The following is a 72,089-nucleotide window of genomic DNA, read 5'->3' as shown; positions in this document are numbered from 1 at the left end:
TGCAATGGGTGTTACACCCCCCCTTCAACGAAAAGTGTTGCATGTTGAAGGGGCCGTATTTACAAGATGGCGTTAAGCCATAAAAAGTGGCTTAACACCACCTTGTAAATACGGCGCAGGGCATTACGCCACCAGGGAGTCACAAAAAGTGACGCTTCAGTGGTGATAGGGCCTTTTAAATTTGGCCCTAAATGTCTGCCTTTATGTATTATTTTACGTTTCTTTTATATTGTTATTCAGTGTATTTTTAACTGATGCATGATTATCGTGATATATAGCTGCTGCTTAATGAGATGTACACTCTTATGATTGTATCAAAAAACAAAAAAAAATCAATGCATTGAACTTTAATTATATGCTGTTTTACAACCCGTAAAACTGAGCCAGCACAATTACTTCTCATTGCATGACGTTTAATGCTTCCGACATGTAAAGACAGTGGAGGCAAATAAGTTATACATGTACAGTATAACTTAGTGTGCAAATAAAAAGACAAGCTTATTTGTACACTTAGGCACACATACCACTGCAGCATGAGTTGCAGTGCCTTTGGCTATGTAAGAAATGAGCAGCCTACATGAAATGTTAGAGGGCTCTCACCAAATTTTCAAGGATGCACCATCATTTAGCATTAATAGAGTTTGTCTACATATAATACACAGAGTATGTGCCTCAATACGATGACAGGATGGAGAGCCATGACAGTGGTTGGCCCACTGGAATTCACTCTGCCCATCTAGAACGATCTTGGTTTTATGGAGGCGCAGATTTTGTTCTTTTCCTAAACTGGCCAGACACCATAGCTAAAAAGAAAACCTGAAACTAAAACTACTATAGCTATTGCTAACTCACCAGGCATCTCTCAAAATTTAAACTTTCTACTTAAGCGTATTTAGTTTTAAAATACAAGACAAGCCTAGCACTCTGAAAATGACAACTCTTTAGTTGAAATAAGAAAATATTTACTCAGACAACCCAGCAGTCGAAAGATCTTAATCTTTTGAGGTCTTCAAATGCACTTCAGAGTCTTCACTAAACACACCAAAACGGAAATAATCACTGCCTTTAAAAATAGTTGAAAAGGTATTCGTATAAAGGTTGAGCACCCAAAATTTACACCTTTGTACTGGAAGAGAGAGTGTTTTTTAATGAAAAAGAGAAAACTTTCCTATCACCAAAATGTCCATAGTACAGAGGAAGAAAGAGGTAGGTTAGGTGTGCTTGGTTTAGTGGTGTAACGCAAAACGACTGTGACCCCCACAAAATGCTGTCAGTAGCCCCTGAGTTTTCATATTTCACGCATATTCATTGGCCTTCGGCTGAGTGAGGGTCCCATTGAATGGTTCGTATCAGCTGCATATAATTGTATGACTGTACCTGTTAGAGATATGGCCTAGATGTTGGAGGAGTAGGAGGCAGTTTCCAGCATTTTGCTTTGCCCCAGGCTTGCTTAAAATGGTGCCGTCCACAGATCCTGTGGCCAGATCTCGAGACAGCTTGTTCCTCTCCCATTGAGCAGCCTGCATAGCCATCCTGGGGCATGCTTAAGGCCAGTTTGGAGAGTGTCCTGGCACTGAATTCAGAGCAAATGGCTTCTCAAAAGGCAGCCCCCAGTATGAGGAGTGTGTGTTGGCCCACTGCGACAGTGAGTCCCGGAACCGGTCTGCAGTCTAGCACAGCCACCCACCGTCTCATCCCCACCTACAGTTTCCTGAGCTTCCTACAGCGAGATTGAGTAATAATGTGTGGAAAAGGAGTATAAAAACTATCCATCCAGCGGAGTGCATCCCACCCAAGGCTGGTAACAAGTGTGGGCCGTGGTGAGATCTACAAACAGAGAGGCCTCTGCTTCCAGAGCAGGCAGTCATAAGTACTAACCTCATATGTGGAGTGAAGTAAAGGGCTATTCACTACCATAACCAACATGAGGCAAAGTAGCCAACATTGTTAAGGGTGGCAGTTTCTGAGAGTTCGTCCCACTACCGATTTTACAGCAAATAGAGCTCATCATCCAGGTATAGCTTGACTCTAGTGACACAATGTGCATGGGACCCAGAACTGGGCATATCTGTCCCAATTAAGGAGACAAGCTCGTATAATTTTTGTATACTCATATACTTTAGTGCCACAGTCAACATTGCAACTCCAGACAAAAAAAGAGGTAGCTCATCAAGAGAGGCCTGTCACAAAGCAGTTTCTGACAGAGTTGTTTCATGATTGCAAAGACAATATCTCCATTTGGCGGTGAGTGGTTTGTGTGTGGGCCTCTGTTGGCACACATAGGAACTGAGACCCGAGACCTTCCCAGGCAATGCCACTGAGTTAGCACGAAGAGGCTCAAGAGGGTACGGGGTGACAGATGCAGAGTTCCTGGTGGCTGGCACCCCCGAAGCAGCCCCGGATTGCCGGCAGTCTGTAGTGCACCTGGGGTAAAAGTTTACCCCATAGACACATGAGGTGAGAGGAAGATATCACACATAAGCGAGGCTTGATGGACTTGGGCAGTTGTGGTTGCAACACACTGGATCAGGCCATGGTGGCCCATGATGACTCTGCTCCTGGTTTTGAGATGATCAGAGAGCATTAGGCCTCGGTAATGTGGCAAAATTCATTCCCCAATGAGGTGGTAAGGAACTCCAAGACATATACATATAGATTTATGAGACTGACAAAAATTCAGCGGGCTGTGGCCCATCACAGGATTGAAGTTGTAGGACGGCCCACAGAGTGAGGGCTGAATGCTCGGAGTGCACTGCCAGCCCCAAATGTTAGAAGTACAGCCAGAAAAAAGACAGAAAGGCGGTCATTCTGACCCTGGCGGTCAAAGACCGCCAGGGCGGAGGACCGCGGGAGCACCGCCGACAGGCCGGCGGTGCTCCAATGGGGATTCCGACCGCGGCGGTAAAGCCGCGGTCGGACCGGCACCACTGGCGGGCTCCCGCCAGTGTACCGCCGCCCCATTGAATCCTCCACGGCGGCGCAGCTTGCTGCACCGCCGCGGGGATTCCGACCCCCCCTACCGCCATCCAGATCCCGGCGGTCCGACCGCCGGGATCCGGATGGCGGTAGGGGGGGTCGCGGGGCCCCTGGGGGCCCCTGCAGGGCCCATGCCACTGGCATGGGCATTGCAGGGGCCCCCGTAAGAGGGCCCCTACATGTATTTCACTGTCTGCTGCGCAGACAGTGAAATACGCGACGGGTGCAACTGCACCCGTCGCACAGCTTCCACTCCGCCGGCTCGATTCCGAGCCGGCTTCATCGTGGAAGCCTCTTTCCCGCGGGGCTGGCGGGCGGTCTGAAGGCGACCGCCCGCCAGCCCAGCGGGAAAGTCAGAATTACCGCCGCGGTCTTTCGACCGCGGAACGGTAACCTGACGGCGGGACTTTGGCGGGCGGCCTCCGCCGCCCGCCAAGGTCAGAATGACCGCCAAAGTGTTCAGACTAGCCTTTCCTGTGGATAATTCCACTGAAGCGGTGTTTCCTGTACCCTGTGGTGGACTGTGTGGGAGCAGTCTGTTGATAGGACCATATTGGGATGGTCAGTAACCACAGAATACGCACCCCTGAACTGCCTGATACAGTGGAAATACCCCCTATAGTGAACAACTCCTTTAAATAGGGCACTCATGGACGGAAAAGTGAAGAAGAATATTTGAAGGCCCCTAGTGGCTTGGCTTTGTTGGGGCAGGCAAATGCAGTGGGGCAGCATGATGGTAAAACCCAAAAATGCCAAGTTGGCATCAACTAAAGGACCCATGGAAATGCTAGCACATAAATTCGAATCGGCTGACCAACTACAACATGTGGAATTAAACTTAGATGAGCACAAAGGGACATTTGACAAGATTATGCAAGCAATTTGAGATACCAGAAGCAAAGTAGAAGTCAAAATAGATTCTGTGGCTATTGATGTAGGTTCACAGAAAGCTATTTGAAAGGGGTGAAAACATTGAACCAGCTCTCACGTCATTGAGACCGATGGTGTTGGAGGTGCAAACTCAACTCATGGCCATGAAGAAACAGATGAGATACCTTAAGCTCAGAGTGCAGGAGATGAAGAATGTTTCAAAAGCAACAATATTAGGCAAGTGTGGAAATTACTGGGGAGTGAGGGAAGCACTAATATTGGTCCTGCCTAAGCAGGGACAGGATCCTCTCGATGTGCACTCCTATCAACACTTATCTTTATTGAACTTGGACTATATGATCCTGGCAAAGATAATGGCAAATTGATTATTATTAGCAGTCACAACTGTGATACATTTAGATCAAAATGTATTCATTTGGGCAGAAACATGCTCCTTAATTTGTTTCATGGTATTAACGTGAATAGGTTTGGGACCAGAAATCCAGCGATAGGTGCAGTTGTTAAATGTGGATCGGATGGCAAGGGTACGCATAGGCAAAGACATTTCTGAATGTTGCAGTATCCACAGAACATTAAACATCAATGGGGTGACCCTGTGTTCCACCAAACCTGGGCATCATATATTACATAAACACATGGTTCTGTAGGAAGGAAAATTCTTGTTACATAAGTGCTGCACAAGTTGATTTATTTATATGGGAATTAATTCAGAAACTCATATGTCTGGGCGGCTCATTAAATAGCATGTATTTTAAGCACATACCAATGACAGGATTTCATTTCAGATAAACATAGGACCTCCAAATATGCAAAACTGTGAAAGTGTTTGTGCAAGCTGACAAAATGAGACACATTAAAAAAATGACAAACAAAGATGCTTTGACAACAGCCTGTCAGATGTATCTGTTGTGCCACTCACCTAGAGTACTTGTCCATGGAGTGGATGTTGAACACCCTCTCACTCCAGGCACAGCATCCGATCAAGAAACTATGGGGCATATTTGTAGTCCCCTAGCGCTACCTTGCGCCACATTAGCATAATTATTTTTCATGTTAATGTGGCTTAACAAGGTTGAAATCCCCGCACCGTATTTAAAGAGTGGTGCAATGCATGCATTGGGCCACTCTGTAAACCTTTGGGCTACATTGTGCCTGCGCCAGGCATAATGGATGCAAAGGGAGCGTTCCCTGTTTTGGGGGGGGGGGAAGGTGGAAATGGAGAACGGAAATCTATGAGATTTTCTTGTGGCATTTGTACTGCACTTGAAATGCCTGCTCAGGGGGGCTTCCATTATTTTTAAAGGGCTTCTGTGTACTCTGCAGGGGCAGCGCCAATATTTTGGCACTACTCCTGCGGAGTACATCAATAGCGTCATGAAAAATAACGCTATTGCACTCTACCCTGCACCATGGTGCACCATATTGTAAATACAGCACACACATGGTGGCGGTAGGGAGGGCGCTAGGGGCTCAGGGAAAGTGGTGCTGCACTCAGTGCAGCACCACTTTCTATTATTCTGCCCCATACCCTTTAGTCAGACGCTGCCCCAGAAGCGAAAGTGGGATGGGATTAAAAAATAAAAGAGAGTGACCTCCATCTCTGGTTCTGTGACTAGTGCACTAATTTGTCTGCCAGTGACCAAGCGTTTCCAACTTCTGGTGTGCGTCTTCTAATGGTACCAATGGAATCAACTAAGGGTGAATACAAGAAATAACATTAACATCAAACGAGTATGGCTTTTAACACATTCATTACACATTGATTTTATAGTTCACTTACAACAGTATCTTTCTATTGCAGCTTAGTATGGTTTACAAGATCAACAAACCTTTTCTCACTATGCATATTACTGTGGTATGAGTGTTTAGGAACTAGCAACTTTTCACTATTGAGTTTGAGTCTGCCTTTCTGTAACCGAGTCAGGAAAAGTCATCCAAAGTGCACAAACATGAAGTAATAGTCTGGAGGGGCCCGCGGAGATGAGACGCGCTCTAGTCTCCGCGGGCATATTCGGGACAGAAGGGAAGTGACTTGGGGGAGTAGGGCAGGATATTAGGTATGCGGGGGTGGGTCTTAGTTAGGGAATAAAAGGTGGTGTGGGGGAGGGCTCTGCCTCTTCCGTGCCAAAACTAGTTAGGGAAAGTTTGGTAGGGAGTTTTTCCTTTTTGGCGGTGAAGGCCCGTTTGTTACAGCAGGCCACCTCGGGAGACGCGGTCGCGCTCCCAGCAACTAGCTGGTGCACGGTGAGTGTAGCGGGGGGGCCCGAGTCGAGGCCTCGGAGTCAGGCGTTTTTGAATTTTGGGTAAGCGACGGCAGCGCCGCTTCCACATCAGCTCCATGGCAACAAGCCATAACGCTGAGGCTGTTCGGGCCGCACTTCGCCTGCTCGGCGATGCCGGCCGTGCCGACCTCCTCAGGCCTGGCGTGCTCGACCAGGCCTGGGTCGGCATGGTGCGGCCGTCGCGTAAAGCGTCGAGCCGGGTAGCGGCTGCAGTTGCCGCGTGTTCTTCGACGGAAACGTCCCCCGAGGGGGGGGGGGGAAAGAGTGAAAAAGGTGGCGGGGGTAGGGCGCGCAGCGCGTCCAGTACTACGGCAACCCAGGCAAGGGTTAGCGCCGAGAGGACGACGGAGGAGGCGGGGCAAGGGCCAATGAGAGAGGGCCTCACAAACGTGGCAGAGGGCACGGGGCAGGGCCCAATGATGGTGACTGGGGAGGGGACATCCGATGACAAGGATCAGGACTGGGCCCCTCTGGACCTGTCATTCCAAGGGGAGGGGTCAGAGCACAGCCAGGGCCCTGGGGCCCCATTGAAAAAAAAGGAGAAGACAAAAGCCAGGTTGAAAAGCTGGCAGAGCAGACTAAAAGGGGCGAACAGACAGGTCAGGAAAGGGAAAGTCGGGGCCAAAATGGGCATACTGGGGCAAAAGAAAAAGGGAGAGGCACAGCAGGCCAGATGGGACCAGAGTGGGATGACCGAGTTAGAAGCCAGGATAAAAGAGCAGCGCCGAGTAGTGGCGGAATCAGAGGAGCGGTGGGCCCAGTTGTGTAGTGACAGGGAGGAGGCAGGGAGGCGAGAGAGGCAGTGGGGGGAGACGGCAGTGGGGATGGAAGGCAAGGGCCCACAGTATACAGACAGGGGGCCCGGCAGTTGGGTTTGGGTGCCACAGGCAGGTGCAGGAAGGGGGCAGGAGGCTAAGGCGGCCGAAGGGAGTTATGGCATGGAAGGCCCCAGTGGCGCACACGGTCACACCGGGCAAGGACATACAATGCCAGTGGCCGAGGCTGGCGGAAGAATGCCGAAGCCAGCGGGGCGCAGCATGGCCCCAGAATGCTGGTCAGAAGCACTAGAGGGGTCACCGGCGGCCTTCTCTACACCGCAGGAACGTAGAGAACCCAAAGGTGGTATGCGCCACAAGGAACGGGAAGATTTTTCCACGAATATATTGCGTTTGAATGAAAATACGGGCCACACAGGGGAAATGACTGAAGGGGAAGTGCTGGAACTTGATTATGAGGAGGATGTAGAGGAATGGGAAGAGGGAGAAATCCGCGAGTTAGAGACGAACAGAACACAGGGGAGAGTACAAGGGCGCAAGTGCGGCGCAACCCCTGTTTCTGCTTCTGTTTTACAGGATCCAATGGAAGGTGGCAGCCAACGGGAGACGCACCGCGGCTCGTCCCGAGGTCGGGGGGCAAGAAAGGTGGCCAGGCCCCTGGCGGGGCAAGGCAGAGGTAAGGGGCAATGGTGGTCGGTGTGGGGGAATAATCCAGGACAGGGCGAGACACACACGAGCAAGTCCATAGGAGTGGGGGACTTTTCAGTGCATGACAAGGTGGAAGGGTCAGAGAAAAAGGGAGGTGAAGAAGGTTCAGCAAAAGCATCCTTGACGTCAGCGGCTAAGGAGACTGGCAAGGAGACAGCAGAGGGGGCCACTGGGGCGGAAGACAAAGGGGGGGGGATGCCACAAGAAGAGGCTTCCGTACATGGGCCTTGCCATGCCTTTGGGATCACACATAGCAGAAAAAACAAAAGCCAAAATTTGGAGACACGAATACGTGGACGTTTTCAAGCTGCTACATAGGGATATTCAGGCGAAGGAGGGCTCAAAAGAGGAGGAGTGGGAGCTAGCGCTCAGACCCAGGGTGCCAATAACGATGGACAATTGGACATTAGCCTTTTTGATTTTCGCTAGCATATACTGCGAGAAGTTCCCGGACAGGGCCATTGCACTTTTCAAATATATGGATATCATAAGGAAGGCTCAGATGCACTTTGGGGGCTTCGCGTGGCTCAGCTACAATGAAGAATTCAGGGCCAGGGTGAGCATTAATCCAGACAAGCCCTGGGGGGACGTGGACCCAGAATTGTGGATGCAGTGGTGGCATCCGCACAGTCCAAAGCATCTACGCACACCGCGAGTGGCTTGCCGGTAATATACAAGCCTTTTCAGGCACGTCCCGCCCAGGGAGGGGCGGGAGGGGGGCAGCGAACCCCGGTATCCACAACAGGTGCGTGTTGGAACTACAATAAAGGTTTCTGTTCCAGACAGCCCTGTAAATTCAAACATGACTGCTCCAAGTGCGGGGTCGTCATCCGGTCACACAATGTTTTACGCTCTCCAGCCCAGCCGAGCAATGGAGAGCGTCCAAAGGCAGAGGCATGCAAGGCAATCCTACGACAAAGGGCTCCTACGCCAATTAGGCTGAGGGCTCTCTTGCCATGGTTAAAAAGATATCCGGATACCGACGCAGCTTGCAAGCTAGAGTGGGGTTTTAAGGAGGGCTTTCGGGTAGGTTACCAAGGCCCGCGTTTAAGGAGATGGGCAGATAACCTGCGGTCTGCCAAGGAGATGCCACGAATGGTGCGCATGAAAGTGGATAAGGAAGTGGCATTGGGCAGAATTGCCGGGCCTTATTATGAGTGGCCAAGTGCACGGCTGATGATATCACCTTTGGGAGTGGTGCCCAAAAAGGCCCCAGGTGAGTTTCGATTGATACACCATTTATCCTGGCCAGAGGGTACCTCCGTTAATGATTTCATTGCGCCCGAGGACACGAGAGTGGTGTATGCCTCGGTGGATGATGCCATCAAATTGGTCAGAGGGTGCGGCAGGCACGCCGAACTGGCGAAGTGTGATATTCAATCAGCTTTTAGGTTGCTGCCAATACATTTGGATGATTTTGATTTGCTAGGAATGCAATTTGAGGGCACCATATACGTAGACAGGGTCCTTCCCATGGGGTGTGCAGTGTCATGTGCACTTTTTGAAACCTTTAGTACCTTCATTCAGTGGGTCTTTGTTAAGCTGAGTGGTCACCAGACGGTGACGCACTATTTGTACGATTTCCTTTTTGTAGGAAATGCCGCTTCAGGTGACTGCGCAAGGGCACTCACACTGTTTCAAAACCTGGCAGAGGATTTTGGGGTGCCCCTGGCTCCGGAAACAACGGAAGGGCCACAGTCAGTTTTAACCTTTTTAGGCATAGAACTGGACACGGACACCATGGTGGCGAGATTGCAGAGACCCAAGGTGCAAGAGATGCTGGAATTTTTGGGCGCAATAAAAGTACTCCACAAGATCGACCTACGGTCAGCACAGAAGCTGTTAGGCTATCTTAATTTTGCGTGCAGGGTCGTGAGGGGAGGCAGGGCTTTTTGCAGGCGTTTAGGGCTAGCCATGTCAGGGGCGGTGCTGCCGCCCCACAGGATACGCGTCTCAGTAGGTGTGAGGGAGGATATTAAAGTCTGGGAAACATTTTTGGCGGATATCAACGGCGTGTCCATGTTTTTCTGCGACACCAACACGGTTTGGAAAGTGCAAATTTTCTCAGATGCGGCAGGGGCCTCTGGTTTCAGGCTTTTCTGGGACGGGAGGTGGTGTGCGGAAACATGGCCGACACAGTGGATGCAACAGGGGAGGAGCATTGCGTTTCTGGAGTTTTTCCCCCTCTTGGTGGCCTTGGCTGTGTGGGGACACGAGCTAGCAAATAGAACAGTGCTGTTCCAGGTAGACAACATGACTGTAGTGGATTTAGTGAACAGGCAGAAGGCGAGGGATCTCAGGGTTTTGCGTTTGTTGCGTCAGTTCATGCTCCGTTGCCTATCGCTGAATGTAATGTTTAAAGCGGCACACATACCTGGGGTGTACAATGAGATTGCGGATTCCCTGTCTCGTTCACAGTGGCAGCGGTTTCGCACTTTGGCGCCAGGAGCAGAGCGGAGCAAGACCAAGGTCCCAGCAGACATTTGGGAGTGGGGGGCGTGACGATCACGGGACTGGTTGAGATGTCCCTAGCGGAATCCACCCGGCGGAGTTACAGGCTGGATGGTTGGATTTTCAATCCTTTGAATCCTGTCACGGTCATTTTTGGTCTCAGAGAGCAGAAGCGTTAGAGTTACGTGCGTTGCGTTTTGTATTAACACTAATCGAGAGAGGTTTATCACCGGCAACCATAGGTGGCAAACTGGCGGGGGTGTCCTTTTATGGGAATCTCTTTTTTGGGTGTGACCCAGCTCGTAACGATTTATTGGGAAAAATGTTAAAGGGATGGGGAAGGGTTAGGTTGAGTACAACTAGACCAGCTAGAGAACATATCACTTTTGACTTGTTACTAGAGCTTCTACATGTGTTACCGGTCTGTTGTACTAACGAATGGGAGCTGGCTTTATTTAGGCTATGCATGGTATGGATGTTTTTTGGGGCGTTTAGAGTTTCTGAGTTGTTGGGGGTAGGTAGGGACGTTGGAGTGAAAGTTAAGGAGGTATATCTGCACGGGCACCGTTTGGGGATCTGGCTCAGGCGCTCAGAGACAGATCAGTTAGGTAGGGGAAAATGGGTATGGTTGGACAGAGGCGGCAATCAGGCCGCATGTCCCATAACAGAGTGGAGGCAATTTCAAGGGGTACGGCGTTTGAAGGAAGAGAATGGGGTTTTCAGGCACGAGTCAGGGGCGAAGCTTACTAGTTTTCAACTGCTTCAGTTGTTGCGTATGGCGCTTAGGCGAACAGGGCGGCAGGCTATGGATTTTGGCACTCACTCGTTCAGGATTGGGGCGGCGACGGCGCACCTGGGTTGGGACTGGGCTAAAATCAAGGCCATAGGGAGATGGAAGTCTAGGTGCTGCGAACGTTACATGAGGCCTTAGTGATTGTTAGGAGTAGGTTACATGCAGGAGGGCAATTTAAAAGGAGGGGGGTGGGGAGGGGGGTTTGGCAGAGAAGAGACGTGTTTTGTTACAGCTCTTTTTTCTTTTCAGGGTGCGTGTATGGACCACAGAGGGACAAGGCGACCACATGGCTGGTTGGACACTCATTTATACATTGGGCAGCAAAGTTCGCGGAAAGACAGATTTACGGTCGGGCTTTAGGGCTGCCAAGTGATAAACACAAAGGGGGTCATTCTGACCCAGGGTTGGAGGGAGCACCGCCAACAGGCTGGCGGTGCTCCACAGGGTATTCTGACCGCGGCGGTTCAGCCGCGGCCAGAAAGGGAAAACCGGCAGTCTCCCGCCGGTTTTCCGCTGCCCTGTAGAATCCTCCATGGCGGCGCAGCTCGCTGCGCCGCCATGGGGATTCTGACACCCCATGGCGGTATGGGGTGTCGTGGGGCCCCTGGGGGCCCCTGCAGTGCCCATGCCAATGGCATGGGCACTGCAGGGGCCCCCGTAAGAGGGCCCCACTTTGTATTTCAGTGTCTGCTTTGCAGACACTGAAATACGCGACGGGTGCCACTGCACCCGTCGCACCTTCCCACTCCGGCGTCCTCGTGGGAAGGCCGTTTTGCACTGGGCTGGCGGGCGGCCTTTTGGCGGTCGCCCGCCAGCCCAGTGCAAAACCCAAAATACCCTCAGCGGTCTTTCGACCGCGGAGCGGTATTTTGGAGGGGGGAACTCTGGCGGGCGGCCTCCGCCGCCTGCCAGGGTGAGAATCACCCCCAAAGGGCCTGATTACAACTTTGGAGGACGGTGTTAAACCGTCCCAAAAGTGGCGGATATACCACCTACTGTATTACGAGTCCATTATATCCTATGGAACTCGTAATACGGTAGGTGGTATATCCGTCACTTTTGGGACGGTTTAACACCGTCCTCCAAAGTTGTAATGAGGCCCAAAGTTATCTGGTGGGGGAAAAGCAGCATGAGATGGGGGAATCTGCTGCCGTTCATCACGTCAACCATGCCGAACTGGGGCTGTCCAGACTTACTGTTGATTCATCTCGGGGAGAATGACCTTGTGAAATTGTCAGGAATTGTTTTGTTGCAGCACATGCAGAGAGATCTGGAACTCCTTAAGCAAAAGTTGCACAGTACTTGCCTGGTTTGGACTGAATTTGTGCCCAGAAGGGCTTGGAGAGGGGCGGTTAGGCATGGAGCCATAGAGCGGGCTCGCAAGAAGCTCAATAGGGCCATGAGGGTTTTTTGCTGGTCACACGGTATAAAGGTGTTGAAGCATGGGGTCATCAAAGAACAGGAGGTGGGGCTTTTCTGTGATGACGGAGTGCATCTATCACAGTTGGGGAGTGATTATTATTTAACAGAATTGAGACTGCTGGTTGGAGATCTGTGGGGAGGGGAGATGTGGTTAGAGGGGCAGAGGAAAGTTAAAAAAAAAAAAAAAAAGAGAGAAAGGGGACACGAAGAAAACAAATGAGGGTGGGGCAGCACAACGCCAAATGGGTTGTGCTGGATGGTAGTAGATAGGGGAGGGTGGAGAGTCAGGTGCGGGCTTGGCCACCCTTCCAGGAGAAAAAGAACAAGGAAAAGGATCACAGCGTGGGGGATGCACGAAACAACTAGGGCATGAAAAGAAAAGGGGAGTGCTTAGCGGAAAAAGGGGGGGGTTTGAAGAAGAAAGATGAGCGGGAAAGGTTTAAAGGGGGGGATCTGTTAAAGTTGGGGTATGCGTTTAAAGTTTAAAGATGTTATTGTTACAATCCTGTCCTAATAAATGACCTTTTACACTTACGACTGTTGTCACTTGTTTATGTCCCGATTTCACTTTGAAAGAAATGTTCAGCTGCAGTTTCGATTCTTGTAACTATAACGTGTCTTTGACACAAAAATGGTAGTGCCCCAACCTTGTTTGTTTTCACTTAGCTTGTTTTCTCTTTCCATGCAGGGACTGATGTCGTAATGCCTCAGGATGCCGTTTGGAAATAGCTGCCGGCGTTGATGGGAGGATGCCGTCACCAAAAGCGGGATGTCACAGAAGGAACTGGAGAGGGGTAAGCGGGTTTGCTGGATGGAATTGGAACTCATTGGGAAATGTCCGGAATGCAGCGCGACGTCCTCAGCAAAAGGCACTGTTCACTGAGTGCGAGCGCGGGACCCCGGGAGAGCCAGAGAGAGCATTTCTCTTGCAGGTGAACACGAAGCACCGTGCTGAAGTTCAGGTCTGAGGCTTTCTAGAAAGACAAGTGTCTGCTGTCACTTGGGGCCTTCAGTTAATGGTGCTTGAGGGCACAAGAAAAAAAATTTAAACACCTGGACAAGGCAAACTTTCAGTTAACCCCTTATGTGCCTTTGGCATGTGCGTTGGATGGCCCCCGGCCTTCCTAGCACCCACCCACGGGGGAAGCGCTAGCACCACACTCCATTAGAAGTCGCCCTTGATGCGCTGGAAGCCATTTGCTTCCCACGCATCAAGAGAAACAGGCGAGTTTCTGTACTAGAGGGGTTGTTTTTTAACAAGAGAGGCTGGGGGAAGAAAGGTATTTCATTTCCTCAGATGTCTCCTTGAGCATTCCTGCTGCACCATCCCACCACAATTGTGCAGCAGGAATGTCCACTAGACGTCATGGATGTTATTTGGGCATTTTGTTTTTGTTTGGAGAGTGGCCCCTTGGGCAAGGGCCACTCCCCTTTGGGGGGCATTCATTTCTTTATTATAGTCCTATGGGAACAGAAGCCAATGGGTACCAGGTATTAGTTTTGGGATGTGTATTTTTTATTTGGGGAGCGGAGCTTTGAGAAAGGGTTGCTCCCCTTTGGGGGGGCATTAATTTTGGCTTTGTCTGCTCCCCTTGAGGAAGGATGGTCACTTTATGTTATACCCATCTGCCTCAAGCGGGGCATAAACCACTAGTCACCAGGGATGATTGGTGGCATGTGTTTTGTTTGTTTGGAGAGCGACCCCTTGAGAAAGGGTCGTTCCCCTTTGGGGAGCACGTATTTTGGCCATTTCTGAGCAGCTTGGGGGCAGATCAGCCATTTTTTAAAAGTCCAACTGCCCCCAAGGGATGCAGAATACCACTAAGCACCAGGGAAAGTTCCTGAATGTAAGGTGTCGGGTGTTTGTGGACTGGTGCATTGTTTGCATTTATGATCATAATGTTTTATTTCTTCTTTTTATTCTAGTTCAAAGCTTTTGATTCCTCTGCTGTGACTCCTGCTTGTGGTTTTGGCAGTGGTAGACCTGCAGTTTGTGTCATTGAATGTGTCTGGTAAGACATTTAGGCCCTCATTCTGACCTTGGCGGGCGGCGGAGGCCGCCCGCCAAAGTCCCGCCGTCAGGTTACCGTTCCGCGGTCGAAAGACCGCGGCGGTAATTCTGACTTTCCCGCTGGGCTGGCGGGCGGTCTCCTTCAGACCGCCAGCCAGCCCAGCGGGAAAGAGGCTTCCACGATGAAGCCGGCTCGGAATCGAGCCGGCGGAGTGGAAGCTGTGCGACGGGTGCAGTTGCACCCGTCGCGTATTTCACTGTCTGCGCAGCAGACAGTGAAATACATTTAGGGGCCCTCTTACGGGGGCCCCTGCAATGCCCATGCCAGTGGCATGGGCACTGCAGGGGCCCCCAGGGGCCCCGCGACCCCCCCTACCGCCATCCGGATCTCGGCGGTCCGACCGCCGGGATCTGGATGGCGGTAGGGGGGGTCAGAATCCCCGCGGCGGTGCAGCAAGCTGCGCCGCCGCGGAGGATTCAATGGGGCCGCGGTACACTGGCGGGACCCCGCCAGTGGTGCCGGTCCGACCGCGGCTTTACCGCCGCGGTCGGAATCCCCATTGAAGCACCGCCGGCTTGTCGGCGGTGCTCCCGCGGTCCTCCGCCCTGGCGGTCAAAGACCGCCAGGGTCAGAATGAGGGCCTTATTTTGCACTGTTTACTCCAAATGAGTATCATTGCCAATCATGAATGATTTGTTGTAAATTATGTGATAATAGCAGCATATTTGGCTTATATTTTATTGTGTGTGAAATTCTCCTTAGATTTGTGTACCATCTGTATTGTGTTGTCTTATGTATAATTTTATTTTGTTTTTCCTTTATGGTGGGATATCATTGGTGCTTGCTGTATCTGTGCAGAGTAGATGCTGGTAAGTCTAGCTGTCTTTGGCATGTGAGTGATATTGTTTTTGAGTATATAGGTCTTGACGGTAAAGACACACTTTGTTTATTCCTTATTTTAGATAGTATTGATTGTTGTTGACTTATTTGTCAAGGTACTTTTATTAGTAAGGATAATGGCTAGCCGCAGGAGTACCGCTCTGTAGGTTGTTGGTATGCTTTTTGAATCTTCCCCTGACCATGATTCTGAGACTGACTCTGCATCTGAGACAGAGGAGGAAGTGCAAGATTCTGACAGTGAATTTTCTGTATGAGAGGAATCATCTGATGATGAAGCCACACTCAGTGCAGATGAAGTGCCCTTTTTTTTCAGGGGGACATTGATGTGCCGATCATGCAGCAAGAGGCATCTGGATTGCAACCTGGGGCTGCAAGGCTTTGCATTGGACGGGCTGAACTCTGGGTTGCCCCAAACATGGTGCAATTGCCTGCCTTTACCGGTGTCGCAGGGTGTGGAGTGAATACTGAAAACGTATTGCCTATACATTTCTTGAGTTGTTTATGGGTGATGTATTTTTGGATTAGATGGTTGAGACTAATTTGTATGGAGAACAGTATTTGAGAGAGAACAGTGCCAAACTTAGACCCTGCTCTAGACCTGCCCAGTAGACCTACCCAACTCTTTCAGACTTGAGAAAGAGTTGAAGAGGTTCTTGGGGTTAACTTTTTTGATTGGCTTGGTAAAGAAGACCTCCCTGTCTTCATACTGGTCTACCAGTCCCTTGATGGCAACAGCCATATGCAATCATGAGTCATGATCGGTATTTGCTTCTACTTCGGATGCTGCATTTTGTTGATAATGCTTTAGCATTGCCACAAGATCACCCTACTTGGGACAGTCTTTCTAAGATTGTCCTTGGTCACTTTGTAGATTGATTTTCGTAGATCTATATTCCAGGGAAAAAATAGCTGTGGACGCGTCTTTGTACCTATTCAAGGGCTGGTTAGTTTTTAGGCAGTACATTCCTAGCAAGAGGGCACATTATGAAATTAAGATGTATATGATGTCTGGGAGTAGTACATGATGTCTGTTATTTCTGGGTATACCACTACTGACCCTCCCCTTGTTGTCCGTCCACTTTTGGAGTTAGTGAGAAAATTGTGTGGGAACTTGGTAGATGACTTTTTCGCAAAGGTCATCATTTGTACCTAGATAACTTCTACATTGGTGTGCAACTGTTCAGGGAATTGTTCAAAGTGGACACTGTTGTTTGTGCCACCGTCCGCTCCAGCCGTAAAGGTTATTCAAGGGAGCTTGTGTGTAAAAAACTTGAGAGGGGACAGTGCAGTGCCTTGTGTAATGATCAACTGTTAGCTGTGAAATTTGTAGACAGTGACCCAGAATACCCTCCAAACCTGAAATCTAGCTAAAAAGAACACATTTTCCTCACATTTCTGTATGAGATCACAGTGACGTCACACATTTCCTACCTCCCAGCATTCCCATTAGTCTCCGGATAAAAATGACACCTCAATTGTGTGGGTTGGCTAAGTGGTGAGACAGGGAAAGGACAAAAACATGAAGACATTGAGGGGGCACCAAAGAGTGTTCATAAGCGCAGCTTTTTAAAATATGTTTTTAGGCTGACTCTGCTTTGGGCATCCACACAAGTGAGGTATCATTTTTATCAAGAGACTGAGGGGAATGCTGGGTGTAGAAAATTTGTGCCGGTGCAGTGATCTGATACAGAAATGTGAGGAAAATGTGATTTAAAAAATGTTGGGGGATTCACGCAAGTCACACCTTCCTGGACTCCCCTGGGTGTCTAGTTTTCAGAACTATCTGGGTTTAGTAGGTTTCTGTAGGAGGCTGGCCTGGCTTATAGTGGGTACCAGAAGGTACTTACACCTTGTGCCAGGTCCAATTATTCCTTATTAGTAGATTAGTAGTGTTCTAGCAGCTTAGGCTGATAGAGGTAGCTATAGCAGAGCAGCTTAGGCTGAACTAGGAGACATGCAAAGCTCCTACTATACCACTTATATCATATAGGTACTATATCATAAGAAACACAATACCCAGAGTCACTAAAAATAAAGGTACTTTATTTTAGTGACAATGTGCCAAAAATATTTCAGAGGATATACTCCCTTAGGAGGTAAGTAAAATACACAAATATGCACACAAACCAAAATCAGGTAAGTAAAACAGTCAGAAAGTAGTGCAAACACTGTTGAATACAATAGGATGCAATAGGCCTAGGGGCAACACAAACCATACACTAAGAAAGTGGAATGCAAACCACAAATGGACCCCTAGGCTAGTGTATTGTGTAGAGGGTTGATGGGAGTGTAAGAAAATACTAAGGGTGTCCAATATACCCCACACCAAGAACCTGAAAAGTAGGAGTAAAGTGCTAATACTTCCCCAGAAACACACTAAACGTGTGATAGAGGATTCTGCAAAGACCACAACAGACTGCAAAGCACTGAAGACGGATTCCTGGACCTGAGGACCTGCAAAGGAAGGAGACCAAGTCCAAGAGTCGTGAAAGTGTCCAGGGGGGCAGGAGCTCACTAAACCCCAGATGAAGGTGCAAATGGCTGCCTCCGGCTGGAAGAAGCTGAAGATTCTGCAACAACGAAAGGTGCTAGCTACTTCTCCTTTGTGCAGAAGATGTCCTACGCACAAGAAGGCAGCACCCACAGAAGTCCTTGAACACGGGTTCTAGAAGACTGAGCACAGCGGTCATCTCAACACTACAAAAGAGGGTCCCAGGAAGCCAGAGGTCAACTCAGCAAGTTGAGCAATGCAGGATGGAGTGCTGGGGACCTGGGCTAGGCTGTGCACAAAGGATTCCTTGCAAAAGTGCACAGAAGCCCTAGCAGCTGCAGTTCACACGGTGCACAGGATTACTGTCTAGAGAGGGGAGGCAAGGACTTACCTCCTCCAGATTTGGACAGTTGGACCACTGGACAGTCTGGGTTACTTGGGTCCACCACCTGTGTTCCAGGGCCCACGCTCGTCAGGATGAGAGTTTGGTGCCTGCTGGCGCAGGGATAAGTCTCTGTCAGCCCACGGGAGATTTCTTCATGGCTTCCAGTGCAGGATGAAGGCAAACAGCCCTCAGAGCATGCACCACCAGGAAACATTCGAGAAAGCCTGCAGGATTGGGCGCTACAATGTCGCTGGTAGTCTTCTTGTTACTTTGTTGCAGTTTTGCAGGCATCCTTGAGCAGTCAGCAGTCGATCCTTGGCAGAAGTCGAAGAGAGAGGTGCAGAAGAACTCTGGTGAATTCTTGCAAGTTGTTATCTGAGGAAAAGCTCACAGGAGAGACCCTAAATAGCCCTCAGAGGAGGATTAGCCACCTAGTAAGGTAAACACCTATCAGGAGGGGTCTCTGACGTCACCTGCTGGCACTGGCCACTCAGAGGCCTCTATTGTGCCCTCCCACCTCTGGATTCAAAACGGCAGAGGTCTGGGACACACTGGAGGAGCTCTGGGCACTACGCCTGGGGTGGTGATGGACAGGGGAGTGGTCACTCCCCTTTCCTTTGTCCAGTTTCACACCAGAGCAGGGACTTGGGGTTCCCTGAACCGGTGTAGACTGGCTTATGCAAGGAGGGCACCATCTGTGCCCTTCAAAGCATTTCCAGAGGCTGGGAGAGGCTTCTCCTCCCCAGCCCATAACACCCTCTCTCAGATAAAAACTTTTGTTCTGCCTTCCTGGGACTGGGCTGCCCAGACCCCAGGAGGGCAGAACCCTGTCTGTGGGGTGGCAGCAGCAGTAGCTGTAAAGAAAACCCCAGAGAGATGGTTTGGCAGTACCCGGGGTCCATAGTGGAGCCCCGGGGATGCATGGGATTTGCACCCCAATACCAGATTTGGCATGGGGGGACAATTCCATGATCTTAGACATGTTACATGGCCATATTCGGAATTACCATTGTGAAGCTACATATAGGTATTGACCTATATGTAGTGCATGCGTGTAATGGTGTCCCCGCACTCACAAAGTCTGGGCAAATTGCCCTGAACGATGTGGGGGCACCTTAGCTAGTGCCAGGGTGCCCTCACACTTAGTAACTTTGCACCTAACCTTCACTAAGTGAGGGTTAGACACATAGGTGACTTACATGTTATGTAAGTGCAGTGTAAAACGGCTGTGAAATAACGTGCGTTATTTCACTCAGGCTGCAGTGGCAGTCCTGTGTAAGACTTGTCTGAGCTCCCTATGGGTGGGAAAAGAAATGCTGCAGCCCATAGGGATCTCCTGGAACCCCAATACCCTGGGTACCTAGGAACCATATCCTAGGGAATTATAAGGGTGTTCCAGTGTGGCAATTAGAATTGGTGAAAATGGTCAGTAGCCTATGGTGACAATCTTAAAGGCAGAGAGCATAAGCACTGAGGTTCTGGTTAGCAGAGCCTCAGTGACACAGTTAGTCACTACACAGGTACACACATTCAGGCCACAAACTATGAGCACTGGGGTCCTGGCTAGCAGGATCCCAATGAGACAGACAAAAACAAACTGACATACATGTAAAATGGGGGTAACATGCCAGGCAAGATGGTACTTTCCTACAGTTTCCCTATATCGCAGCTGAGCCCGGTACCAAAAACACAGGTGCCCCCCTTGCAAAAACAGGTCGTTTTGTGATAGATCATTTTGAAGTGTTCATGTTGTGTTTTTGGCCCTTCCCTTTCGCGGCCACTTGGCCCGCCCACACAAGTGCAGTAGCATTTTTATCGGGAGACGTGGGGGAAAGCAGGGTGGGAGAACGTTTCTGGCTCCCTTGGATTGCAGAAGTTTGCATCACAGAAATCTGAGGAAAATGTTTTCTTTGGAACAAATTTTGAGGTTTGCTAAAAATTCCAGGTGACAGAAATTGGTAAGAGCTCCACAAGTCACACTATCCTGGATTCTCCTAGGAATCTAGTTTTAAAAAATGTACGGTTTTGCTAGGTTTCCCTAAAGGCCGGTTGAGCTAGAACAATATCCACAGCTAGGCACTTTGCAAAAAAGCGTCAGTTTTCAGTGGAAAAATGTGATGTGTCCACTTTGCGTTTTGAGGCATTTCCAGTCACAGCACTAGGCCTACCCACACAAGTGAGGTGCCTTTTTTATCAGGAGACTTGGGGAAATGCTGTGTAGAAGAAGGTTTGTGGGGCCCCTCATATTCCAGAACTTTGTATTATCAAAATGTAAGGAAAATGTTTTTTGTTTTTTTAGAATATTTTGGAGGTTTGTAAAGGATTCTGGGTGACAGAACCTGGTGAGAGTGTCACAAGTCACCCCGTACCAGATTTCCCTACATGTCTAGTTTTAAAAAATGTGCAGGTTTGCTAGGTTTCCCTGGGTGCAGACTGTGCAAGAGCCCAGAATCCTCAGCTAGGCACTTTGCCAAAACAGCATCAATTTTCAGTGGAAAATGTGATGTGTCAATGTTGCGTTTTGGGGCATTTCCGGTTGGGGGTACTAGGCCTACAGAATAGTAGAAAAAGTGTTAATACCAATTGTCTTTCTCTGCATTTGTACCTTCCAAATGTAAGACAGTCTGTAAGAAAGAAGTTATTTTGAGAAATGCTCTGTAATTCACATGCTAGCATGAGTACCCCTAAATTCAGAGATGTGCAAAAAACACTGCTTCAAAACTATATATGTTGAGCCCATTTTGGAAATACATAGGTTTCCTTGAAACTTATTTTTCACTCTGCATATTTTACCAAATGAATTGCTGAATACCTGGTACACAATGAAATCCCATTGCATGAAGCAGCTCGTTTGTTGGCTCTGGGTACCTTGGGGTCTTGGTGAACCTACAAGCCCTATATATACCGCAACCAGAGGATCCAGCAGATGTAACTGTATATTGCTTTTGAAAATTTGCTGTAGCTGGAAAAAGTTACAGATGAAAATGTAGACAAAAATGGCTGTTTTTTTTTTCAACTCAATTTCAATATGTTTTTATTTCAGCTGTTACTTTCTATAGGAATACCTCGAAGGATCTACACAAATAACCCCTTGCTGAATTCAGAATTTTGTCTATTTTTCTGAAATTCATAGCTTTCTGGGATCCACCATTGGTTTCATGCCCATTTCTGTCATTAACCGTAAGGAGTTGGAAAGCACAAAAATAGGAATAATGGGGTATGTCTCAGTAAAATGCCAAAACTATATTGAACATTTGGTTTTCGGATTCTACTCTGCTTGTTCCTGAAAGCTGAGAAGATGGTGATTTTAGCACCGCAAATGCTTCATTAATGCTATTTGCACCAAAAAACATGCTTTCTTCTGCAGTACTTTTTTCCCATTTTTCCCCAAACCCCTAAATTTAAGCTGTATTTTGGTTAATTATTCGGTCCCGACCAGGGGAATCCACAAACTCTGGGTGAAAAAAAGGGGACATCATTGGTGTGGATAGCTTGTGTGGACAAAACGTTATGGGGGCCTAACCTCGAGCTACCCTAAACAGCCAAAAAAAGGCTTAGCACAGAAGGGGGAAAAGGCTTAGCAGCGAAGGAGTTAAACAAGAAAAGACCCAATTTCTAAAAGTGGCATTTTTAAACTTACAATTTAAAAACCAACTTCACTGAAAGATGTATTTTTAAATTGTAAGCTCAGCGACCCCAAACTCCCCATTACCATCTGCTCCCAAGGGGAAATAACACTTAACAGATATTTCCAGGAATGAAACTGTATTTTATTATCAGGACATGTAAAACACACCAGTGCATGTCCTACCTTTTAAATACACTGCACCCTGCCCATGGGGCTGCCTTGTACCTACCTAAGGGGTGACTTACATTTAGTAAAAAGGAAGGTCGGGGCCTGGCAAGTGGGTGCACTTGCCAGGTCGAATTGGCAGTTAAAACTGCACACACAGACACTCCAGTGGCATGTTTCCAGGGCTACTCATGTGGGTGGCACAATCAGTGCTGCAGGCCTACAAGTAGCATTTGATTGACAGGCCCTGGGCACAGAAAGTACACATTATTAGGGACTTACTAGTAAATCAAATATGCCAGTAATGGATAAATCAGTCACCAATACCATTTAGACAGAGATCACTTACACCTTAGCACTGATCAGCAGTGGTAAAGTGCTAAGAGACCTAAAGCCAGCAAAAATGAAATTCAGGATAGGATAAACAAAAAGGAAGTCAGAAGCAAAAAGGACAGGGGAAACCACACCAAAAGTGACAGGTGTATCACTTGTCTCCCCCAGCTGAAAGTGGGGAGAATTACGCAACCTCTTATGAGTTCTCATTGCTAAGGTGGAAGAACGTGGACAGGCCATCAGCAGTGGCATTTTCTGAGCCAGGACGGTTTTCCACTGTAAAGATTATTCCCTGTAGGGAGAAGGACCACCTCAATAGTTTTGGATTCATATCCCTAATCTACATTAACCATCTAAGGGACCTGTGGTCTGTAGGAACCCAGAAGTGTGTCCCAAACAAGCAGGGTCTAAGCTTCTTCAGTGCCCAGACCACAGCAAAAGCTTTCCTTTCTATTGCGCCCCACCCCTGTTCCCTGGAAAGTAGCCTCCTACTAACAAAGGTTACAGGTTAATCTAGGCCCTCTTCGTATGGCTGTGGGACCACAGCTTCCACACCATACTCTGAAGCATCTGTCTACACCACAAATTCTTTGGAGAAGTCAGGAGCCTTGAGCATGGGTGCTGTGATGTGCACAGGGCCTCCTTTAGGGTGTCAAAAGCAGTCTATCATGCCTCTGTCCAGTACACCTGACGGGGCTGCTTCCTGTCAAGGGGGCAGCAATGGTGCTAAACCCCTTGATGGATCTCCTGTAGTACTGGTTGAGACCTAAAAAGGCTCTCACCTCACCTGAGTCTTGGAAGGGCCAAGCCAGAATGGTGTCAATCTTGGCTTGTGGGATGCCACCTGGCCGCTACCTACCTGGTGTCCTAAGTACACCACAGACCCCTGCCCTATTTGGCACATACTGGCCTTGATAGTGAGGCCTGCACTCTGCAGAGCCCTCAACACTTCCTGGAGGTGGTGCAAGGGGCCCTACCAACTAGAGCTGAAGAAAGAAATGTAATTTAGGCAGGTGGCACTGAACTCCTCCAACTCTGCCAGGACCTGGTTGACAAGCCTCTAGAATGTGGGAGGGGTGCTTTTGAACCCAAAGGGCATAACACAGAACTGGAAATGCCCCTCTGGTGTTAAGAATCCTGACCTCTCCTTGGCCCCCTCGGTTAAGACAATCTGCTGGTACCCAGATGTTAAATCAAACGTGCTGAGGAACTTAGCAGCTCCCACCCACTCAATGAGCTCATCTGCTCGGGAGATGAGGTGCGCATCACTCTTAGTGATGGCATTGAGCCCCCGGTAGTCAAGACAAAATGTCAGATCAGTGGTGTCACCAGGTGGAGCAGCCTTAGGGACCTAACTCCAGCATCTTACAGATTTCCTCTTTGATGCTGTTCCTCGCGCTATCAGTCGCCCGATAAGACTTGTGCTTAACACGTAGGTTGTCCCCAGTGTCAATGTCATGAGTACACCATTAAGTGACTCCAAGAGTGAGTGAGAACATGGAGGCGTACTGTCCGAGTAACTACTGACAGTCCATCTGCTGTTCTAGGGTCAGAATAGGGGAGAGGTTCACAACTTCTACTGACCCATCCTGCTCTTTGGAAGACAGGGGGTGGGGAAAGGTTCACTCTCCTCTTCCACCCCATCATCTGTGACCAAGAACATGGTCAACTCAGACCTCTGAAAGTGTGGCTGAAAGTGTGGCTTGAGGTGGTTCAAGTGTAGAACCCTCAAAGGGTTCCTAGGAGTCTGCAGGTCCTCCAGGTAGGTAACATTGCTCTTATGCTCCTTCACCTCAAACGGCCCAGACCAGCAGTCTTCAGGAGCATGGAGCTCTACTGGGGCCATCACCCACACCTTCTGGCCAGGCTGAAACTCAACCAGAGTGGTATTCTGGTTGTACCAGTGTTTCATATTCTCCTGGCTAGCTTCTAGATTCTCCTGGATGGGCTTCCGGAAGCACGCTGTCTGGTTCGTAGGGCCAGCATATAAATGAATGCATCCTAGGGTGACTTCTTGGGAGCTGCACCAAACCAACAGGCCCTCTCACAGTGTGCCCATACAGAAGTTCAAAAGGGCTGAAGCCGACTCCCTTCTGCGGCACCTCCCTGTAGGCAAACAGCAGACATGGTAACAGGATGTCCCACTTATGCCTCATGGGTTCTGAGAGATCCATAATGTTGCCGTTTCAACCAACCTATTTTTTAGGGGTGGTAAGGCATGACGAACTTGTAGGAAACACCACATGCCTTCCAGGTGGCCTTCATATATATCAACATGATGTTGGTACCCTAGTCAGATGCCACCTCTCTGGGGAAACCCACACATATAAAGATCCCTATAACAGCCCTGTCCACAGTGGGCCCAGTCACTGTCCTGAGAGGGATAGCTTCCGGAAACCAGTTGGCATGGTCCACCATGACAAGAATAAACTTGGTTGCTCATGGATGTCTTGGGATCCAGAGGCCCCACAATGCCAATGCTCACCTGTTCAAATGGAGTGCTCATGACAGGAAATGGCTGAAGAGGAGCCTTGCACCACTTCTCAGATTTTACACTCACCTGGCAGGTCTGACAGGTCCCGCAGAACACATCTGAGTTCTTCCTCATTTTGGGCCAATAGACTTGCATGACAAGCCTGTCAAAGGTATTCTCCTGCCCCAAATGACCTGCCAGTGGCACATAATGAACCAGACCCAGTAGAAAGGCTCTGAAATGTTGGGGTACTGCCAGCATATGGGTTATCCCAGGCTCAGCAACCTTAGGCTCACTATACAGGAGATAATTTTCCCAGTAAATCAGGTGAGATCCAGAGCTGCCTGGGCCTTTCTCGAAGACCCTCAAGAGTGGGGCACACTTTCTGCGCTGCACAGAACTCCTCCCTGGTGGGGCCTCCTTCCTGCTGCCAATGGGTCAGCTCAGGTACGTTCCCCAGTTCGGCCTCTTCTTCTCCTGTAGGTTGCGGGGCATCCAGCTTATTTACGAAACACTCACAATGTCCTGCCTACAGCACTGCAAGGATTTGGAAACCTGGGAATATGTCAAACGCCTATGCCTCCGCAGGGGAGGAGTAAGAGAGACGCAACTAGGAGAAATACCTTTATTTCTGCTCATTTATTTTTATTTTTCTATGTGTGCTGCAGAAAGAGGAAGCACCTCTTGTGATTGTTTTTGTGCAGGGAAGTGCCCTTTTCTGCACAAAAACAATCATCTCCACAATGCGCACACATTCTTGCACCATGGTGCAAGGGTGCCTGCATTGGGGCATGGCATCCCATTGTGCACCAGTGCAGGGGACAGGGACAGGAATGCACCATATCTTGTAGATACAGCTCATTCCTGCTCTTTTCTTATGATGCAGGGCTGCAGCCTGCACTGACAGTGCACCAAAAAAGTGGAATTTTCCAATGGAGATAAAGGACAATGGTTTTCAAGCCCTTGACCAGTAAATGGTGATATGGTGACTCAAGAAGGAGTGCTCTACCCCACTCAAGCAATAGCTGTTTGACTTAACAGAAAATAATCCAGACACAAAATTGCAATGTTGGCTGAGAAGTGGTTAGCTAAAAATGGGTATTGAACATGACTCTAATCACATAGTGAGAGGAACACTTAACAGACTGATTCTAAATTAATAGATACAGGCCAGGGCAATTCCCCTGGGTCTTGCAAGGGGGGTTTGTGTGTGCGAGGGAGGGGGAGCAAAAGCAAAAGGGAATCATGTTCCAAATCAGGAAAACAAGGACAACTGAGGACAGGAAAGTTCTTCCAAAGCCAAAGGGATTACTTGTTGTAGGTATCACAAACAGTAATACTATAAAATAAATCATCAAGTGCGAGACACTGTACCAGCTGCACCAATCATAGCAAGTGTGTAGACTAAGGGTGAGGGGACCAAGAGGACCCTGTGGTGCTTAACCTAGTTGCAATGTACATTTAGAAAAGATATCCGCATGCCCTAAATTACATAATTCTAAATACCATGGTGAAGCACAAAATTGGGTGACCATTTAAAAAGAATGCTTTGAGATAGTGCTCCTGTTTTAGATGCTCCTGCTTAGGCCTGACCTCACTGCTGTTTGCTGTGTGAGCCACTACTTTTTCCAAAGGTTGTGTCTGAGGAGTTGCATGATAATGTGATTTGCAATAAAGCTGCCCAAAAAAAGTTACTGACGCCTTAATATGTATAAAAGTGGCATTAAAACCATCCCAATTTGTTTCAGTCCCAGATTCTCCTTGATCAAAGAATGGAGTGCTCTGCAGAGTACTCAAAGAGATGCTTTGCAACCAAGGCTGGTGTCTACCTAACAACCAGTCTCCCATAGATGAGGTGACATCGCATGAAGTCTGCACTTTCTGCTGGAGGGTCTGATGCACCACAACAATTTTCTGCTCCTGGTCTGTAGGCCTGTAGGCCTGCTGCCCCCAAAGGTGTGTGATTTGTATCACAATCAACCCTATGTCCTTCCTCTCAAGTGTAGCTGTTGGAGGAGCCCCCTCAGAAGAGGGATACGCTGCCATGCGTACAGAAGTCAGAACTACATCCGCCACACAGCTCAAACTGCTACAATAAGTAACAAATGAAATGCAGGGCTTAGCTGGTCAACAAGTCTGCTGTACAAGGTAAGATGTTTTTCGTGAGAAGAGACATTGAACTTGAAGAGGGGTTGAATACTTGACCTGTGAGAGAATGTGAGCCATCTCCATGAACACCTAATCCTGTTTAAACTTGTAGTGTGTTGTAATCTCGACCACAGCGAGAGTAAGGGAGACACTTGGAAAATACCAGGAAGAAAGGGGTGTAGCACCTCAGTGTTTAATTCAACTTAGTTTGAAACCCTATCTGCCATTTCAGTTGAGTTGTATAGTATTTTGCTTTGCTGCGTGATTGAAGTACTTTCTTTTTACATGCACAATAACCACTGGGCTAGACATTATATTTATTGTTTGTTGGCTGACTGCTGAGTTCTAATCTCTTGCCCTCATACTATTTCGCTGAGAAGCCTGTGACTGCACATCCTTGCTACCCGAAGTGAATAGCATGTTCTTGGTCCCGTATGAACAGCCATAGTAGTTTAGACCACAGCAACCTAGAAAGTAAAAATTAGTAAACTCTTTCTGTATTGTAACCTTTGCTTCTAGCTACAAGGCTAAAACCTCGAGCAGGTCCAGATACTTTTGTTTTGTCAATTAGATTCCTTCACAAAGTTTCTAATCCACATTCATACAACTTTAAGTGTTAAATGCAAGTGGAAATCCTCACAAAAACCTTTTATGTCATCTATTATATTGCACACACTTTGATTAAAAACATTATTATGAACATTTATCAATTAGATGCTGAGCTCCATAAAAAAGGATCACAAAGACACCAGGAAGAAGGGAGAAGACCATACTAGCGATGGTTGGAGAACTGGGAATTGTATGGACATGCATGGAAACAAAAGTAGCAAGGCCGTTCCTTGCTCTTCCAGCTAGCAACAGAAGGTCGTGCCAAAGCATACTAGCTGTCAACATAGAAAGGCTATAATGTTCAGGTTTCCTGGAGGCAAATTATGTCAAAGGTGGCTACAAACCCTAACCAGTCTGTTTTTTGTAATCTTTGTTTGTGCACTATGTTCCAGTAGATCAAACTTAAACCATTTGGCGATGCCATAGATTCCCATCCTGCATTCGACACTCTAGGAATCATGTCGGGGTGAACGTCTTGCTTGTGTAAGCCAGGATCTGACAAAACTTCCATCTACCCATCTGGCGTGTTCAGATGTTTTCGGTCAATCAGTCAGTCCAAGGTCACTAATTGGCTCAAAACGATTTGTCACAGGGACGTTAAACTGATGTACAGATGGAAGCAAAATTTTGGCTTTCTGGGCATTTGGATGATTGGATGAACTTGAATTTCTTCACGTTGTTTTGCCAATTTGTTTAAACGTTTCAAAAGCTCTGGGTCTCTAAAACTGATCATAATGCAGTCCCCTTGTGAGGTCTTGATAGATTGTCTGATTCAGCTCACCCCGCGGGCAGAAAACATTTTGGGGGTTATTCTAACTTTGGAGGAGTGTTAATCCGTCCCAAAAGTGACGGTAAAGTGACAGATATACCACCAGCCGTATTACGAGTTCCATAGGATATAATGGACTCGTAATACGGCTGGTGGTAAATCCGTCACTTTTCTGTCACTTTTGGGACGGATTAACACCTCCTCCAAAGTTAGAATAACCCCCTTTATTATTCAGTCATAAATACTTTATTCGGTCGTTGATGACCATCAAAGTGCAAGTTGCAAATATTACATTCAAAGCAGTTGCAATAAAAAGAAAGTAAAAAACTGTTTAAAAATATAGTGCTCCTACGGGACTAGAGGGTTTCACTTGTTCACTTTCTTAATTTTCACGAATTGGAATGCCCCTGCCTCTGTGCCTTATGAGGACAATATTTTCCCCATTACCAAGAATTCAATAAAAGTGCATTAAATTGTGCGGACATAATAAAAAAATACGAATAAATACGTTAAACATTCTGCTGTAAAATTAAACTTTTGATGCTAAAAATTTGTGACATCTACACCAAAATGACAATACAAATCTACTGACCGAGAATACAATTGACTCAGTTGTGTCATATTTTAAAATTCTTAAGGCTTCCAAGTAGTGTGTTGTTCCAAGGTGCAAACATATCGGACGAGTCCATCTCCTACGCAGCTCACTGTACTCAAGGCATGCAAATAAAACATGGGCTTCAGTCTCGTTAGCTAAGCCACATGCAGGGCACAAACTCAATATAGTGCCCCTATGCCACCTACTAGTAAGGAAATATAGATGAAGTGCACCAGTCCTAAATTGGATGTACAAGCTTTTAGCAAGGGCAGGAGTAATCTTATCAAGTAATGATTCGAAGCATAGTTACATGTTTATCTCCAAGAACTTACATGTCATAGGGCCATGGGTATCTGACAAAACTCGTCTCTGATTCATGTACTCCCAGTATCGATTTTTTAATACCAGATTTCATATTTGCACAAGCAGTTGGGTTTATCCCAAAACCTATCCAGTTTCAATCTACAAACCAGTCGCGCACCGATTTCATCCAGGAAATATGGTTAATATTAGCTGGAACAATCAGATTCCTCACAGAGTCCCTATAGTGGCTCAATTCATTAGTGGTCCATAATTGAACCCAGTAGGCCAATGGCCTTAAATCTGCCAAGCTTGCTATTCTACGTAAGTTTAAGTCTATAGAAAATGGGGTCAAAGGAGTTCTTACAGGTAACTTTAAAAGTTTCCTAATAAATTTATTTTCTGCCATAGTTAGACAGTCCACATTTTTGTGTCCCCACAATTCAGCACCAAATAAGGCGGCTCCTTGTGCCTTAGCTTGGTAAACGGCTAGGGCAGGAGAAACGGGCCTTGAGGGGGTAATGTAGTGCGTCCTTATAATAACATTAGAACTGCACCCAATTGCTAGTGAGTACTTTGTTAGATGGGGCTGCTAGTTTAATTCGCTGGTTAGTTTGACCCCAAGATAATCGAAGGATTTAACCCTCTCCAATGCATCATTGCCCACTATAATTGGCCTAGTCCTAGTTCCCCTCTGCCCCAAAATTATGTATTTAGTCTTCCCTACATTCAGCTCCATTCCTATAAAATTGCAAAGCTCATGAATTTGTTAATGAGGGCCTTGAGTCCATTTGGTGAGTTTGATATTAGTAGGGAGTCATCGGCAAAGAGTAAAATGGGTATTTTTACATTGCTCACTGAAGGGGAGTCGTTTTCGCAATCAAGGAGTTCCTTCGCCGCATCATTCATGTAAAGCAGGAATAGTGTCGGGGCAGTACACACCTTTGGCGTACAATATGGTGAACTTATCAGTCAGTTCTGTGGTTCTAAAAATTCTGGACCCATGTAATTTACTTTGCCACAGCAGTACGATTTTAGTATCAAAAGACCGATAATGACTAGTACACTAAGCATGAGCATTTTCGCTCAATTCCAGCAGCGTTTTCACCTCGAAATCGCCATTTTCGTCCTGCACTCGTGGCTCCCATTTTATACACTGCAGCCATTTTTAAAAGTTGCCCTCACATAGGCTTATAATACAGTCAGATTTGATTCCAAGGACACGTACACCTTGATTGACTTTTCTCTGACCTGGGCAAGCTGGAACCATTGCCTCAGGCCAAACCTGTTTGGTCAGTCCCTCTCCCAGTGGCCGAATCAGATAGCATCAAGGCACACCATGCCATAAAACCCTTATTATCGCTCACACACCCTGCCTAATCTTGCTCACACCTGCACCTGCTCTTTTCTTCTTCTTACTTTACGAGGGGGAGGTGCCCGTTTTTATTGGGGTGTGAGAAAGTAGCCTCTTTCTAGCCTTGTTACCCCCACATTTGGCCTGTTTGTGAGTGTAAGTCAGGGTGTTTTCACTGTCTCACTGAGATCCTGCTAGCCAGGGCCCAGTGCTCATAGTGAAAACCCTATGTTTTCAGTATGTTTGTTATGTGTCACTGGGACCCTGCTAGTCAGGACCCCAGTGCTCATAAGTTTGTGACCTATATGTATGTGTTCCCTGTGTAGTGCCTAACTGTCTCACTGAGGCTCTGCTAATCAGAACCTCAGTGGTTATGCTCTCTCATTTATTTCAAATTGTCACTAACAGGCTAGGGACCAATTTTACCAATTTACATTGGCTTACTGGAACACCCTTATAATTTCCTAGTATATGGTACTGAGGTACCCAGGGTATTGGGGTTCCAGGAGATCCCTATGGGCTGCAGCATTTCTTTTGCCACCCATAGGGAGCTCTGACAATTCTTACACAGGCCTGCCACTGCAGCCTGAGTGAAATAACGTCCACGTTATTTCACAGCCATTTTACACTGCACTTAAGTAACTTATAAGTCACCTATATGTCTAACCTTTACCTGGTAAAGGTTAGGTGCAAAGTTACTTAGTGTGAGGGCACCCTGGCACTAGCCAAGGTGCCCCCACATTGTTCAGGGCCAATTCCCCGGACTTTGTGAGTGCGGGGACACCATTACACGCGTGCACTACATATAGGTCACTACCTATATGTAGCTTCACAATGGTAACTCCGAATATGGCCATGTAACATGTCTATGATCATGGAATTGCCCCCTCTATGCCATCCTGGCATAGTTGGCACGATCCCATGATCCCAGTGGTCTGTAGCACAGACACTGGTACTGCCAAACTGCCTTTCCTGGGGTTTCACTGCAGCTGCTGCTGCTGCCAACCCCTCAGACAGGTTTCTGCCCCCCTGGGGTCAAGCCAGGCTTGTCCCAGGATGGCAGAACAAAGGACTTCCTCTGAGAGAGGGTGTTACACCCTCTCCCTTTGGAAAATGGTGTGAAGGCAGGGGAGGAGTAGCCTCCCCCAGCCTCTGGAAATGCTTTCTTGGGCACAGATGTGCCCAATTCTGCATAAGCCAGTCTACACCAGTTCAGGGGACCCCTTAGCCCTGCTCTGGCGTGAAACTGGACAAAGGAAAGGGGAGTGACCACTCCCCTGACCTGCACCTCCCCTGGGAGGTGTCCAGAGCTCCTCCAGTGTGCTCCAGACCTCTGCCATCTTGGAAACAGAGGTGCTGCTGGCACACTGGACTGCTCTGAGTGGCCAGTGCCACCAGGTGACGTCAGAGACTCCTTCTGATAGGCTCCTTCAGGTGTTAGTAGCCTATCCTCTCTCCTAGGTAGCCAAACCCTCTTTTCTGGCTATTTAGGGTCTCTGTGGAAACTTTAGATAACGAATGCAAGAGCTCATCTGAGTTCCTCTGCGTCTCTCTCTTCACCTTCTGCCAAGGAATCGACTGCTGACCGCGCTGGAAGCCTGCAAACCTGCAACATAGTAGCAAAGACGACTACTGCAACTCTGTAACGCTGATCCTGCCGCCTTGTCGACTGTTTTCCTGGTGGTGCATGCTGTGGGGGTAGTCTGCCTCCTCTCTGCACTAGAAGCTCCGAAGAAATCTCCCGTGGGTCGACGGAATCTTCCCCCTGCAACCGCAGGCACCAAAAAGCTGCATTACCGGTCCCTTGGGTCTCCTCTCAGCACGACGAGCGAGGTCCCTCGAATCCAGCAACTCTGTCCAAGTGACTCCCACAGTCCAGTGACTCTTCAGTCCAAGTTTGGTGGAGGTAAGTCCTTGCCTCACCTCGCTAGACTGCATTGCTGGGAACCACGACTTTTGCAGCTACTCCGGCCCCTGTGCACTTCCGGCGGAAATCCTTTGTGCACAGCCAAGCCTGGGTCCACGGCACTCTAACCTGCATTGCACGACTTTCTAAGTTGGTCTCCGGCGACGTGGGACTCCTTTGTGCGACTTCGGGTGAGCACCATTTCACGCATCCTCGTAGTGCCTGTTTCTGGCACTTTTCTGGGTGCTACCTGCTGCTAAGAGGGCTCCTTGTCTTGCTCGACGTCCCCTCTACCTTCTGGTCCAATTTGCGACCTCCTGGTCCCTCCTGGGCCACAGCAGCATCCAAAAACGCTAACCGCACGATTTGCAGCTAGAAAGGCTTGTTGGCGTTCTTTTGGCGGGAAAACACGTCTGCACGACTCTCCACGGCGAGAGGGATCCGTCCACCAAAGGGGAAGTCTCTAGCCCTTTTTGTTCCTGCAGAAACCTCTGCTTCTTCTGTCCAGTAGAAGCTTCTTTGCACCCACCGTTGGCATTTCCTGGGCATCTGCCCATCTCCGACTTGCTTGTGACTTTTGGACTTGGTCCCCTTGTTCCACAGGTACCCAAGATTGGAAATTTATCGTTGTTGCATTGTTGGTTTGTGTCTTTCCTGCATTATTCCTCTAACACAACTTCTTTGTCCTTAGGGGAACTTTAGTGCACTTTGCACTCACTTTTCAGGGTCTTGGGGAGGGCTAATTTTCTAACTCTCACTATTTTCTAATAGTCCCAGCGACCCTCTACAAGGTCACATAGGTTTGGGGTCCATTCGTGGTTCGCATTCCACTTTTGGAGTATATGGTTTGTGTTGCCCCTGTCCCTATGTGTCCCCATTGCATCCTATTGTTACTATACATTGTTTGCACTGTTTTCTAAGACTATACTGCATATTTTTGGTATTGTGTACATATATCTTGTGTATATTTCCTATCCTCTCAGTGAGGGTACACTCTAAGATACTTTGGCATATTGTCATAAAAATAAAGTACCTTTATTTTTAGTATAACTGTGTATTGTGTTTTCTTATGATATTGTGCATATGACACTAAGTGGTACTGTAGTAGCTTCACACGTCTCCTAGTTCAGCCTAAGCTGCTCTGCTAAGCTACCATTATCTATCAGCCTAAGCTGCTAGACACCCTATACCCTAATAAGGGATGACTGGGCCTGGTGCAAGGTGCAAGTACCCCTTGGTACTCACTACAAGCCAGTCCAGCCTCCTACATTGGTTGTGCAGCGGTGGGATAAGTGCTTTGAGACTACTTACCACTCTTGTCATTGTACTTTTCATAAGAGAAAAATACACAAAACAAGTTCAGTGTATATACACATAGCCAAAAAGTTTTGCATTTCCTCTTTTCACTCTTTTCTAAGTGCTGAAAAGTACTTCTAACTTTCTAAAAAGTTCTAAAAAGTTTAAAAAGTTTTTTTCTGTCTTTCTAAAAGTTCTGAAAACTTTTTTCTCTTTTTCTATCACTTTAACTCTCTCTAAAAATGTCTGGCACAGGCCAAAATGTTGACCTGTCTAAGATTGCATATGATCACCTTAGCTGGAAAGGAGCAAGGAGTCTCTGCATAGAGAGAGGTTTGAGTGTAGGGAAGAATCCTTCCTTGGAACTGTTACTTAACATGCTTAGAGAACAAGATAAGGCCACAAGGGCCCCATCTGTTGAAAAAGCAGCTAATGGTTCCCAATCTGATCCAGGGACACCCCTAGGAAAAGATTTAGGAAAGAAAAATCAGAGCCTGCCCATTACTAGACAGTCTAGCATAGTTGGTACAGATGTAGAGTCACACCATACAGATAGTGTTGTCTCACATCATAGCAAAAGCATTCATTCTCACCACAGTAGAAGTGATGTTTCTGTTAACCAAGCTGTTAGGGTGCCCTCTGTAAGGGACAGGTCTCCTTCTGTCCATTCTCACCATACTTCTGTTTCAAGGCATGTCCCTCCCACCCACCCTGATGACAGATTGTTAGAAAGGGAGCTCAATAGATTGAGAGTGGAACAAACCAGACTGAAGCTCAAGAAGCAACAGCTGGATTTGGATAGACAGACTTTAGAAGTAGAGAAGGAGAGGCAGAAACTGGGTTTAGAAACCCATGGTGGCAGCAGCAGTATTCCCCATAGTCATCCTGCAAAAGAGCATGATTCCAGGAATCTGCATACGATAGTGCCCCCTTATAAGGAGGGGGATGACATTAACAAGTGGTTTGCTGCACTTGAGAGGGCCTGTGTTGTACAGGATGTCCCTCAAAGGCAGTGGGCTGCTATCCTATGGCTATCATTTAGTGGAAAAGGTAGGGATAGGCTCCTTACTGTGAAAGAAAGTGATGTCAATAATTTTACAGTTTTTAAGAATGCACTCCTGGATGGTTATGGCTTAACCACTGAACAATACAGGATAAAGTTCAGAGAGACCAAAAAGGAGTCTTCACAAGACTGGGTTGATTTCATTGACCATTCAGTGAAGGCCTTGGAGGGGTGGTTACATGGCAGTAAAGTTACTGATTATGACAGCCTGTATAACTTGATCCTGAGAGAGCATATTCTTAATAATTGTGTGTCTGATTTGTTGCACCAGTACTTGGTGGACTCTGATCTGACCTCTCCCCAAGAATTGGGAAAGAAGGCAGACGAATGGGTCAGAACAAGGGTGAACAGAAAAGTTCATACAGGGGGTGACAAAGAGAACACTAAGAAGAAAGATGGTGAAAAATCTGAAGATAAGCATGGGGATAAGGGTAAAACCAAAGATCCCACTTCAAATCTTAAACACTCTTCAGGGGGTGGAGATAAAACAAATTCTTCCTCTTCTTCTCAACCTACACAATTTAAAAAGCCTTGGTGCTTTGTGTGTAAAAATAGAGGCCATAGGCCAGGGGATAAGTCCTGTCCAGGTAAACCCCCTGAGCCTACACCACTAATACATCAAGCTCTAGTGCCCCTAGCAGTAGTGGTACTAGTGGTGGGACTGCTGGCAACAGTCAAGTTAAGGGTGTAGTTGGGTTCACTTATGGGTCCATAGTAGAAACTGGGGTAGTCAGTCCCAAGACAGTTTCTGTCACACCTAGTGGCATTGGCCTTGCCACACTGGCTGCTTGTTCCCTTACAATGGATAAGTACAGGCAGACAGTTTCAATAAATGGTGTTGAGGCCTTGGCCTACAGGGACACAGGTGCCAGTATCACTTTGGTGACTGAAAACCTAGTGCACCCTGATCAACACATCATTGGACAACAGTATAAGATTATTGATGTCCATAACTCCACTAAGTTTCTTCCCTTAGCTATAATTCAGTTTAGTTGGGGTGGAGTTACTGGCCCTAAGCAGGTGGTGGTATCACCTAGCTTACCTGTAGACTGTCTCTTAGGTAATGACCTAGAGGCCTCAGGTTGGGCTGATGTAGAGTTTTATGCCCATGCAGCCATGCTGGGCATCCCTGAGGAATTGTTCCCTCTCATTTCTACTGAAATGAAAAAGCAAAGGAGAGAAGGCCTGAAAACTCAGGATCCCTCTCCATCAACAGGTAAAAAGGGTATCACAGTATCCCCTAACCACCCTACCATTCAGGATACCATTCCTGTGGTGGGAGAAACCTCTCCTGGGGTGGCACCTGTTCCAAGGGAATCATCAGTTGGCAAAACTGTACTCCCTGAGGTGGAAGTACCTCTCTGTGGGATAACTAACATTGGTGAGAAAAAGAGAACCATTTTAGTTAACATGGAGCATCCCTCCAACCCTCCCAGAGAAACTTTAGTGCAGAAACCCTGCACTGCCTCACAACACTTCGGACAGCATCCCTGCCCTAGTGTGGAGCTCATAGGACAGCATCCCTGCCCTGCTCCAACTCAAGAGAAACAGCATCCCTGTTCTCTCTTCCAGCCATATGGACAAAGTTTTTGCCCAGCTATGGCTTTATTGAGACAGCATCCCTGTCTGGCATTTCCATCACTACAAATAGGTTCAGTGGACAATTCCCACTGCTCTAAACTAAAACTTATTGATAGAAACTCTGAAAATACATCTTCACATTGTTGCTTAGCTAAAAAACTTCAAACAGGGTGGTATACATCCCCACAGGGAAGTAACCATATAGTGGATGATAAAGGGAGTAACCAGTCTATTGCAGAGCTACTCTCTACTTATCACCACTTAGACAATAAAGTCTCAACTGGCCAAGGTTAGCCTTATTGTCCTTCGTTTGGGGGGGGTTGTGTGAGAAAGTAGCCTCTTTCTAGCCTTGTTACCCCCACATTTGGCCTGTTTGTGAGTGTATGTCAGGGTGTTTTCACTGTCTCACTGAGATCCTGCTAGCCAGGGCCCAGTGCTCATAGTGAAAACCCTATGTTTTCAGTATGTTTGTTATGTGTCACTGGGACCCTGCTAGTCAGGACCCCAGTGCTCATAAGTTTGTGGCCTATATGTATGTGTTCCCTGTGTAGTGCCTAACTGTCTCACTGAGGCTCTGCTAATCAGAACCTCAGTGGTTATGCTCTCTCATTTATTTCAAATTGTCACTAACAGGCTAGTGACCAATTTTACCAATTTACATTGGCTTACTGGAACACCCTTATAATTCCCTAGTATATGGTACTGAGGTACCCAGGGTATTGGGGTTCCAGGAGATCCCTATGGGCTGCAGCATTTCTTTTGCCACCCATAGGGAGCTCTGACAATTCTTACACAGGCCTGCCACTGCAGCCTGAGTGAAATAACGCCCACGTTATTTCACAGCCATTTTACACTGCACTTAAGTAACTTATAAGTCACCTATATGTCTAACCTTTACCTGGTAAAGGTTAGGTGCAAAGTTACTTAGTGTGAGGGCACCCTGGCACTAGCCAAGGTGCCCCCACATTGTTCAGGGCCAATTCCCCGGACTTTGTGAGTGCGGGGACACCATTACACGCGTGCACTACATATAGGTCACTACCTATATGTAGCTTCACAATGGTAACTCCGAATATGGCCATGTAACATGTCTATGATCATGGAATTGCCCCCTCTATGCCATCCTGGCATAGTTGGCACGATCCCATGATCCCAGTGGTCTGTAGCACAGACACTGGTACTGCCAAACTGCCTTTCCTGGGGTTTCACTGCAGCTGCTGCTGCTGCCAACCCCTCAGACAGGTTTCTGCCCCCCTGGGATCAAGCCAGGCTTGTCCCAGGATGGCAGAACAAAGGACTTCCTCTGAGAGAGGGTGTTACACCCTCTCCCTTTGGAAAATGATGTGAAGGCAGGGGAGGAGTAGCCTCCCCCAGCCTCTGGAAATGCTTTCTTGGGCACAGATGTGCCCAATTCTGCATAAGCCAGTCTACACCGGTTCAGGGGACCCCTTAGCCCTGCTCTGGCGCGAAACTGGACAAAGGAAAGGGGAGTGACCACTCCCCTGACCTGCACCTCCCCTGGGATGTGTCCAGAGCTCCTCCAGTGTGCTCCAGACCTCTGCCATCTTGGAAACAGAGGTGCTGCTGGCACACTGGACTGCTCTGAGTGGCCAGTGCCACCAGGTGACGTCAGAGACTCCTTCTGATAGGCTCCTTCAGGTGTTAGTAGCCTATCCTCTCTCCTAGGTAGCCAAACCCTCTTTTCTGGCTATTTAGGGTCTCTGTCTCTGGGGAAACTTTAGATAACGAATGCAAGAGCTCATCCGAGTTCCTCTGCATCTCTCTCTTCACCTTCTGCCAAGGAATCGACTGCTGACCGCGCTGGAAGCCTGCAAACCTGCAACATAGTAGCAAAGACGACTACTGCAACTCTGTAACGCTGATCCTGCCGCCTTCTCGACTGTTTTCCTGGTGGTGCATGCTGTGGGGGTAGTCTGCCTCCTCTCTGCACTAGAAGCTCCGAAGAAATCTCCCTTGGGTCGACGGAATCTTCCCCCTGCAACCGCAGGCACCAAAAAGCTGCATTACCGGTCCCTTGGGTCTCCTCTCAGCACAACGAGCGAGGTCCCTCGAATCCAGCAACTCTGTCCAAGTGACTCCCACAGTCCAGTGACTCTTCAGTCCAAGTTTGGTGGAGGTAAATCCTTGCCTCACCTCGCTAGACTGCATTGCTGGGAACCGCGACTTTTGCAGCTACTCCGGCCCCTGTGCACTTCCGGCGGAAATCCTTTGTGCACAGCCAAGCCTGGGTCCACGGCACTCTAACCTGCATTGCACGACTTTCTAAGTTGGTCTCCGGCGACGTGGGACTCCTTTGTGCGACTTCGGGTGAGCACAGTTTCACGCATCCTCGTAGTGCCTGTTTCTGGCACTTCTCCGGGTGCTACCTGCTGCTAAGAGGGCTCTTTGTTTTGCTCGACGTCCCCTCTACCTCCTGGTCCAATTTGCGACCTCCTGGTCCCTCCTGGGCCACAGCAGCATCCAAAAACGCTAACCGCATGATTTGCAGCTAGCAAGGCTTGTTGGCGTTCTTTCGGCGGGAAAACACTTTTGCACGACTCTCCACGGCGAGTGGGATCCGTCCACCAAAGGGGAAGTCTCTAGCCCTTTTTGTTCCTGCAGAAACCTCTGCTTTTTCTGTCCAGTAGAAGCTTCTTTGCACCCACCGCTGGCATTTCCTGGGCATCTGCCCATCTCCGACTTGCTTGTGACTTTTGGACTTGGTCCCCTTGTTCCACAGGTACCCAAGATTTGAAATCCATTGTTGTTGCATTGTTGGTTTGTGTCTTTCCTGCATTATTCCTCTAACACGACTTCTTTGTCCTTAGGGGAACTTTAGTGCACTTTGCACTCACTTTTCAGGGTCTTGGGGAGGGCTAATTTTCTAACTCTCACTATTTTCTAATAGTCCCAGCGACCCTCTACAAGGTCACATAGGTTTGGGGTCCATTCGTGGTTCGCATTCCACTTTTGGAGTATATGGTTTGTGTTGCCCCTATCCCTATGTGTCCCCATTGCATCCTATTGTAACTATACATTGTTTGCACTGTTTTCTAAGACTATACTGCATATTTTTGGTATTGTGTACATATATCTTGTGTATATTTCCTATCCTCTCACTGAGGGTACACTCTAAGATACTTTGGCATATTGTCATAAAAATAAAGTACCCTTATTTTTAGTATAACTGTGTATTGTGTTTTCTTATGATATTGTGCATATGACACTAAGTGGTACTGTAGTAGCTTCACACGTCTCCTAGTTCAGCCTAAGCTGCTCTGCTAAGCTACCATTATCTATCAGCCTAAGCTGCTAGACACCCTATACACTAATAAGGGATAACTGGGCCTGGTGCAAGGTGCAAGTACCGCTTGGTACTCACTACAAGCCAGTCCAGCCTCCTACATTGGGGTCCACACTTATCTGATGTAAAATACTAGGCCTTGCCGGGTAATTTATTATGGGTTGGATGACATGAAATATGAGGTTTCATCATGACACTGTTTTTTCCTTTGTAGTGAAAACATGTGAATGACCAACCAAAATGACAAGAATGTTTGCCTGAAGCTTAAAAAACTGTATATAAGGAAACCTGACTTTGCATTGAAACACAGTCTCCTGCGAACATACAAACCGTGCTGTTGTACTTCTAGGATGCTTGTTACTTGGTTGCAGCCAATAAATTCGATCTTTGACTTCACCTAGAAGACTCTGAGTTTCTGTGGTCTGAATCAGGAAAGTACCCGAGGACTTTGGGTGTACCCTGGCACCACTGGGTTACCGGATCAGTACCGGTTCTGAAAAACCCAGTACCTCAGTTGGCGCCCAACGTGGGGCGATACCAGCGGTACCGGTCCAAGCCTGAGGTCCGTGAGGAGCTTCGTGTGAAAATTCTGGACGAAGGCCGCCACTTCATTGACCCCTGCATGTCGACGTGGTCCGAAAGTCTTTGCTGCGAGGTTCCCCGCTTCCCGACGGCTACGAAGGACTGCTGCCCTGGCTATCGCCCTGATTTGGACCCTTGATGTTTGGTAGAGCGAAACGATAAGACAAGTCTTCTGGTGACGTCATCGATATTTTCAGTTAAGTATAAGTGGAGCGTCTCCCAGTCCTTAGTTGGACACTTGGTTTGGTCCTTAGTTGGACATTTGGTTTGGTATCCCTTCGGGATCACTTTGATTTGGAACTTGCAAGTACCAAAGCCGAAGGACTCGTGTATTCACGAGACTATCGTAAACGATAATCCTTTGAAGTTTGAAGCTAGACTAGTGAGCGAAGATGCCTGGTCTTAGCAGACTTGGAAATTTGTTTTGCCTTGGTTGTAAAAGGGACTCCCGGTTGGAGGACTCATGTCCGGTTCCTCCGATTGGAACTCCAACCTATGAACTATATGTGAAGCACGGAGTAGGCCCCATCACATATAATGAAGTATGGATCCGTTACACCAGAAAAGATGGTGTTTTAAAATGGTAGCTTTGACACAGAAATCTTAGATGACCTCGAAGTTAGACTTTTTAAGAAGAAAGCCCGGCCGGCAATGTTTGATTCTTTCCGCTTATGGCGTAAGGAAGCCAAGCAAAAGGAAATTAAATTAGCTAAGAAAAATAAGAGAGAAAAAGGTATTTCGATTATGCAAGCTGCTATACAGTTTAAAGATAACGAAGTAGAACAGTTGAATGAGCAGTTGCATAGGCGACATAAAATGACAGTAGATAAATGCTATCCAGTTTTGCCGCCTCTTCAGCAAGATGCAGCAAAAGACTCTGAAAAAGATCCCCTAATGTCGCATTTGCTAAGCTCGCCACCACCCTATGCGCAGAATGCCACGGCACCTCCGCAACCTCTAGTTGCACAACCAGTGGTTGCATTGCCTCCTGCTCCTCCACAGCACCCACCAGCTATTCTTCAGTTGGTTCCTATTCCTCCGGTGCAGCCTCCTCAAGGGCCACCGGCTTTGACATCTGCTCTGCCTTTACTTCCTACAACTTTGACTACTATAGCGACTACCACTCCTGGTATTGTTTCTGACACTGCTTCTGTCTCTGCCTTGTCTCATTCTGTTTTTCCTCCTGTTCATTTGTCAACCTCTCCCTCTGTCCGTCAAAGAATGACAAACACTGTGACTAGTCTTTTATCCCCTCTCTTTGGGTCATTAGCTACGACCCCAGTTTCAGAGCGTAAACAATTGCGTAGCCAAATGCCTGATGGTAGGGAGAAAGAGACACTGAATTATTTGGCGCATAAATGGGTTACTGAACCAGCGAGATATGAACTAGAGTCTGTTATGGATGTCTTCCATCATTGGGAAGAACCGAAACAGAGATACGTTTTTGAGAAAATGTGTACTTTTCTTTCTGAGGATTTAGAGGAAAATGGTTTGGAGCCCAATCCGCCTAAGTTGTGTCGTGTACGGTTTGATTTTGCGACAGGTATGATTGTGGGTTCAGATGTCGAGAAAGCAGATGTTATTGTCGTTTAGGACTGAAGGTGTTTCCAGGTTATTGTTTAAATATGATTCTTCTGCTAAAAAGAAAGGGAAACAGTACCCCATGAGAGAAGTTCCCCCACAATGGAGGGAAGGGGACCCAAATGCTAATCCACCTGTCCTGCCTCATTTCCAGCGTGTATGGGTACACGTTCCATGGAAGTGAGCTGAAGTTTTAGCCCTTAAGCAGACATTGCCTGATCCCCGTAAGAATCCTACAGGGTATTACAAGGAATTGTCACAGACTGCGGGGTCTTGCATTATGAATTTAGCTGACATAGACATGTAGTTTGGGAATGTTGTTCCACAGCCTTTATGGGGAAAGATTCGCCATACAGACCATGCTCAAGAGTTAGGTGAAACATGGGCTAATATTGCTGCTGCAGATGCCTGACAAATTGGTGGTGCTAAACCTGAGCCTTTAGTGACAGAGCTTCCTGGTAGGATTATTGATTACATGAAAACTATAATGCCTGCGATGCGTGTAAACTGGGATAAATTGTCTGCATGTAAGCAAAAGAAAGAAGAAACGGTATCAGATTTCTTCACCAGGTTTGAAGAAACGTTTGTGGACCACAGTGGTCAAGATATGAGCACGGAAGGTGGTCAACGTTTGTTCGTCGATAAATTTGTGCATAATCTGCTTCCTGAGTTGTGTAAAAAGTTAAAAGATTCAGAAAGTTCTTGGGCAGTTTCCTCTTCAGCGCAGATATTGGCTACTGCACAGTACTACGAAAATAGAGTTAAAGATGGGAGAGATAGAGTAGAGAAGAAAACTAAAGAAGTGAAAACGAAGGTTCTGTTACAACAAGCGTACCCGCCACGTGGTGGTCAAAATAGTGGTGCACAGAGTAACTATCAGAGCAACTATCAGAATAACTATCAGCCCCAACCGTTTCAGAGAAACTCGCAAAGAGCCGAGTATGCTCAACCACGTATCCCAGTAGGTCCCAATCAGTGTTCATATTGCAAGGAAGAGGGTTATTTCAAGTATAGTTGCCCTGCTTTGCTACAGCGCGCAAATGGTACTTCTGGTTTAAGAGGTCGAGGTGTTCCACAGGCACCTAGAGGAAGAGGACGTGGATATGTTCCCCAGAGCGCGCGCCCATTCCCCCCTCAAAACTCAATGAACAGATTTGATCAACAGGTTAATGCATCTGGTAGGACGGCTCAGTACTATACTGATGATTACTATACAGAGGATGAGCATTTGGACAGTAATGATTGCTAGGACAGCCATAGACAAAGAGAGGGAGTTGTTTCAGTTCCAGTAGATCAGAGTGGGCCTTATGTTAAGGTGATTGCATCAGGTGTGTCAGAACCTTTTCTGTTGGATACTGGTGCTACCAAGAGTTCTATTATGCACTCAAAACTCCCTGGCGCACCTTTGTCTGGCGAAACAAATGTATCAGTAGGGTTTTCCGGCGCCCCAGTTAGAAATCCGATTTCTAACCCTATATCTCTTTCTGTTGGACCTTGTAAATTTGAAACACCCCTTATTTTGACGACAGGTTGTGGCGAGAACTTGTTAGGATTAGATCTGTTAAAGAGATTGTATGCGACATTGTATTGCTCTCCTTCTGGAGTGCAACTCACATTGGGTGAGAAAGTGGTTTCACCAATGTATTTGTCAAAGGATAGATTTCCACCAGAATTTTCGTCTCTTCCTAATACTCTTTGGGCTACTGGACCTAATGATGTAGGTCTTTTGGAAATTCAGCCATATGTGATAACATTAAAAGCCAATGTTAAAATGCCACGTATTCCCCAATACAAGATCTCTAGTGAAGGGGAAAAAGCGTTGTTAGCAATTATTTGTGATCTGATTGAGAAGGATGTAATTGAAGAGACAAGAGGCAACGTTTGCAATAGTCCTGTTTTGCCTGTCTTGAAGCATACTGACCCTACTCAGCCACATGTTTATAGGTTTGTAATTGATCTTAGAGAGGTGAACAAAATAGTTGTGCCACAGTTTCCAGTCGTCCCCGATATCACTGCATTGTTGACAATGATTCCAGCTTCAGCCACTTGGTTTTCAGTGATAGACCTGAAAAATGCTTTCTTCAGCATCCCTATTGCAGAAGAGAGCAGGGACATTTTTGGCTTCAATTTGGGAGGACGAAGCTTCAGATTTAAGAGAGCTCCTCAAGGCTATTGTGAAAGTCCATCTATCTATAGTCAGGCTTTGAAAGCACAACTTGACACTCTTATGTTACCTGATGGCGCCACTCTCATTCAATATGTCGATGATTTGCTAGTTGCTGCAGATACTAAGGAGATCTGCAAAGAAGCAACATTGTCATTATTACGTCATTTGTCTGATTTACACCACAAAGTGTCCCTTTCAAAGTTACAATATTGTCAAAAAGAAGTGACCTATTTAGGTCATCTCTTTTCGAAGGAGGGAAGGCAACTGACCCCAGAGAGAATCAGGGCTGTTGCAGCAATGAGTGTGCCAAGAACACAGAGAGAAGTGCGTGCTTTCTTGGGTATTACATCATATTGCAGACAATGGATACCTAATTTTTCGTTAATAGCCAAACCCTTGGTGGCATTAACTTGTAAAGATACACCAAATCCCGTCCCATGGTCTGAAGATTGTCAGAAAAGTTTTGTCGAATTACGTGATGCATTATGTTCAGCTCCTGTGTTGGGTACCCCCAACTACAGCAAGCCTTTTACATTGTATGTCCATGAGAAAGAAGGTTGTGAGTTAGCAGTTTTGACACAACAGTTTGGAGACAGGGAGCGTCCGTGCGCCTATTTCTCTTCAACCTTAGACCCAGTAGCTTAGGCACTACCAAGCTGCTTAAGAGCGGCAGCGGCAACTGCTGTTTCTATCCGACAGTCTGCTGGTTTAGTGATGAATAACACATTAATCGTAATGGTTCCACATGCAGTGGACACGTTGTTAAACAGAACCAAGACACAGCATTTAACTAGTGCTTGATTGTCAGGTTACGAGTTGACATTGTTAGCAAGCCATGTACATATAAAAAGATGCACTACACTTAACCCAGCTACGTTATTGCCAATTGTGACGGAGTTAGATACTTCTGAACAACATGATTGTCTCCATAGAACAGAAGAAGAAACGAAAGGGAGAATAGACCTTCTGGACACTCCCCTTGCAAAGAGTGATGGTACTTTGTGGGTGGATGGTTCATGCTTTAAGCTCACGAATGGTGACACGACTGCGGCGTATGCTGTGACAACTTTGTGTACGATTTTTGAAGCTGCACGTATCCCACACAATTCAGTCCAAGCAGCTGAGTTAATAGCCCTAACAAGAGCATGTACAGTATCAAAAGGAATGAAAGTGACTATCTATACCGATAGCCAATATGCGTTTGGTGTGGCCCATAGTTTTGGGCGTTTGTGGAAGGAACGTGGGTTCCTGACCTCGCATGGAACTAAAATACAGCATGGTCAGTTGGTAAATGAGCTCCTTGATTCACTTACTTTACCGTTGCAAGTTGCGATTGTGAAGTGTAGCGCACATAAAAAGGTGACTGATGATGTTGGTCGTGGGAATGCATTTGCTGACGAGGTCGCAAAAGAAACGGCAAGGAATGTGATGAGCCGAATGTATGTCGCGGGCCCTGCAAGATGGATTGGTGATGTTGGAATGTGTGAAGACACGATAGAAAGCGTGAAATCGATTCAAGCTGAAGCCACAGAGAGAGAATTGAGTGTGTGGAGAGAAAGTACGGGTAAATTAGATGCAAATGGTTGTTGGGTCGAGTTGTCAGAACATCAGAGATGGTTGCTACCCGATGCGTATGTGCTTGCAGTAGTTACAATGGCTCATGGAATGGCTCACATCAGTGTGAAAGGGATTTGTAAGTTGTTGGCCCCAGTATGGCAAAATGCAGGAATTCCCAAGTGCGCAGAAAATATGGTTAAAAATTGCATGGTATGCCTGAAACACAACCCTGGTAGAGGAACCCCAACTCCAGCTGGTCATTTTGCACCTCCTACGTATCCGTTTGAGGTTTTGCAGCTAGATTTCATCCACATGGAGAGGTGCAACAACTTAAAATACGTACTCGTTGTTGTTTGTGCCTTTTCAAGGTGGGTGGAAGCCTATCCCCTAAAAGACAATACTGCGCTATCCACAGCCAAAGCCCTTGTGAACGAGTTCTTCCCTAGATTCGGAATGCCGAGAATGATCTGGAGTGACAATGGAAGTGAATTTGTGGGTCAAGTGATGAAGAAAGTATGGGAAGGGCTAGGCATAAACCAAAAGTTTCACGCTGCAAATCACCCCCAATCAGCTGGATTAGTGGAGTGCTATAATGGCACTCTAAAGCTAAAATTGGCCAAGATACAAGCAAGCTCTGGTCTTAAATGGCCTGACGCTCTACCCTTAGCACTCCTATCAACCAGAATGACTGTGCATTCACGAGTGAAACTTAGTCCTTATGAAATAGTCTTTGGCCGCCCGGCCAATATATGGGGAGTGCCCAGGCCCAAGAAGTTAAGCGAGATAGAGCATCCTGTTTTGCTTGACTATCTGTATGAATTGACGGCTAAATTGTGTGTTTTACATCAACAGGTCCACGTCACCCTGCCTCCGGTCTCTGAATCTCCAGGTCATCCCATTGAGCCTGGATCCTGGGTTTTAATAAAGAACTTTCAGCGAACCAAAAACGAGCAGCCCAGGTGGACCGGACCGCACCTCGTTCTTCTCTCCACAAGATCAGCTGTTCGAGTAGAAGGGAAGAAACACTGGATCCATGGGACCCATTGCAAAAGGGTACCCCTACCTCTGCCATATGACCGGTGGGTCCAGGAAGGTGTCGCCGACTCAGAGACTAAAACCGTGCCACGTTTTCTGCCTTTCAGCGATGCACAAATAAAAGGAACACTCACTGAGAAAGAAAGTGATGACATTTTACAATCAGCAGTATCACCGTCAGTTCGATTGAACACTACAGAACCTGAACTCCTTTTTCAGGACCACACGATACCTGGGACTAACCGTTATAATCTACAACCAAGAATAAAGGACAAATAAAGCAGTTTACTTTTCTTCCCTTTAGCAAAGTTCTCCAATATGGAAAATTATTTTTGAATGACTTTTTGCTTTTTTGTGTTTTTTGAACCTCCATCCGGGTTCAGCTGTAGGATCGTGGCTGAAAAGACTTAGGGGGGTAGCCTGTGGACACAAGGTCTACAGGTCTGGTTTGTTCTAGGGTGGCCTGGAACATTCAGAACACTCCTAAGTGAAGTAAACCAACCGCCACGAACGGCAACGGTTAGACGATGGAATCTTTCCAAAATGGAGAACATGTTGAAAGACTGAGGGGCATATTTATATTCTGTTTGCGCCAAATGTGCGTCAAAAATTTTGACGAACATTCAGCGCAAACGTTGCCCCATATTTAAACCCTGATGCCCGAGCCGGCGCGCAAGGAAAATGCCGCTATGTGCGTCAGTTTCTGGAAGCGGCACCCAGCCCTGCGTTAATGACATGCAGGGTAGGCGTTCCCGTCCAAAAACCGACGCACACAGCGGTGCGTCGTATTTATGCTTCCGGGCAAAAATGACTCCCGCGCGGCAGGCGGCGCAAAAAAATGACGCAAAGCACGAATATCGTGAAATTTTAACGCCTGGGTCAGGGCAGGCGTTAAAATGGGGCAAACACACCTGTACTTAATCAGAACACACAGAACAAACAACAGAGCAGCAGAGCAGCAGAGCAGCAACAGGGAGACATGGAGGTGATTTTTCTTCAGCGTGCACGTAGACGCAGAGCCCTGCAGCAACAACAGCAGCTACAACAACAACAGCAGGGACCCCAAAGACAGCGCAGAAGGCAGGAGAGGATATTCCGCCCAAGAACAACCCTGCATGGCCTCAGGGAACGAGACATCATCCAGAGGTACCGGTTGAACTGGCAGGCCATTCAGCAGCTGCTGAGAAATATTGAACAGCAGTTGGCCCCCACTTTAGTGACTCCCCGCACTATCCCAACAGAAACAAAGCTGCTTGCCGTACTTCACCTGCTGGCAAGTGGCTAGTTTCAGACAACTGGTGCCCTGGTTGGTGGAATATCCCAACCATCTTTCTCCGCATTCCTGCCTAAAGTACTGGATGCCATCATTTGCCTGACACCCCGCCACATCTGCTTCCCTAACACACTGCAGAAGCAGCAGGAAACTAAACAGGGGTTCTACGCCATCAGTGGCTTCCCGCACGTCCTTGGTGCAATCGACTGCACACACGTACGCCTTGTGCCACCTGCTGCGACTGAACACCTCTACCGCAACAGGAAGCACACACATTCAATCAACGTGCAGGCCATAGTCGATCACCAAGGACTGATCAGCAACATTGTGGCTAAATATCCTGGGAGTGTACATGACGCATTCATCTTCCGTCACTGCACCATCAACCAACACTTCCAGGATGGACGATATGGCAATGGACTACTTGTTGGTAAGGACAAAAAACAACGTCATATACACACTGCTCAGAAACCCTCTAGGATAAACAACACATACACCACAATAGCAACACCTAGCCAGGAACACACTGAGGTACTCACATCACTAGCCATGTTTCTGAAGTCACCATTGAACCTGTCACACATTGGAATTTACTCTACAGCTTAGTGTGAAAACATTAATGACTGTGGTTGCCTAAATGTCACCTTGCAAATTGGAAGTCTCACAATAACCTGTACACTAACACAATGCATAAGTTTAAAGGTATGGGATGGCCTGGGTATGTTCATATGAACGTGTCTAATACACTTTCATGTTTCAACTCTGCATGGAACTATCATCACACCCCCAGTGAGGACACACGGACACCTGTATCACAAGTCACAATGCAAGGGAGGGCACACTGTACTGGAGAAACCAATACATCCTGCTGACAAACAGTTAGCCAACAAACACTTGCCCAGCCAAGGAAAAAAACTCAATGCAAAAGTTTTCACCAACAACCATAGGTTGTCACATTAGTACACAAAATAGTCACAGACAACACAACACAACTACTGCCATCAAAGATACGTACAACAGTGCCTCCTTCATCTAATTGATACCATTCTGTGTTTCTCTTTCAGCTGATCAGGGGTATGGCATCCAGCCTTGGATAATGACACCATATGGGAACCCAAATACTGCTGCTGAGCGGGCATACAATGACGCCCACAAGAGGACACGCAGCATTGTGGAGCGGACCTTTGGGATCCAAAGTCAAGGTTCCGCTGCCTTGACATAACTGGCGGTAGCCTACTCTATTCCCCAGAGATGGTCTGTAAGATCATACTCACTTGTGCCATATTACACAATATTTGTGTAAAAAGGAATATTCCCCTTCTTGACCTGGACCCAGACATGCCTGAGGATGACGAAGAGGAGGATGCTGGCCTGCAACAGGAGGGGGAACAACCTAACACGGCAGCAGGAGTGCGTAGGCGCCAACAGCTTGTCAATAATTTATTTTCTTAATTTATTATAAAAACTTGTATTCCACACTTGTAAATAAACACAGATAACCAACACCACATCATGCTTTGGCCTATTCATTTCTGACCACCTTTAGTTTGAAATTGCTGAAGAAGAATGTCGTCTCATTGAGCAAGAATGCTATAACATTCATCACCCCAAAAATAAACATCACAAATGTATGCACAGAGGGTAGGATGTGACATGATACATTACCATACACAGAGGCCAACAGGAGTACAAATGTGGCAATTACACATGCCGGATCCAAACACCTGAAACAGTCTCTCATCCAGCTCAAAAGTTGAGATCATTTGAAAGTCACATCACACGTGTTCAGAGACAGGGTGGGACCATCCATGTGTACGTGACCATGTCATCAATGGCTTCTCTCAAGTGTGTGATATGAGCAATACACAATTGGAACAACATCAGCTGCCACTAACTCAGGAGGAGACCTTGAAGTCACAGTGACAACATACACCCAGACAGGTGATAGTGGATCCACATTCCAACACACATGTACACATATGTCATACAATCAACCTAATATTTGAAAGTAGACCATCACAGTTGTGTCCCAGTTTGAACCTAGCAGGAAGAATGTAACATGCCACTAAACCAGTTTATGCAGAAAGGGACACAGACAACAACAAAATTATTCTCATTATCACATCGGGAACGCTGAGAGTCTTGCAAACATAGTCATTGGAAAATGGTATGCAAGTTTGCTCCAATTCATCATTACTGCAGACGTCAAAGGGGCTAATGAGATGAATGAATGGTCAACAGTCATTCATACCATATGGCCTTACATTAGCCTGCTGCTGCAGGTTTGCCATGATATAATAAATATACTCCATGGATACAATAGCTATTCTGGATGGTCAAATCCTAGGGTGCTGGGGGCCTAAGTCCACCTCTACCGCCCCCAAAACATACAAGAATCTTGTACTTGTGAACTAAACACATGCATAAGGCACATGTGTGGGCTACATGTCAAAAGTCCAACACAAATCTGAAACACAAAATCATAATGGGACATGGTTAGCCCCATAAAAACTGTAAGTGACTATTGCACTCCCTGTTAGGACTACAGATAAAAGCATCACCATCATAATTGTGGACACATTTTGGAGAAGGAATACATCATGGTATCCCAACCATCATTTCAAAATAGCCATCAGCAATTACCCAAAATATGTTGACAAATATGGTCAATACATTAGTTAACGTACCCAAAACATTACAGTGTGAATGCCTTCTATACATACAACAACGGACATGTGTCATATCCAAACACAAATGTGTATCACATAGCACCGTTTGACCATGACAAATCACCTTTCCAAAGTTAAAAACATGAAGACATAAGGAAACATTTGCTCCAAATTCGACGCATACAGCATGGGCGTCATAATTTGTTCACGTACATGAGTGCACAGAATGCAGAGTCAAATAGAAATGTATCCATAAGTGTCACATATTTAGCCATCAAAGTATAATTTACATCATACATTTTTTTGACTCAGCATCATGTGCATTCTTGTACGTTGAAAAAATATGACGCCCATGATGTATGCGTGGTAACATTGACGCTACATGGACAATATGTTGGTCATCTCATGTACATTAAAAATTATTAATATACATCTCATATTTTTTGACTCAGCATCATGTGCACTACTGTACGTGGAAAAATATGACGCCCATGATGTATGCGTGGTAAAATTGACGCTACATGGACAATATGTTGGTCATCTCATGTACATTAAAAAATTATTACTATTCATATCATATTTTTTGACTCAGCCTCATGTGCACTACTGTACGTGGAAAAAAATGACGCCCATGATGTATGCGTGGTAAAATTTACGCTACATGGACAATATGTTGGTCATCTCATGTACATTAAAAAATTATTAATATTCATATCATATTTTTTGACTCAGCATCATGTGCATTACTGTACGTGGAAAAAAATGACGCACATGATGTATGCGTGGTAAAATTGACGCAACATGGACAATATGTTGGTCATCTCATGTACATAAAAAAATTATTAATATTCATATCATATTTTTTGACTCAGCATCATGTGCACTACTGTAAGTGGAAAAAAATGACGCACATGATGTATGCGTGGTAAAATTGACGCAACATGGACAATATGTTGGTCATCTCATGTACATTAAAAAATTATTAATATTCTTATCATATTTTTTGACTCAGCATCATGTGCACTACTGTACGTGGAAAAAAATGACGCACATGATGTATGCGTGGTAAAATTGACGCAACATGGACAATATGTTGGTCATCTCATGTACATTAAAAATTATTAATATTCATATCGTATTTTTTGACTCAGCATCATGTGCAATGTAATGCGTCCAAAAAAATGACGCACAATTGTGTATGCGTGAAAATATGACGCATAACGGGAAAATAAAAACGGCGGCCATTTTATGCAGGAAGTGATGTAATAGGATATCCTGTTTACAAAATCTATACTGGGAGTTAACTTTCACTTTCACTTTGCAGTCTCAGATTTATCTAGACTGTGTGGTTGTGTGAGAGGTGTTGTCCTGTGTTTTACTGCTTTAGTGTCCTGTGTCCCTTGTATTTTGTCTTTTTGTGAATCTATTCTTGTTGCATAAAATTGTCTCAGTCTGTTTAGTCTTGTTTTGTCTATTCCTGTGATTGTTTGTATTGTCTGTGGGAGTCTGTTGTGGGTAGCATAGTTTGGGGGGTTAGTTGGGCTATTTTTCTCCTTTTTCCTTTTCTTTCACACCTCTACCTTTCCCCATTTCCCACTTTTACTGTCTTATTTCATTTGTCTATTTTTCTAGCTGTCAATATGTCAGGTAGGCCTCGCCTGTCCAGGATGGGTGAAGATGAATTGGGGGGATTCATATGGCTAGTTAGCCATTTCCTCCCACTGATGCTGGAGGCTGGGGGCCGTGTGATACAGGGGTATCACACGGAGGCCAGGAAAATCCGGTGGGAAAAGGTGCGCCATCACCTGGTCCGGGTCTACGGGAGCATGCAAAATGTCCATCAATTGAAGCACCGCTGGGCAGATCTGATCACCAGGGAACAGGACCTGCTGGACCACCTGGGACTCAGGATTGGTGGCCATGTTGGTGAGTACAAATCAATTACATGGGAATAATAGAAATCTGTGTGGGAACATGTGATGATTGTTAGCCAATCTGCTAAATAAGTAGCTGACAGTGTGTAATGCTAGGGAAACCTAGGCCCATGTTTATACACATATATCCCCATTTTTGCAACACATTTTCACGCAATAACAGCAGCAAATTGCAACATCTATCTGTATTTTGCTATTTAGCCCCCTCTCTGCGTCACAAAATGATGCAAATGATGCGTTACAAAGGTATACATATGTGCCCTGATGTGTATTTGTTGCAGAATGTGTATGAAGACCAATGCTAGCAGTCCGATGGCTCATTTTTGCAACACATACCAGATGCCTGTAGCTGTATGTAATGTAGTGTTGCATTTGTGTCAGACAAGCAACACGTTAACGGCTCTATTTGTACTCTACTGGTCATAATGGCCAGTGAGTAAGTCATGTAGAAACAACATACCTACATATGTAGACGCCATAGCTAGACAGAAAATTAGAAACCCATGATGATGCTATACATGTGTGTTGCCTTCACGTCACATGAAGTTAGATATGTTGTCCACAGATATGTCACATGTGTGTGTGGTTGCTGTGTGTTGAACATGTCCACCTAGCCTGTTTGATTGTGAGTGGTCATGCAGTCCTCATGGAACCAGTTTTGGAATGTCTCTCTGGGATGCACATGCTGAGATGTATGGATAACATTATTGTTGGGGCATACTAATGGAGGGTTAACTTGGACGACACCTGACTGTCCTGGCCACTGCATGTGTGTAGTAGGGTGTGTAACTGTAGCAGGAGACTCATCCAATGATAATGTTGAATACAAAGTCATCCATGCAGTATGAGCATGTGGGAAAGTCTATCATTACCATGTCATATTCACACAGTGTCATTGAAACTGAAATTATTTGTCAGTTCACCCAGTCTGAGTATATTCTTCCTTTCATGCTTTACAGGTGGACCAGCCCCGTATACCGTGGGAGAGGTGGCACATTTTGACGACCCCGATACCTACAGTGAGTGTCGCCTGAGTGCTATTTTCATTGTTTGGTAATGAAGCATGATGGATTACTGTGTGTTCAAGAGAATTCATGATTTGATGCGCTGGCCGTTCATTGGCATTGTTGTTTTAGTGTGATATCAAATAGGACTTATGTTTCTGTAAAGCAATACCTAGCCATCTCTCAGATTGAGGGGCTGTAGGTCATTCCAGTTGGGCGGCAATGGGGAATGGGATGACTCATTTGGAATACACTGGTCAATGTTAGACTTGGTCAGGGACTTGCCATGAACTGAGTCTGCATATCAGACTGACAGTCTCCCAGATAGCTTAGACACATGGCTTTGATGACAAGTGCTTCTTCCTAGTTGAGGATGGACTGTGTACACTGTAGGTCGGATCTTCCGGGGGCATGTACTTCCACAAGGTGAACTAGAAGTGTGTGTGACTTGAGTGCAATGGCCTAGGTGTTCTGGCGAATCATGAGAATGGGTGTTCTACCTCCTCTGTGTGTGTTGTAAAACATGCCTCACTGATAGTATGTCATGTTGGCCTAAGTCATATCATTTTGACATGTGTGGACCTGGGATGTGACAATGTTTGTCTGACTACAACGTGTTGCTAGCCCTTCATAGGTGTTGTGTGTGAAGGCACATACTTGTTGAACTTTCTATACACTCCTGGGTGTGCATTGAACATGGGATTGTTGGTTGTTCTTCCCACACCACCCACAAAGACTGGGATGTTACTGTGAAACAGGGTACCTAGGACTGTAGCAACCAGTATGTTACACGTACTTGACACCTTTTATGACTTGAGTTAGTACCTAGGGCCAGATGTAGCAAACTGTTTACACGTTGCAAATGGCATAAATTTCTGTTTGTGAGTTGCAAACGTCTGTTTCCTATTCCGAAATGTATTTGGTGGTCATGAACATATTAGCAAAATGCTTTTCAAAATGCAAAATATAAAGGGGTTTTCCAGACCTACTTGCAACTCACAGTGGTAGGCAATCCCATTTGCAACCGAGTACGTGGTTGCAAAGTGAGTCGTAGTTATCATCCACTTGAAGTGGATGGTAACCCACTTGCTAAATGGAAGGGGTCCCCATTGTAACCCTTCACCTTTGTGAGTGGACCTAAATAATCCTGTACAAAACAGCCAGTGGTCTAAGGGACCACTAATTACCGTGAAATAATCCAAGATTGAAGTTGTTGTGATTTTTTACTAATTGCAGCTCATTTTCCTTTCAGGTAAACGGCCTACACTTGGGGAAAAAAACCTGCTTTATTTAAAAGCAGTCACGGCCATGGAGGTCTGCTGTTCCCAGCAGGCCTCCATCCCCGTGAGTGCCCATAGTCGCTAAGGTGGCGCAACTTGGAACCCACATCATTGATGTTCATGAGGTGGGTCTTAGCGACCCCATAGCGACTCGCAGACGGTGTCAGAGACACCGTTCTGCATTGCAAATTGCTAGTTGCATTTTCCAAATTCCTACATCTGGCCCCTAGTGTTGACATTTGTTTATGGCCCATGGGTTCAATCTTAGCACACAACTAATTCCAAATGGCATTGAGTGAGGAGTGTGATTGTTATCACATAGAGTGACATATGTAGTGAAGTCAGTATGCGGAAGAGGTGCTGCCATGATGTCAAATGCCTTAGGTATGATTTGGATGAGTAGTTTAGGGTGATGTCATCCATCATGTAGAGACATGGATATGCTAGGTGTGATATGCCCTTATGTATGCATGTTTCACATGTACTTCCTCTGAGCCTTTCCGTGAACTATGTTGTGACAATTGCTGCAACCAATACATTTCTAGTAATGAACAAATAACCCATTGTGCTATTCCACCCAATGCAAATCCAAAGCTAAATATTTGCCTTTTCTCTTCACAGCTGCAAACCTGAGTGCCGCAGATCGCAACCATTTTGAGCGCCGTGCGATGAGATACAGGCACATCCTGCAGGTGCAGTGTGGGTATCGGAGGATGGCCCGCAAGTACCATTCAGATCGGGCCTCCGGGGCGTGGTGGGCTACACCACAGGCTCCCCCTACAGTGCCACCAACAACCACCGACACCACATCCACCAGGTCTGCCCAAGTGGACCCAGCAACGTCTTCAGCAATGGACCAAGCATCTTCCTCCAGACCTGGACCCAGCCGTGTGGTGGTAGCAGGACTATCCCGTGGCCACACAACTCCTGCCACAACATCAACCTCCACCGGCACGCAAACCAGCACAGACCCTCCTGTCGACGTAGCTGCCTTCCTGGCATTGTCCCGAAAATTGGACAAGTTGGTGAAAAAGGTGGACAACCTGAGGGAGGACATGAGTTATGTGAAAAAGATGGTCCGCTCCATCAGGCACACACTACGGAGGGCAAATCTGTAGTACTTTTGCCCTCCTGAACTTTTACCCCTCCCCTCTCACCTCTTTCCTATTTTATACTGTTAGTTGGGTTTTGGGGATTAGTTATAGGATAAGTATAGGTAATTAGCTTAGTTAGTGTTAGGGAAGAGGGTGGGGGGTCCTTATTCTTTCTATCTTATATTTTTGTGTGGGTGGGGGACAATGTTGGGATTCCTGTTTAAAAAAAATATATATATATATATATATATATTCAAAAAATTACCAAAAAAATATATGTTTGTTTAGGATAGTATAGTATGTGTGTAGGTTAGTAAGTGTTGTCCTGCATGTGTCTTGTCTCATAATGGTGGGTGGGGGGTTGATGTTTAGATCGTTTCGTTACATGTGTAGAGTAAGTTTAGCTTAGGTTAGTTAGGGACAGTTGTGGGTTACTAGTAGTCAGGTTAAATTAGTGTAGGTTTACCTTTCCCTTAGTTGCCTCTTTTATTACTTCATTGAAATAAAAATTAAGTTAACCCTTTACATGATGCGTTAGGTGCTACATTATCATGGCCTTGACATCAGTGTAGCAGAATGTTTTAGTATGACATTTGTGTCCTATGCTCGCTATCCCCAGGATATTGAGGTTTAACATGCCAGCTACCCGTGTGCTAACTTGGTAAGTATCCACCATGTGGGAGACCCACCATTGGTAGTGTGCATTGATCATCAAGGGTTTGTTTTGGTATGTATCCTACTTCACAAAGAGTGCTTCCAGACTTGTTATTGTGGGTAAATAGATAGGTCGGACAGCAGTGTGAAGTTCAGGGAGATCTTTGTAGATGAGGAATTGCTCACACTCTTGTCTTGTTGCTGTCATTGCTGACCTACATCATGTGTGTACTGATTCAGCATGACTTTCCTTCATGGAAGTATACTCCGTAAGGGTGATTGATGCAGTGTAATTTGTTAATGATTCCTTACATTTTACAGCATTATTTCTTATTTAAGTATTGCATGGTGCCTACATTTCTCAGCCACCATTAGTTGTCTAGAATAGCTATAGATGGTGCATCATTCTGTCCAACACAGCATGATTGTGTGTGCTTAGTCCCTTCATCAGTTATTTTCCTCAGTATAGTAAGGCTATGATGCAATCCTGGCCACTGCACAGATGTTTCAGTATACATGAAATCAGGACAGTAGTATGGAGAATTGACATGGTTGCCACCCAGCCACTTTGGAGTTATGTACTGCACAGTTGAAGTGTGAAATAACACAGAGACACAATAGGTGTGCAAGTGATATTTATTTTTAGGTGGTGTAGTGCAAAATGTCCATTCACAATGTTAGCTGAGTCCGTTCTGGTGCATTCTTACATGGTGATCCTACAGAAGGGGTGTGGATGATGCTCCTGACATGCTGGGGTGATGTCACAGACAGTGCAGAGGGACAGGAATTGCCAAATAGTAGGAGAGAGACATTCACTGGCAATGGGGACAAGTCATACAGTGGATTGCCAAACAGTCATTGAGTGTAGTTGTAGTGAGACTGGCATTTGTCAAAACGTAGGACCTTGGTCAGAGTAGGCCATGGTGCAGGGACTAGGGCTTCCGGGTACTCTTGCGTGTGAATGTTATCTGTTCCATGTCTTCTTCTTCTGATGTGTGTGTTGCCTGGTGTGTCCTTGTTGTTGTTGGTTGTGAAGGGGCAACACACACCTCAGTGTTAGAAGACATGGAGGCAGACATCCCGGGGGCTGCTTCCTGTCGAGTTATGAAGGGCAGTACTGCAGCAAGGAGGGCCTGCTGGTTTTTCAGAATGGCAGCCACATCACGATGGTAGGCAGCCAGGTCGGCCCTGAGGGGTTCTATGTTGCATTCGTGCACACGTTGACTGGCTTGCAGTTGGAGTTGTTGTGTCAACTGGATGACAGCTGTGCAGATTTCCTTCTGTGTTTTTAAAAGTTCCTCCAAGAGCGATGTTCGGGCTTGCATTGCAGCTGCCTGATCAGCAGTTGACATCATGCACGAACGCACCCCCTCAAGGCGGGCTGCCATAGTTTGCATCCCCACCCGCACCTCCTTGGCCAGCTCCCGCTGGACCCCAACGACTGTTCTTTCAAAGCTGGTGCCAGTGTCGTCAGAGTCCTCAGCTGTGTTGGAGCTGGCAGGTCTTACAATTGGGGTGGCGGGTGGTTCTCCTGTGGTGGCTGCTTCTTCTGTGCTCCTCCTTGTGACTGAAGGTGGGGTTTGGAGGCTTTCAAGGACCATTTGAATGGTCTCTTGTGGGAGGTTTATGGGCTCGTCATCCATGTCATCAGGGAACTCATGGACAGGCATATCGGCAGGAGATCCGTGTTCCTCTGCAATGAAACAGGGTACAATTAGTGTGTCTGTGTTGTGACAATTTTGCACTAAGATACAAGCCTTGGGATGCCTTAACTTTGTGCTCTGTGTTTGTCTTGGTATCTGCTGTCCGTCATAGGGCATTGTTGTAGGCCTATGGCCCACCTGTGTGTCACATGTATGATATGGAGCTATCAGACATGTCTGCCAGATCGCCTCTAGGTGTTGCTTTGTAATTATTTAGGAATAGGCGTGTTTTTGTCCTACTCCTCCCTCGGTGTTTAACTATTGTTATGGAGGGACATTTTGTTGGGTGGGCTCTCATTATCCTACATGTGATTACTGGCTTTCTAGGCAGCACGATAGCTAATGGTGTGGGGGACTAAGTCTGACCCACTTGTAAATAACTCTGTCACCCTGATATTTCATTTTGCTCAGACTAACTAGCAGTGCCTCTGGTCTCCCACATCAAAGGAATGTTTAGACATCCGAGCGCATGACATCTTTGGAACTTCTCAGGGAAGTCGTGGTCACTCAGATCCTACACAATTATGTCTTTTCCGGTATGTTCCCATACACAAATGACAAAGACAGTATTTGTTTAATATGAGGTTTCATTGTACAACTGACTTGTAGAAATTTAGGTGTGAGCCACAATAACCCAAACAATACACACTGTTAGAATTGAAATAGTCCGCAGGAGAGTAATACATTAGTACACAGCTATCATGGTGCCTAACTGTTTCTACTCTCCCTCTGCTTGTTCTATGTATAGCACAGCATGTTAAGTTTGGAGCTTGCCTGTCTGAATCACAGGGGAGACATCATCCCTCATATCAGAGGAATGGGCTGTGATCTGGTTGTGCATCAGCAGCAAGGCAGGCAGCATCTAGTTGTGTTTCTCTGTTTGGAAACTCCCTCTTGCATATCTTGGGACAAGGAAGTGATTTTATAAGTCATATGTCATCGTGATGACAAAGTTTCCCTACGCAGGAATGCCAAACCTTAACCCCTACCACATCTATCAGCAACGTACCAGACTGTATCCTTGACTGGGGCACAGAGTGAATATGTTCTGGCAAACTCCAGTGCAGAAGTAGGCAAAACAGTGTGATTTGACTAATTGACAACACCTTAGGACTGGCTATTTGCTACATTAACTGATAGGAAGGGCAATGAGAATCATTTAGTGCAAAGTGCTCTGAGGCTCTTAGATGAGAGCAAATGAGTATAAGTACATTCAGGGTAAGATGCACAAAGGCCTCCAGCCTGAGGCTAATGCGCAAAGTATACGTTACACTTGCCACAATACACTTTGACTGACTGTGGGTGTTGTGACTGCCCTGCCAGCACACTTGCCTCTCAGGACCTGCCCCATACACTTTTTATTCACATTGCATGAACTGTACATGTTACGTGGCATTACCTATGCATGTCAATGTTAGGATGTGGTATGGATGTAAACATTGTTGATGTTTGAAGATGATGTTGGGTCATGTGTGTCTTACTGGATTGGCCTGTTTATCGTATGAATGTCCTATTTGTTTGTCAGACTTTGCAGGTGTGTTTCAGTGACCAGTTGCCTGTGTCCCCTCCTCAATGTTGTTGTCTGAGCAGTATGACATTAGTGATGTAGCCTTGTTAGCCAGGCACGTGAGGGACCCTGACGTATGCAGCATGTGTGTGTCCTTAGTGCTGTGTGGCTCCTATTGCTGTTTACTTAGGCTTATGTATGTGTCAGGTATGGACATTCGGCATTTGAGTGTACTGGTGCCTTTGTCTTATTTCTATGAATATTTGCGGATGTCATCCTCACCCCCTAATTTAGGTATGTGTGTTCCATGGGGAGGTTCCTGCCATTTGGTACTATAGCTGCACAGAGATGAGAGGTGTTATTGTCAACTGTTGTGGCAGTTACATTGCAGTTGTTGTTTTGGCTACTGCATTACTGATAGGGACCTAGTTGATGTAGGATAGATTTTGCAATACAAGTGCCTGGATGTGAGTTTGAGGTAGTGGCCTTCCCACCTGTCGCTGCTTTCCCTTGGCTCTATTGTTGTAATTACAGGATGGCCCCATGGGACTGTTGTTGTTGCTGTATTTTGTCGTGCCCCAGCTTCGGTCTGTGCTGGGCATGCCCCCCTGCCGTGCCCCTTTACCCATGCCACTTCATATATGTGCTGACTTACATGCATTGTGTAGTAGGTATCCCCCCCCCTGCTTACAGTCCCCATTATTGCATTGTAATTCCCCATGCGACTTACCCTGCATGTGCGTTGTGTCGTGGTAGTCTGCGCTGTCCTGTCCTTGAATCCCTGTGACGATCTCCTCGGGGATGACGGCTGCGACCATTTCCTCCATGTGGTCCAGGGCCTCCTGTTGTGCTGGACTCCCCCCTCCAGTCTGCATTGCTGCCTTCCTGTTCCTGGCCATTTTCTCTTTTGTCCTACGTTTGCAGTCATGCCAGCGTTTCTTACACTCAGTGACTGTGCGGCGTTCTTCAGCCACACTGTTGATCTTGTCCACTATTTGTTTCCATATGGCCTCTCTCCTACTGAGTGGCAATTTAGAGGAGATGAAAAGTTGGTGCTGGTGTTCCGTCACCTCTTTCACCAGGATTTCCTGCTCCTCTTCACTGAAGCGACACTTTCTTTTTTTTTTTTAAATGTCCTGGTTCCTGTATGGATCCTCCTGGCTGGTTCCTGGTCTGCTCTCATCCTCCTGGAGTCTGTTGTGGCATCTGGGATCCATTTTGGCTCTCCTCTGCTGAAAGGGCAGTTTTTGCGCAAAAATTTAACGCAATAGCGTGAAAAAAAACAGCGCTTTCCGGATTGCGCTGTCGTAAATCGACCCACAGTGATGTGCGTCGCCTTTACGTTGGTTTCCTTTACGACAGAACGACGCTGTGTGCGTCACGAAATAATGACTCCCACCTGTTGGTTGCGCCGCCGTACGTCAAGTATAAATTTGACGCCCGCACGGCGCTTCAAAATGGCGTTAGACGGAGCAAATTTTTTGGGCGCAAAACTGCGTTAGCGCAGTTTTGTGTCAAAAAGTATAAATATGGCCCTGAGTTTCAAGAAGAGAATATGTGAAACGATAACCAGGAAACGGTTTTTGCTGCTGTGCATTTTTATGTTATTTAGTATACTTATGTTTTTTATAGGATATGTTTTATTCTGTTTTAACGTGATATTGGCACCCACTACCTCGTCTACACCTCCTCCTTCCACTGTTTCCCCACATTCTTTTCAACTCCTCCCTAAACATGAATCTGCTAGGAGACTAGAGTTCATTAATAACTCCTTCATCCAGCTTTTGCACCAACACCAACTAGTGATAAATACAACTAACTGTTGGGTGTGTGGCCTTATGCCTCACACAGCAGATAAAGGTATCCCTTATCTGATCCTGCCTTTCAGCCACAATGGTTCCGTGTGGGCATTCAGAACGATATTCATCTATGCACACTACCCCCTACGTTTTGCGGAAGACAACCCTAAGAAAAATGCTTTAGTTAAAGGTATCATAGACATGATGAAGGACAATATCTTCTACGAGACTATCCCCAGAGATGAGACAATAGCATATATAGGATGGAACATGACCGGATATGAAGCCACAATGAGTGAGAAACAGCAAGCTAAGATATCTTCCCTGATTTGGGTTGTACCCCATCAGGGTCACCTGTGTCTGCAAGGTACTGGCAAGAATCCCAGAGCTCAGCTAGGGGAAAGCGTCTGCACTGAGACATATGTCTTCGCATCTCAGACCTCCCCTCCGCTCTTGGCAGCTAAGGGTACCTATTTCATCTGCCATGATAGAGCCTTTACATGGTTGCCCCCTGACTTTTCGGGCACATGCTTCGTTTCGTTCCTGTTGCCCCCTACCTACACAGCAGCGGCAGATTACCACAAGACAAGGATAGTTAGAGGCGTCTTCAGTGAAGAAGACACTGCAGGACAAGAATTTGGGGACTTCGTAAAGGGTTTTCTGCCGTTCTGGGGACAAATAGGTAACAGCAGGAGCATAAGGCAATTGATAAGAATGGTTGAATCCACCGTGGCTGAAACCGCTGGTGCCCTTGGTAACTTGACTGCTGAGCTCCAGACGGATCGTCTTATAACCCTTCAGAACAGGGTCGCATTAGATGTCATACTTGCAGACCGGGGTGGAGTATGTACATTGATCCAATCGAGTTGCTGTGTTTTTGTCCCAGATAACGCTCCAACAGTATACCATGCCATCTCCAAACTGCATAGAATTTCCGAATCTATTCATTTAGATAGAGGAGATTGGTCATTAATGGGATGGTTCTGGGAACTGATATCAGCATGGGGATGGAAGATACTGATGGTCATTGGGATGATCTTGGCCATTCTTTTCCTGTTCTGTCTATGCGTGCAGTGTGCTCCTGCGATATGTGGCCTCTGTGTTACATCATGCATAAGGAAACCTGCACCAAGAGACGAGCTAAATACTAGGATGATGTTACAGCAACATCTCAACGACTTTAGAAACATAGACCTGGACTCAGATTAGCATGAGAATAGGTTTATTGCCTATGTAAGGGCAAAAGGAGGGTTTGTGGTTCTAAAAATTCTGGACCCATGTAATTTACTTTGCCACAGCAGTACGATTTTAGTATCAAAAGACTGATAATGACTAGTACACTAAGCATGAGCATTTGCGCTCAATTCCAGCAGCGTTTTCACCTTGAAATCGCCATTTTTGTCCTGCACTCGTGGCTCCCATTTTATACACGGCAGCCATTTTTAAAAGTTGCCCTCAGATAGGCTTATAATACAGGCAGATTTGATTCCAAGGACACGTACACCTTGATTGACTTTTCTCTGACCTGGGCAAGCTGGAACCATTGCCTCAGGCCAAACCTGTTTGGTCAGTCCCTCTCCCAGTGGCCGAATCAGATAGCATCAAGGCACACCATGCCATAAAACCCTTATTATCGCTCACACACCCTGCCTAATCTTGCTCACACCTGCACCTGCTCTTTTCTTCTTCTTACTTTACGAGGGGGAGGTGCCCGTTTTTATTGGGGGTCCACACTTATCTGATATAAAATACTAGGCCTTGCCGGGTAATTTATTATGGGTTGGATGACATGAAATATGAGGTTTCATCATGACACTGTTTTTTCCTTTGTAGTGAAAACATGTGAATGACCAACAAAAATGACAAGAATGTTTGCCTGAAGCTTAAAAAACTGTATATAAGGAAACCTGACTTTGCGTCTCCTGAGAACATACAAACCGTGCTGTTGTACTTCTAGGACGCTTGTTACTTGGTTGCAGCCAATAAATTCGATCTTTGACTTCACCTAGAAGACTCTGAGTTTCTGTGGTCTGAATCAGGAAACTACCCGAGGTCTTTGGGTGTACCCTGGCACCACTGGGTTACCGGATCAGTACCGGTTCTGAAAAACCCAGTACCTCAGTTCTCCCCTTTTGCCCCATCACACCTGTGCATAGTTCTTCGAACATAATCTGATAATCAATGTAAGCAAATTTGGGGAGACTCCCATATTCGAAAATACCTGCCATAGTGTAGTGCATGGGATGGAATCAAAAGCAGCATTGAGATCTACAAAGGCTACATAAAGTGACTGTCTTGCCAATAGAACATAATTCCAATACAAACCCACCAGCCTGAAGACCTGATCCTTAGTATTGGTTTTTGGGCAAAAGCCTGTCTGTAATGGGGTCAAAATTATTTCATCTACGACCCACAGTACCAATTTCTCTGGGATTTGTCTGGCAACATTTTTTGGGAGATTGTCGATGAGACTTATTGGTCTGTAGTTGGATGGGCAGCTGGCATCACCTTTTTTATAAATCCGGATGATTTCAGCACCCCTCCAGGACTCAGGCATATCCCCACCCCTAAAGATTGCTTTGGGTAGTAAGTTTATATAACTACTCCAGATTAGTATCTCAGATTTATATAGGTCGCCAGGTATTTTATCTGAACTAGGTGCTTTAGCACACTTCAGGACATTAATTGCTCTAACTGTATCTGCTATACTAAACACTACTGGGCCCATCGCTCCCTTCAATACCAGACCACTTACAGTCTCCTCCATGAGTATCTCACTTTTATCATATTCGCACTCGAGAGTAACCTCAGGAGTATAGAGAGTAGTAAAGTGAGGAACCTAGCTGGTCCCCTCTCTCCCTTCAATACCAGACCACTTAAAGTCTCCCCCTTGAGTACCTCATTTTTTTCACATTTGCACTCGAGAGTAACCTCAGGAGTATAAAGAGCAGTTAAGTGAGAAACCCAGCTGTCAGGGTTTATATGATAATGAAGAGGGTTTATGTCATCTGACCCTGCAGTAGCTACCAACTTCCAAAGAGCCCTCATGTCTTTCCTTTCCGCCGCTTTTAACACATCACACCATGTCTGGTCATCCCTCTCTTTTTTTGCAATGTGGAGAGTTCTGCTGCATTCTCATCTAGCTTCCCTTTTTCTTACACTATCTACTTCTTTTAAAATGTTTCTCAGGTGGGCTTTTGAGGTTTTGCAGTCTGTGTTAAACCAATTGGCAGTTTTGCCCTTTCCCTCCTTCCCATTATTATCCCTGCAAAACAATTCCTTCAATTTGTTAAATAGCTGGTTGTGCACATTTAAAATTGGAATGTCTGAGGGTTGATTTCCCTCGTTTCCGGAAAGATGGGATACAAAGAAGTCATAAATCTTTGGACATGTGCCCTGGTTAGATGTCATAGCAGGCCAGGATAAATAACGGCCATTACCGGCCACTATGGGGTCAGGTCCCGTCATCTAAAAAAAGTTGTTTACTTTCTTGACTGTTTCCACAGATAACATTAAGAACAAAGGATTATGGTCACTATCCAAATGATTGTCAACTATCATATCTTCTAGAAAATTGTAGTCAATAACACTTGAATATTTGCCCCTCTTAAAAGTTTTGGCCATCCCAGAATCGGATATTGTGCGCCCATTTACGGTTCTCAAACCTCAACTAACCATCAGGGACACCAATTTAAGCCCAGTGGCTGAATATTTCCACAATATACTTCCCATTTATTGGGGGAATATTCCATAATTCATCCTCAGTGACTGACCTCTTTCAAGAGTGGGAAAGGCTCAAAAGTAATGTTAAAATCCCCCACCAATATGATATTTATATCAGTATTAATTTTCCCTAATAACTCCTCTAATAGGAGTAAAGTTGAGGTCTTATTACTCCCGGTTCCCTGTTGTACATAGATATTAATAAAAGCAATATGTGTGCCAGAGGGGAAAGTTATAATAACACACAAAATATCAGGTGAATCTACTTGCACAATCTCACGAAGGCTAGGTAAATGATTCTTGAGCAACATCAACAAACCACCACTTGATCTCCCAAATTTACAGGGTGATTTAGCCTCTATACTATAAGAAATTAAGCCATTACTAAGTATTTTTTCTGTGGCCAGTCTCTTGGAACATACAGATGTCACAGTTTTCTATATAGGATAGCCATTCAGCATCAAGTTATTTGTGTCTGATTTCAGCTAGATTCCATGACATCAATATAAGCTGGCTATTGAAGATGACTTTTGTTTGTCTTCTTTAATTACTTCCCGAGTTAAAAACACCCTCTAATGATTGAAGCTTCATAGACTCTTCTAGTCGATTGGAGCTGTCAATGGTGCTTTGTGAGGCAGCCCTTTGTGGTACGGGTGTAGGATTCATAGTAGAACCCCTCCCTTGTGGTCCTCAAAAAGTGCTGGAGCTCCTGTATCTACTATTGGCTCACTGTCAATAATGCCAAAGCAGTCACTGGGGCAATCAACGGAGTGAAATCCTTCCTCAAACAAGTTCTTAATGTTGTTCCCTATTATCTTAGGGCTGGGTAGACAGGGAATGGCTTCTGGGTCAACCCCTGAACACAGTCAATCAACTTTATTAAGGGAAGCAGACTCATGAGGAGGAATAGTTGAGTCATAGTTGGACTGTTCCTGTTGTGGACACAATGTGACAACCCCTTTGCATTTTTCTCCTGGCCTGATCTCCGAAGGGAGCAATTTTAAATGGCAAGTACATTACGCAAAGCTTGTGAGATTGTTGACCAGGGTGCTATATCTCAGCTGCACTGTGATGTAATCATTAGTTGCCTGTTTTGGTGAAAATCTTTGTGTGTGTACAATGTCTGACCTAATTACAGATAAGCGACCACGTTGGTTCCTAAACCAATATATACGTTTATTGATCAGGGACTCAGAGTTCTCATGAGAACCAACTTTTAATTTGGGCACCTGGGTTAAATAAATCAAATCCCTAGAGTCAACATGATAGTTAGCTGGCCTTTGAAAAGTTCTTCCGATCGAGTCATGCTGTTCCTCTCAATAAAAATTTTGTTGGTCTAAATTTTGTTTTGAGTTTAAGCGATCTAAGGAATTCTTATTTTCTAGATAACCATTGGTACTTAAGTTGCCACTGGAATTGGTGAGAGCTGCCTTTAGCCCATTCTGCGGGATGTGGGTTAAACTTCAGTTCGTCTGGTTTATTTATTGTCACAGGCCCCATCCCAGGGATATGGTTAGTGCCTGGGGGGAGAGCCTCTTGAGTTCTCCTCTGGGCTAATGCCTTATTATTGGAATCATTACAGCTGCCCCGACATGGACATCTGCACTCTTCCAGTTTTGCTGTCAAGTTGTACATCCTTTTAACAAGTATGACGACCAGTGATTTAAGTTAATTAATTTGTACTGTAGCGCTGCACAATCCATAGTGGATTATTTTTCTGCTTTATGAGGTTCATCCTCATCACTAAGAGATGTGAAGATACTGTCAGGTACGGCCAAAGCTAAAAACCTGTTTGAACAGGGTATTATTTTGATGATTGTTACAGTTCGAGAGAGGGGAATGCAGGGCAGGGCTTTATCGATGTTAGGAACTTCAACTACTTTGATTGCTTCGGTCAGATCACAAGAGATTTTGGCGCTAGGCCATAACAGGGCTTCAGCACCAGCTAAAGCATGCCTTGCAGAGGGCCTTGATTTAATTAACATATCAGGGACCTTGCTTGATGCTCCACTCCTTATCCCTTTGGCGGATTCGCCATTTAACAGTGATTCAACCTCCCCAATAAGGTTGTCAATGTCTAAAGGGGTAACTACATTGGCACTCAAGGAGGGCCACCATGTTTTAAGCCATGTTAACTTCTTTGATTTTTTAGCACTACTCACTAGTGGCTCTGTATCACCAACCTTGCGTTTGCCCAGGGTTACCACCCCACGCCCATTCAACTCAGCTCTTATACAAATTACTACCTTATTATGTAGCCTTAACACCTTGTGACCACCTCATGGCCGGAGAACTCTAATTGCTAGAATAATGGATTGAATTCAGGCTCCCCCCTGGGAGTTCGGAGTCAGCCGCATAATCGAGTAATTGTAAGAGAGTAGGCCGAGCCCAGCCTCACATGGCTGCGCACGGGTGGAAACGGGCCCGGTCTTGGCGCGGTCTTCGCCTTTGAGAATGGCAGTGGGCGCCTCCCCTTGCCGCCCTGTCTTGTGGTCAGGGTAGTGTGGCCCCCCTCGAGCTGTCTCTGAGAGTCCTGCACAGCGGGAGTGCAGCATTGATTATAAACGTCTCTTGGCATAAGAATAGCAGTGGGCATCTCCCCTTGCCATACTGTCTTGTGGTCGGGGTAGTGTGCCCCCGAGCTGTATCTGAGAGTCCCGCGCAGTGGGAGTGCAGCGTTGATTATAAGCTCCTCCAGGCGTGAGAATGGCAGTGGGCGTCTCCCCTTGCTGCACTGTCTTCTGGTCGGGGTAGTGTGGGCCCCAGAGCTGTCTCTGAGAGTCCTGCGCAGTGGCAGTGCAGCGTTGATTATAAGCACCTCCGGGCGCGAAAATGGTAGTAGGCGTCTCCCACTGCCGCACTGTCTTGTGGTTGGGGTAATGTGCCACCCCAAGCTGTCTCCGAGAGTCACGCGCAGTGGGAGTGCAGTATTAATTATAAGCACCACCGGACGCAAGGATGGCAGTGGGTGTCTCCCCTTGCTGAACTGTTGTGTGGTCGGGGTAGTGTGCCCCCCACTAGCTGTCTCCGAGAGTCAGATTTTATTATTCAAATCTCCATGAAATCCTGTTTTAAAACAAAGCCATTATGCAGGCTTACAGAATAATGCCTCATCACCCTCAATTACCCACGAGTGCAATGGGGAAACATTCTCCAAAACGATCACATAGGGGGTGCATTCAGGAGGTAATCCTAGGGGCCTTCTACCAGTATGTTCCATCTCGTTGATGGGTTCTGGGTCCTTTTCCTTAGGTGTAACCTCTTGATTAACCCCAACTCTACTGTGATTGAACTGAGTTGCTGTCTCCTGTGTATCTACATGGCTTTCCCTTTCGCCAGTTGAGATAGATGATCCACTAACAAAGCTCCCCGCTGGATCAGCTGCAATCACTCCACTACTAGCAGGCGTTGTAGCACAGTTCAGGGTGGAGGATATGGAAAGTGCTTGCTCCAGTTCAAGTTTGATTAATATTGTTAACTTAGATTTAATCTTTTTACAGATTAAATCTAACATGGTGTCTATTTTAACTATAGACTGGTCCAGTGGCTCCTTCAAAAGATTATCTTGAATGTATCTTATGCTTGCATTACCAGGGGTTTGATTTGGCCCCTCAGATTGACTTGCTTTGTGCCTTTTTTGGTTCGTATTAACTGGAGGTCTAATCTTCATGTCCCTCCTCTTCTTGAGGTAGGGGCTTCTTAATAAGGAGGTCTCTGCATCACTTCTTGGGTGTGAAGAGAAAGAATGCACTTCTGTGGATAGTAAGGCCCCATGACCCACTCCCTGCATAACGCCATATCTACTCAGTATGGAAGTCAGAGAAACTATCCCCCATTATTGATCACAGTCACCTCAGGATCGGGGGTGGGTTGGACCTGCTTCTGGGTTGCATCAATTTTCTTCTCCACTTGTTCAAGTTCTGATTTTATGGCCCCCATTTGGTGGACAAATAGTTAGTAATAATAGACTTTGGGGGCGGGTGACCACTTCCACTGCTTTGTAGGGTGCAACCTTTCTTTACCCCATGATATCAATGTGGTGACAAGCCTACCTTAATTTCCGGAGACAGAGACCAGATTAAGTGATCCAGGTGCCAGGGCCAGAAGAGGTGATCCGGCCTGGCTTCTTTGGCCATTGACAGGCAAAGATGGGTCCACTTTTGGCCCAGTCTTTGCTCTTGCATGTGTCGTAGTTTGGACTCTTGCTCTAAGCAAGACTGCTGGTTTAAGGATGACAGTACTTTTGTTTGTAGGCGACTACGCCTTTCCTACAACAAGTCGCAACTGTTGTCCCAACCTTACCGGCTCACTAGCAGCACCTCACCAGAAACACAATAGTAAAAGGTGATTTATGGAAGCCGTTACGCATGGACTCGAGAATAAGATATCTCAGGGAGTGTCGTGGTTAAACGGAGATTACCCTTTTCTCACAGATATATAATGTCTCATACAAACACAGGCAATGACACAGATGCAGTAGAGTTTCAATAGTTTTTATTTAAAATAACTGCAATTTGCGATAAGTTGCATGGGCTGCAATGATTAAGATAATGAATAATGCAAGAAACAGAATTGTGAAGACGAGGGTCATTATTACAAAGACCCCCACCATCTTGCAATACGTATAAAAGATATATGAGATGTAATATTCCCTAATACCCTAATGTGAAAGGCCTAACCTCCTACCTAAAGGAGAACTGGGTTTGTTAAACCTAATCTGCCAATGCCATGTCCATGAGAGGAGCCCCAACCCTCGGTACCTTGGGATGAGGTCTCTATCTCAGACTCCGCAGGGACACGAAGACTGGGTCAGCGTCAAGACGACTGCAGCGATGGTGGTGATGCCCTCTGGTCGGAATCCCTCTGATTATCTGTCTAAAGTGTGATTTATTTATACAGAGCTACAAGGACCCCTGACATAGGTGTGTTCCTAAACAATAGGTAACAGACATGCTTGGGACGGCAATTGATATAAACAATCCCTCGAAAGTATAGAGAGGGAAAATCCCTAAGTGTGAACACCTACTGTTTGTTTGTCTTTGGTGCTTGATCTTGACACCTTGGCGCGGTGACACTGACAATGTTACCCATAACAAGTGTCCTATCTATAAACAAGGCAGCCATCTTAGAAGAAATAAATAATTAAATGGGCTAAGACAGAGCAAGCTAAGTAGGTTAAAAGTCACTAGGTGATGGGGGCACGAGTCTGCAAGCCAGAGGCTAAGCTAACTCCTGTTATCCCATTGAAACAAACTAGGATTCACTACACTGTGCCTGGGTGCATACCGCACGTAACCCCTCCTGCGGGAGGGAAGTGGCCTCTTCAAGCGGCAACATGGCTCTGCATCACTCTCCTGCCTCCACCTCCCATCCAGGCACTCTGGGGCTTGTAGTATCCCACAGTCTCCTCTCTGCTGATAGCACGTCCCGTGCTGCAAGAGGGAAGCAGCCTCTTTAAGCACCTGTCTGACGCAGCATCACTCTCCCATCTCCACCTCTCATCCAGGCACTCTGGGGCTTGTCATCTATCCCAATCTCTTCTCTGTTGCTGGCACATTTCTATTGTTTTTTCTGATGTTTTTCAATCCATTCATCTCCTTGGATGGATTATGTGTCGAATTGCTCTTAGCAATGTGTCTTCTTCATCATGGAATGCCCCTTGGAACATAGGGATCATATACAATTCAGCCGCTGGAATTGTCTCTTCTGAATTTCTGGATAAAGTATCATCCATCCCATTACGAACACTAGAAAGGTATCAGATATTATATGAAAAACAAAAGAAGAATGACCAATGGGCATGCTGAGGATTCATGCACTTCATGATTTTAAGAAATCTTATGTTTTTCTGATTAGTCAAAAGGAGTACTGAGAAAAGATGTTGCCTCCATATAGTGTCGCCAATGGCAAAATCCTTCAGGAATAGCCAGGAAGTCTAGTTCATAAATGGTGTAATTGTGTTCAGCTGCTGTTAGAGTGCGTGAAAAATACACCACAGGATGGCATTCCTGTAGTCATGAATGTCTTTGGGTAAGAATGGCTCCTCCAACAAAAGAGGAAGCACCTGTTTCCACAATGGTGCTTAAAGAATGGTCAGCATGATGAAGGATGAGAGCCGTTGTTAAGGCTTCCTTTAGCAAGATGAAGGCCTCTTCCTCTTTTCCAATGGAAATGAATTAGCTTCTAAGTAAGTTTTATTTGAAGAACAATGATGTGAAGGTCTTGAGTGAGCTACTGGCAGAAATTAGCGAGTACTAGAAATGTCTGAATTTCTTTGATGGTGGTAGGAGAGGGCAAATCTCTTACTGCTTTAACCTTTTCATCATTCATGCGGATGCCTTTTTTATATATATGGAACCACAGAAATGTGCTTCTTAAGGCTTCGCATACATATTTATCCCTCTAGACACAGAGAATGTGTCCTTAAACATTCCAAGACAATGTTGATGTGTCGTTGGTATTCATTTAGGGATATATTGAATATTTCTATATCGTCCAGTGAGATGATGACAAATGAGTCTAACAGGTCCCAGAATATGTGAGTTAGACAATACTCCAAGGAAGCTGGTACGTTTTATAACCTATAGGGTGATACTAAATACTCAAAATGTCAATATTGAGTATTAAGGGCTGTCTTCCATTCCCATCTGGATGCAGACAAGATTTTAGTCCCTGCTTAAATCGAGATTTGTGAAAACCTGGACACCTTGGAATTTATCTAGTATTACCGTAATCAAGGGCAAAGGATAATAGCTTTGGATAATGATCTAATTCAGTTCTCTGTAACTTAGGCAACAACAATATTCACCCTTTGGTTTCAGAATAAAGAAAATGGGAGTCCAGCATGTGATGCTGAATGATAATGAATTAACCCCTTCTTTAAGATTTCCTCCAAGTAATCTTTGAAGACCTGATC

Source organism: Pleurodeles waltl, chromosome 12 (assembly GCF_031143425.1).
Source record: "Pleurodeles waltl isolate 20211129_DDA chromosome 12, aPleWal1.hap1.20221129, whole genome shotgun sequence".
In the NCBI taxonomy this organism is placed as follows: Eukaryota; Metazoa; Chordata; class Amphibia; order Caudata; family Salamandridae; genus Pleurodeles; species Pleurodeles waltl.
Note: the sequence above shows the minus strand (reverse complement) of the source record.